Genomic DNA, 72,089 nt, shown 5'->3' with positions numbered 1-72,089 from the left:
AAAATTAGAGTTTTGCAAGAGTTAAAGACCAAAAGTGCACTTGACCCAAAAATAAATGGTACATCAACCATCGTCACCATGAATTACACAAGCAATACTGTTCTTCATTCGAGAATGATTCAAAACTGATGGAATAATAAATGGAATCGTACGGCAGTATAATCACGCACAAAATCAGCCCAGCTCTCTCTAAAGCGGGAGTGCGTGTGGGTTGGCGCCACCGCGGGAGAAGGTGGAGTTTGCGACGAAGGAGGAGGACGCCGGCTGCTTGACGACGACTCTGTTGCTGTTGTACCCGGTGCCGCCGGCGCCGCTGTTGATGCTCATCATGGTCATGCTCATGGACGCGGAGTACCCACCAGCTGCACCAGCCGCGGTGCTGTACGAGGCGGAGATGGAGGTGGTGGACGACGACGAGGGCTGGCGCCTGCGCGGCGCAGCGCCCTTCTCGGCCCAGAGCAGCTCCTGGGCCCTGAGGCCGGACCCCCTCCCCCACCCGTGCAGCCCGCAGCTGCAGAGCAGCCCGGCGGCCGTGGAGCTAGTCCGGCCAGCCTTGTGGATGTAGCGGTGGCTGTACTTGCGTCCGAGGCAGTCGACGCACTTGCGGCCCTCCGTCATGTCGCCCATGCCGGCGCCCACGCAGCGGCGGCAGTAGACGCGGCCGCACGACAGGCAGCGGTGCCGGAGGATGTGCACGTAGCCTCTGCAGACCGCGCACAGGTTGGAGTGCGGTATGCCCTGCCGCCTGTAGTTGCCGACGCCGCCGTTCCGACGCAGCCCCCGCTGCTGATCATCCGTCCCTTCCGCCGCGGCAGAGGGTCTGATGGCGGCAGTACGGGACGACCGGCGTCCGGCCGGGGGAGGAGAAGGAGAAGGAGACAGCTGGAAACCTGCCGCCGATGTCGGGTGCACCGCGTCATGGTGCAGCTGATCGTCCCCGTCGGTGTCGGAGTCGATCTTGTACGTGAATATGTTGGTGGAGGACCTGAGCAGCGCCGCCTTGCTGTGGCGCTCGTCGTCGTCCAGCTCGTCGATGGCAGCCAAGGTCGTCTTAGCAGCCGGCGACACGGCGGCCGGTGGCGGGGCGAGGAGGTCCTTGAAGGTGAGCTCCACGGAGTCGTCCGGCACGGCCCGGTAGAGGTCCTCCAGCTCCAGCCGTGCCATCCGCAGCGACGCCACCTTCTCGCCCATCGATCCCAGCTCTGTGGTCTGTCAGGCTACCTAGCAGAACCGATCGCCTATATGTATTGGTGGAATCGGCGCACGGTGCCGGCCGGCCGGCCGGCCGACAGAAACATGTCCAGTTGTGCTGGTGTGTAGACACTAATTCCAAGGTGAAGCAGCATGGGTGAATTGGCAATGGCCTGCAGCAGGTGCAGCTAATAGCGTCCGTCTGTCGAGCTCATCGGCGATTCCGTGGGCGGTTCATTTGTTCCGTTCGATCAATCCCAAGCACCTACGGTTAAGCCCACCCGGCCGGCCGGCTCGGCACCCCACGCTCCGCATCTTATCACCAACAACAATATATTTACACAATTCTGAAAAGAATTAAACATAGACCAATTCGGCCTCAGGAAAAATAAACATAGACCAGGTCCTGTAAATAAAGTGAAACCATATCATTGATCATAGACCTAGTCCTCCTAGTAACCATGACACCGAAAATGAACCGCATTTCAATCGAAAGCAACCTCCCACCATACAAAAAGTAAATAAGAAGTGAAGACACTTTTGTCAGTTTCTCTGGTATACACAATAATATAAATGGATGCAGAAGGAATATTAGTTCCTTGTTCAGATTACATATATATAGCACTGTCATCACAATTCACAATCCAAACAGAGTAAAAAAGGTAAAGTCCACAAGTGTTACCGCCACCCCGTATATTTTCTACACCGATTTAAGGATCGATGTACTCCTACTTACTTTTTCGATATGGGAGCATAGCCCCGGCCTCTGCATCAATAGATACTTACTACCAGAACATGAAACTGCAACCTTCTCTTGAGGACTCGCTGCATCACTAAGTTTGCATCTGACAAAACTTCACCTCACTTCACTCCACACCTATTCACTCCGCAATCTACAAGGAAACTCTGCTGATCTCTAAGTGGACCTGCTGATGCCATAAAAATAGTTAACACACTAATACTTGAGCAGAAACCTCACATACAATCCTTGTCTGCTCCTCCATGAAATCCTGACTTGGTAGCGGCTCACCAGAGCTCTGCTCCAAAGGCTCCATGTGCAGTACCTCTTCCCTTTGTTACCTAGAACGCAAACAAGGTGAGGTGACAAAGAGTTCAGTTATTTACAAAACAAAAATGCATATGGATAGAAATAAAGAGTTTCAAATTCAATTAAATAGGGAACACACAATTTTCACAAGGGCTGCAAGATGCCATATAAATAGCTAACATACACATACTTCAGCAGAAACCTGATATACCTTCCTTGTCTTTTTGCTTGGAGGTGATGATGCACTAGGCAACACGTCTCCAGACTTTACCTTAGGTTTACTGGAGGTATACAAGGGGAAGATCAATCAGTACGCGATAACCATGATAGTGTCCGACTTGGAATTCTGGATGTTCAACATTACTGAAACATAGTGTCACACAAAGGTAAACAAAAGGCAGCAGGAAAAATTAAGTGAAATAAAGCGAAGGACAATATGGCTTACACGTAACATAATGATGGAAAAGACTACGGCTAAAATGCTAAATATAAAAGTGTAATGCCCGGAGATCTTAAAATGCTCCAACATATTTCCAGTTGTCATTGAACAGGTGCAGGAATTGTCTATGGGAGTTGTGGTGCAAACAGAGTCACACAGAAAGAAATCGCTTGCGCTTCTGTTCTTGCTTCACACAAACGGGTCAACACAGAGTCATTTATTTGGAAGCCACTGTGTTTATATAGTTTTCTATTTCCAGACCCCTCACTTACGGTACTTCAGACACGTCCCAAGTCATAGGCCTTGCTCGCTTTCAATGTCTTAACCTGGGTGTCCTGGTGGTTCGATGGATAATCAGACCACACCATACCCACCAATGTAATGAACATTCTCGCAAAACAAAAGAACAACTTGTAATGGGTGGGGGAACAAGATCAGAGAACACAAAACCGACAAACTGGGACGACATCAAAATATCAGTAATGAAACTGGACTGCTTTTGTAACTTACTACTTTACCTCTGTCAAAAAAGTTACTGTTTTCTAAAAGAATTAAGGTGCATTTCTTTCCAGAAATACGATGATTCAATCAGCGTGCACGACTTACATATTGCCAACTGGCTAACTACTAAGTTAATAGGAGCCAAGTGCTAATGTATAGATACCTGATCTTATTAATCTTCTTTGAGTGAGAACTAAACCTTTGAAGCTCCCTAGTGGATTTATCCTTGCCCTTAACCACAGCTGCTGCTGCTCAAAAAACAATCAGAGTGTTAACCTCTAACATCTCTTGTTATTAGGAACAAACTTGGAAGAGACATAATCAACAACTTCAAGAAGCACTATGCTCGCGTCCCGCTATAACAGAGTGCAATCAAACTGTCTGTCGGCTAGATGTATCAGCAACGCACTTAAAAGGTATTGTTCTATGGACATAATTTCCCACAAATACGGAGGTGACGTGAAGAACATCGACTTACAATCAGTTCACATTTAAAAAAATTGATCGCCAATGGAACATCAGGAGAACAGAGAAATATACGATGGTGTTTTCTGAATTATGTTTCCTATAATCAAGGACCAACTGTTGTACCCATTAAGCGCAAATTTTTGCCGCTTTCTCTAGTTTGCAACGATCCATCAAAATTTTGCACAAATGAAAGAGACGGGAATGCGCCAGGTAATTCATTCCGACATGTGCCATATGGATCCCAATTCCAAAGTACACTAGAATCACAACAGAACAAAGACTAATGGTGCAGAAATGACCATTGCTAGGAAACATATTTTCTGCATAGCATTGCGGGTAACATTGGGCAACACGCGCTGAGGCGATTGCATCGGAGCAAAACACGGCAATTAAACGATGTATGTCACACCAAACCATCCACAATTCCGCACCATGCCTAGTTGCTCTACTGTAGCAAGCAAGCAGGGCACATGTCCCTAGGGCCTAGTCTCAAATCAGCAGCCGCCGCTGTTTGCAGGCCGCCCAACCCATAGGCTAGGAACAAGCAACTGATTTGCCCGAATCCAGGGAAACCCTAGCTGTAATAAGAAACGAAGATGATTCCCGCAAAAAAAAAAAGAAACGAAGATGGTGCAGCTCACCAGAGAGAGGCGGAGGAGGCGGCGGAGGGCAGCGGGTGTTGGGGGCGGTGGAGGAGCGGATGCTGCTGGTGCTGCTGCCGGCGCTGGGGCTTGTGCGGGGCTTGGGTCGCGTGGAGGGCTTCGAGGCGGGCGAGGACGGAGGTGGAGGAGGAGAAGTTTGTGAGGTCGCCGAGGGGCAGCCGTCGCTGCCGCAACAGCATCCTCTCGCTTCCAGCTCCGGCGAAAGTGGCCATCTCTCTCTGGAAGGACGAGCGATCCATGTGAGCTTCAAATCGGGTGGGGAGAAAATGGCACTACAGCCCACGAGTTCGGCCCATATGTATTACTACATGGCTTTTCCATGAACAAGGAGGTCGCCACGTGTGGACATCTTGTCCCCGCTCTTAATACGAAAGGAACTAAGAGCGACTCCAATAGTATAGCCGGTTATTGACTATAAGCAAGATGCCATGTCATCTATAGTCAACATATAGCCAATAAGTATAATAGTTGGCTATAAGAATGTACTACTTTTTTAATAGATGGCCCACCTTTCATTCACATACCTTGTCTAGGAGCACGTGCTAGAGCTAGTTTTTGCATAAGAGCCCACTTATATTCTCTCTCCTCTTCTCTCTCATCCAACAAGGCATAAATATATTATTTTATTCCTTGTAGCCAGTTGACTAGACCTTACTGTACATTCTAAGGGCATCTCCAGCGCGTCGACGATGCTGGGCCGTCGGTTTTTGCCGTTTGGTGGCCGCGCGCGGACATCTGGACAGCGGCCGGCGTCCGCGTGTCCGTTTGGGTCGCACGCTGCGTCAATGCGCGGACGCAGCGCAAATGTCAAAAAAAATATAAAAAAGAAAAACAATAAAAAATAAATTTAAACAAGAGTTCATTAAACTTAGCCCTATTTTAGGCAATTTTTACACAAAAGAAAGTCCTATATGGGCTTTAAACTAAAAAAAATAAAGAGGAAACCCTAGGCCAGGGTTTGGGACGCGGTGGCCGCCTATGCGCCACCCTACTCCCAGTAGTACTCGTCGTCGTCGCCGTCGATGAGGACGATGCCCCCCGGCGGCGACGCGCTGTTTCGGCTAGACACGCCGGAGGGCGCCGGGGACTCCGGCCAGGGCGACCACTACACCCTTTTCCCAGGCGGAGTGCGGGTCCGGAGGGCTCACCGGCCTGCGCAGGCGTGCCAGCCGCGCGGCCTCCTTCCGAGCTACTGCGCCGCGGCGGCCTGCGGCTCCGCCTCTGCGCCGGAGCGCGGCTGCGACGCTCCTCCTCCGTCCGGAGCGCGGCCTGGCGCTCCTCCTCCTTCCGGAGCGCGGCCTGGCGCGTGGCCTCCTCCTGCCGGCGCGCCATGTCGAAAAAGGCCCACGCCTCCGCATGGGCGTCCTCCTGGGCCTTCTTGGCCATCTCCTCCAGCGCGGAGGCGCGGAGCGTCTCGGCGAGGTGCGACCATTTGGCCAGCTCCTCGAGGTCGCTGAGCTCGCGGGACGCCGCCAGCGCCGCCTGCAGCTCGGGGTCGTCCTCCTCCTGGGGCTGGGGCTGGGCTTGTGGCGCCGTCGCGGGCTCATTGGTGTAGAGGCCACCGGGGCGGCGGCCAGCCCGCCTAGCAGGCGTGCGCGGCTGCGCGCGAGGCCTCGCCGTCGCCGAGGTGAATCACGTGCGCCGGTGCGCATCGTGCTCCACCTCGAACCACAAGTCCCAGTTGGAACTTGTGTCACCGTAGGCGGGGTGCTCCCGGAGGTCCGCCGGCAGCTGCGCGTGGCGCCTCCGGATCTGCGCGATGCGGGCGCGGCTGGATCCCGGGATCGGCGGCACCGGAACCCAATATGGGCTCAGGTGCCAGCCGTGGGGGAGGTGCACGTCGCCCCACAGCATTGGGGCGCCGGCATCCCAGAACATCTGCGCCACCGCTACGGTGACGTAGATCTGGTCGCGGATGGAGTAGGTGGCAATAGAGGTAACCAGCCGTGGGACGGGGACGGGCTCGGGGCGCCGGACGGCCATGCACGACGAGACGCGTCCCTGCGTCGCCTGGGAAAACAGGGACGCCATTAACGTCGCTTGACCAAAGGTAGGCGACGGGGTTTTAGCCTTCCGTGCCGCTGATGGGTCGGGCCCGCGTCGGTTCGCCTCGCTTTTCGTTGTGTCCGGCGTCCCCGGAGCGTCCCCTGTGGGACGGGGACGGGCTCGGGGCGCCGGACACCGTATCGGGCCGCGCCGGACAAAAATGGGCTTTGGGGGACTGATGTAGCCCCGGTCACCGACGTCGCTACACCAAGACCATCAAGTGCAACCCCGCCTATCGTCGACGCTACACCATGGCCAAAGAGTCCCCCAAGTGGACCTTCAACCCTAAACCACGCTACACGCGACAAGGTGAACTCTTTCCTCTCGATACTCGACCTCGTAGATACCTTGGATGGAATGCTACCTCATGTCGGCATGTTATATGTCATTAGGTACAAGAGTCATCGAGGACCGGAGAGGAGGAACACCCATGGTGCAAGGAAGCAAGGGAAGGGAAGAGGATCCATTCATCATGGTGCAAGGAAGAAGGAAGAAGGAAGGAAGAGGAAGAAGAGGCGAGAGGAGGAAGGCCGGCCGGTCCCAGGGCCGGTCAACCGGGCCACAGGCCGGCCCACCCGGCCCCAGGGCCGGTCCGACCGGACCCCCGACCGGCCCGGCCGGTTTCGGCCGGAAAATCCGCTTGTGCCATCCGGACGCGAGTCCGCGGGCTTCGGGAGCCTCGCCCGGTCACAGCCCGGCCCAGAATCCGGTTTGGACCGGACGGCCCGGTCCCAGGCCCGGTCGGACCGGCCCCTGGACCGGATTTCACGGGTTTGACCCACCAACTTGTACCCGTTCGACCCGAGCTGCCTTGTATGCCTATATAAGCACCCCGGTCGCCCCCTTACCTCTTTAGACTTGTTTAGAACTCAAACCTAACTTTGAGCTTAGTCTCCCTTGGGTATCATCCCTCTGTAATCAAGGCAACCCTTGTTGTTGTTTGGTGAATTGCTATGTGAGATTCTAGTGCAAGGCACTCTCTCTCCCTACCAATTCCCTTGCTCCAACACCAATCTCTCCTCCGGGATTCTACCTCGAGTCTCTCCCGGGTGATTCTATTGGCGTGGTCCATCGAGCCACGAGGGTAAGTATCGGTTGTATCGGGTCGGTGTGCGTGCGTGAGTCTCGTGTTCCTCGTGTTCTTCGTGTTCCTCGCGTTCTCCCACCTTTTCCCCCTCAAACCTTGGGTCAATTCGCGAGATCGGGCCAAACCCTAGATCTCAGATCACATCATATGGTATCAGCAGCCTTTGGTTACCGCGGATTTGACCCTCCACCCACCCAATTTCGTTTCTAAAATTTTTTCCAAAAAATAGCCCAAATTGCCTTTGGACCGATCTGTGATTTGGTTGAGTTTTGAGTGGTTTTGGTCCATGGATTTGGTGTTGGAGTGCTTGATCTACTATCTCCCCAACTTTTAGCCCCCAATTCCATCGTTTCCCCTCCGATTTGGTCAATTTGGTCGATTTTCGTGAAGAACAGGAGAGAGAAACTGAGTCCCGGTTGAGAAATCCGGTCAACCGGGCTGCAGACCGGCCGGGCCAGCCCAGAACCCGGTCGACCGGCCGTGTGACCGGCCAGGCCGGCCCCAGGTCCGGTCCAACCGGCCCCTGGACCGGGCTACACCCCTCCACCTCCACCGCCGACCACCGCCACTCCTCTCCTCCGCCGGCAAGCACCGCCATCATCCCCAACCACCGGCAAACACCACAGCGGCCCCAACAAACACCGCCGCATCCGCAAGAGCATCGACACCACCACCGGCTTACCACCGCCACCACCGCCAAGCTACTTTGACCGTTTTCTTCCGCTAACTTGTGTTTGCTTGTTCCGGTTTGAGTGCTTTGTTTGTGAAACTAACCCGCAGCTCCGAAGCAAGCGACGACATCCTCGGCACCCCGGACTTGCAAACGTACTCTTGACACCACCGCCATCATCGCAAGTTGTGTGTTCATCACCGCCTAACATCTTAGGTATAACTTGCATCACCTTGTAACCCCTCTTCTTTTGCGATCTATCCTATCGAGCATTGCTTATCTAGTGTTGCGAGACATTGCACGTGGCCCCGATTGTGAGGTGTGTGTGTAGTGTGGAGTCAAGCTTCTAAGCAAAACTCGTGTGGCAAGATAACAAAAGCGAGGCTAACGCTAACATAGTGCGTGAAAAAGCCCCAAAAAACACAAAAAAGAGTGCAAGTGCACAATAGAGCAAAAGAGTGCGAGTAGCACCATACATACATACAAAAGTGCCATCATACATACATATACACAAAGAGTGTACGTGCCACCATATACAAGAGAGAAAAAGCTTTTAAGCAAAGAGAGAAGAGAAGAGAGGCCGCGTGTGAATCTTGTTGTCTCTTCGTTTGCAACCAAAGCTTTGCCTCTCCTTGTGTTAGTGTGACACCGAGCAACCTTGCTTTCGGGCTACATACACTTTTCCGCTCGTTCCTTGGTTGCACTAACCCCGCTTATCTCGTGTGTGAGTTCCATATCTTTCCGTGTTTATAGTGATCATCGCTTTGACATTTGAGTTTTTGGACTTCACCCACACTTAACAACATACTTGATTTTGGATTTCATCTTTTGGCTTTCCACCACACTCACCTACCACCATATTTGCTAGCTTTTGCGTGTGTCTTTGTGTGAGTGCCCGATACAATTGTTCTAACTCTCGGTTTGTTGGATCGCCCCAATCTTGTCATACCACGGTGAGATTGCGAGGTAGTGTTCTTCCACTAACACCCACCATATAGATCTTGTCGTGCTAACATGGATAGCGAAGATGAAGATACGGAGGAGTACACGGAGCACTTCGAGGAGGATACCTCTTCAAGCACCGCGGATGTGGAGGAACATGTGGAGCTCTACACCGACTATGGCTCCGCAAGCATCGCCAACATGACCGACATCGAGGAGCTCTACACCGACTATGGCTCCGCGAGCATCGCCAACATGGACGACATCGACGAGCTCTACATCGACACTTGCTCAACAAGCATGGACGACATGGTGGAGCACCACCACGAGGACGACATCGACCCCACCATGTCCACCGCCGATGCTCCGACATACCCCTACTTGGCCAATGGAGCTACATATGAAGATCGAGGGCCTCCACGATGGCATCATCATGTGGATCATCAAGAGCGTCCCCAACATGATCGCCATCGACACGCTTCTCCAAGCTCCACAAGGCGCCATCATGAGAGTGCCTATGCACAAGATCATCGACATCACGGACATCATATGGAGCATCAAGAGCGCCACCAACATGAGCCATCATCTCGGCATGGCAAGGACCGTCATCGACTCACACCATCTCATGATCGTCGTCGACCACCACCACCTCATGGTCTACATCGACATCCGTCCACACATGATCTTCGACGACACCACTCAAGACATGGTGATGAGGCAAGAAGACGAGAGCCTCGACATGAAGCCCTTCCTCACAAGGCGACTTCTACCTCTTGCGCCACCACCAAAATGGCCCCTACCTCGTCATATGCCTATGGACTCCGATGCTACAAGTGCAAGCAACAAGGCCACCCTCCACGGGAATGTCCCAATCTCCTATGTGAGGTGTGCAAGGCCAAGGGTCACGTGGCATGGCAATGCACAACGCCAAGCGCCAAGAAGCTCTACTTCGACGAGCTCAATGCACAAGTCTCCAAGATGCCACCGCTTGAGGACGACTTAGGAGGCGATGGAGTTGAGCATGGTGAGCATGGGATTCTCCCTTCACCTACGGAGGCGCATGGAGTTGAGATGGTTGAGCATGGGATTTTCCCTTCAACCAAGGAGGCGCATGGAGATGAGAAAGTCGAGCCTACTCCTATATGCTTGATTGATGAGTTGGTACCAATCCCATGTGAGCATGAGAGCCACTTAGCCCACTTGAGCGAGAGTGATAGTGAGTTGAGTGACTTCCACCCCATATGTGAGTTTGAGTGCTTCCATTTGGAGGACATGAGTGATACACAAAGTGAGTTGAGAGAGGTAGATGATAGGTCCATGGAGGACATCGCATTTGCTGACACATTAACCTCTCCCTTGTTTGTGTCTTCTTATGTTGCACTAGGTTCCACGGAGGACGAGTTCCCGCTCATGGAGACGATGTACATGGTGCATGAAGACGATGATATCCCACCATGCTTGCTCCAAGATGGACATGTCGACCACATGGATCCTCCTACTTCCACAACACCTACTTCACATGAGTCGGCCTTCAAAGGTAACAACATAGGTGTTGATGATGCCATGATCCCACTAGTGGACATGATGACTTATGAGCACATGCATGATCTTGATGATACATTTGCTACATCACTTGATTCTTTCATATTCCCATGTGATGCTTTGCTTCCTAACATTGTTGATCATGTGGAGTTGATTGATTGTAATACCATGAACATGCCATGCTATGAGAGCTTCATATTTGCTCCGCTTGCTTGCAATGATAATGATTATGCTCATGCTTGTGTTGTGACTCCCTTGATGACTACTCGCTCTTTGACATGTCTTGTTGACAATGATGACATTAGTTTCCACATGCTTTGCCTAAAATGCTTACACCATTCCATGATCCTAGCATCCAAGATTAGGAACAATTGCTCTTTCTTATGCTTGGTATGCAAGAATGCTTATTTCATTGTCCATGAGATGGCCCCCATAGCCTTCTCTATTTTTGATGATCATGAGTTACCACATACCATGAATGCACCTTCTTGCCATATGCACCATCGCCATGCATTTCATACTATATCTCTTGACACTAATGGTGATATGCATAAGACATGGAACATCATGATGGATGATGTCTTCATCTACCATGCACACACGCTTTCTGTCTTGTTTCTTCCATGTATAGGTACACGGACAACCACTTCCACCGCTACGGAGCATGATCTCACGAAACGCGCCATTGAGAGCTACCCCATCAAGGACCTAACCCGCGGGACTCACACCAAAGGGTATGTTTCCCAACGCCTTCGCCATCGTGTGTTCCCGACATCTCTTGTCGAGCTTCCGGTTTGGTCCAATTCCTCGTCACCTCTTTTGCTTCTTATGCAACATATCTTGACATATCTTGTTGGCACAATGGTTGTTGTATGTATTGATGTTATCATCATACACTCCGAGAATCTCAAGGACCATGTCATACATGTGAGAGACACCTTATGCATCTTGTGCCACATGTCACTCATAAAGTTGCTCTTCTTTGGATTTCTCATTTCATCTTTGGCATTTGCAATGGATTCTTTCACACTTGAGGACACTCATACTCGGCTCAAGCCAACCATACTCTCCCAAGTTCGAAGTCTCCATCGCTTTGCCATTGCACATAACAATTTTGCCCCAAATTTTGCCGCCGATACTTGCCTTTTGTTTGTTCCATTTGCTTGGGACAAGGCTACACCACACATTTTTGACACCATACAACTCTTACATGCACAAATTTTTGCCCTTCCACATGTTGGTTACACCCACACTATTTTGGTGCCCATTTTTGCCAAATGCCTCTTGGAGCTTTCCCTTCGCAAGTGGTTTTTCTCCAAGTTCTTCTTCGACCGCGACTACCCAACTCTACATGGGACAACCGTCATGGACTACCTCTTCGATGAGGAGGAACAAGAGTCGAGGACGACTCTTCCCCAAGGGGGGGGAGATGATGTAGCCCCGGTCACCGACGTCGCTACACCAAGACCATCAAGTGCAACCCCGCCTATCGTCGACGCTACACCATGGCCAAAGAGTCCCCCAAGTGGACCTTCAACCCTAAACCACGCTACACGCGACAAGGTGAACTCTTTCCTCTCGATACTCGACCTCGTAGATACCTTGGATGGAATGCTACCTCATGTCGGCATGTTATATGTCATTAGGTACAAGAGTCATCGAGGACCGGAGAGGAGGAACACCCATGGTGCAAGGAAGCAAGGGAAGGGAAGAGGATCCATTCATCATGGTGCAAGGAAGAAGGAAGAAGGAAGGAAGAGGAAGAAGAGGCGAGAGGAGGAAGGCCGGCCGGTCCCAGGGCCGGTCAACCGGGCCACAGGCCGGCCCACCCGGCCCCAGGGCCGGTCTGACCGGACCCCTGACCGGCCTGGCCGGTTTCGACCGGAAAATCCGCTTGTGCCATCCGGACGCAGTCCCGGGGCTTCGGGAGCCTCGCCCGGTCACAGCCCGGCCCAGAATCCGGTTTGGACCGGACGGCCCGGTCCCAGGCCCGGTCGGACCGGCCCCTGGACCGGATTTCACGGGTTTGACCCACCAACTTGTACCCGTTCGACCCGAGCTGCCTTGTATGCCTATATAAGCACCCCGGTCGCCCCTTACCTCTTTAGACTTGTTTAGAACTCAAACCTAACTTTGAGCTTAGTCTCCTTGGGTATCATCCCTCTGTAATCAAGGCAACCCTTGTTGTTGTTTGGTGAATTGCTATGTGAGATTCTAGTGCAAGGCACTCTCTCTCCCCTACCAATTCCCTTGCTCCAACACCGATCTCTCCTCCGGGATTCTACCTCGAGTCTCTCCCGGGTGATTCTATTGGCGTGGTCCATCGAGCCACGAGGGTAAGTATCGGTTGTATCGGGTCGGTGTGCGTGCGTGAGTCTCGTGTTCCTCGTGTTCTTCGTGTTCCTCGCGTTCTCCCACCTTTTCCCCCTCAAACCTTGGGTCAATTCGCGAGATCGGGTCAAACCCTAGATCTCAGATCACATCAGGGACGCGGCTGGAACGCTTTTTTTGTCCGGCGCGCCCCAAATCCCTTTAGGGGACGCTTTTGGGGACGCGACTGGAGATGCTCTAAATGAAATAGCGTCAGCCTCCTTCAAACGCTATGGACGCTATATCGTGTTAATTGCGTGCTATATTTTAAATAGTGTTTTGAAAAAATATCAAATATAGCCTAAAAATAAAGGATTTGGTTAAAAAGGTTGGATAGTTAGTCCAAAATGACTGAATCATACATACATAACCACATACAACAAACAGATCTCCAATTTTTTAGAATGCTAACATCAACATTCCACGAGGCAACAACATAGCATAAATTATTTATTAAGAATCATCAGCATTAATGATATTATGTTCTAATCTAGAAGAGGAATCAACAGATTGCGGTTTATCACCACGAAAAAGCGAAAGCAAGTTAGCTTGAAAAAAATAGCGCGCTAACGCTATGAAAATTTAGCGCGATATAGCATGCTATTTCACAAAATAGCACCAAAGCGAGCAAAATTACTAAAATTTAGCGTGGACCCTCTAAATATGCTATAGCGTGGTATTAATAGAGAAATAACGGGTAAACCTTGGTGACGAGCTTGGGCGACCACGCCTTGTTCCTAGGGCCTAGATGCTGCAAGGCCGTGCATGTGTCGGCGGCAGGCACGCACGGGCGCGGCGAGCTGCAAGGGAACCGTATCTACTACTCCAAGAACATCCATGGTGCCGTGGATCATTCGAAGTGCTTAGCTAGGTTAGACCTTGGTAGTTGCTCTGTCTATTGTTACGAAAGCGACCGAGTGGATGACTCGGATGAGAGGATCATGTCAAGGGGATTTCATTACCACGAGAAGGAGGATGGTATCACTGGTAGAAATAGATGTACATGGATTTTGCCTCCAAACTTTTAGTTCCTCTCTATCCCCACATGTACTGATGTACAACATGCTGCCTGATGATCGATCTTACCTACGAGTAATTCCAATCTGTTAATTTTTTGGTCAAGGAAGTGCTATCGCAAGTTGACAACTGCCAAAAGTGCTAGCAAGATTATGGACTGCCCAGTTGTACCATATTACCATGAAAAACAAAGCTTTTATACTCTTATACATTTGTTGCAATTTTGTTATGATCTGGTGGTGTCATATGAGATAATATGTTTTCTTCTCTTTTACAAGGAAATAATTTATACACTTACAGAAATGTATAGATATTACAAAACTTCACCTCACTCTGCACTTAGTCACTCCACAGTAGCAATACACTGGTAGAAAAAAAGGGCTTCCGTCCAGCCCCATTAGTTGCATGATGGTTAATTATATATTTTATATTATAATAATGCAGATGAATCGGCAATGGATGTACGCTAACCGACTCTCCGGCAAATTCACTGCGGGTTTGAAAGATTTCCTCGTAGTGGCTAATGTGAACAAGCAGGGGGGTTTTGTTATCTGTCCATGTGTTGGCTGTAAGAATCAGAAATAAAACAATACAAATTAAAAAGAAACCAGGTTTAGGGGGGGCTAAAACCCTAAACCTGCGGCAGCCTTTAGTCGCGGTTGGCCAGGAGAACCGCGACTAAAGGTCCTCCGCCCCGACGGACTGCTGGCGGCCACATGGACGTGCCTTTAGTCGCGGTTCGTAAGGAACCGCGACTAAAGGGGGGGGGGGGGCTTTACTCGCGCTTAATTGGTCGCGGTTGCGCAACCGCGACCAATGGCAGTTGCGAACCGCGACCGAAGCCCTTTTTTTCTACCAGTGATATACGAGGAAACTCTGCTACTCTCTATGACACCATATGTATCAGCAATATGTGCTAGATGTTTTCTATTTTCGTGTATACATATCCCACCTAAGAGCATCTCTAGCAGATCCCAAAACCGCAAACCCCAAATCCACCTATCCTGGCCACCCCAAACGCGTTTTAGAGGCCGAAAAACGACAACGCAGTCCAGACGCGCCAAACGCGGCCCGCATAGCAACATATTCAGGAATATGTTGTTATGTGGGCCGCGTTGCTGCGTCTGGACTGCGAACCAAAAACCGCAAGCACAGGGTTTATCCAAATTATTCGATAATTCTCAAATACAGCAACATAATCATGCAAAATAGATTGTTTAAAGTACTCAATCATACATGAAACATGGCACCAAAAGAAGATCGAACATCACATCATGAAAGAGGGAAGTGATCACACGCCATCGTCCCTTTCTGGCGCATCGACATGGCCACTGCCGCTCGCCGTAGCGTCTCCACCTCCGACAATCCTCGCGGCAGCCATGGCAACGCGTGCAGCTTCCCTCCTCCGCGCCAAGATCTGCGTCTTTGTGAGCTTCCACCACTCAAGGGTCTCCTCATCCATGGCGGCAGGGTTCATCAACATACTGGCATTCTCCGCCGTGATAAGCTCTGCCATGGCACGGTGCTCCTCAGCGCGTGCTCTCTTCTCCTCAATGTTGGCCTTGCGCTTTGCATCCTCCTGGAGTGTCGCCCACTTTGCCTCTTTCTCCTTTGCTTTTGCCTCCATCATCTCCTTCTTCGCTGCCAAACTTTTGATCAACAACACCTCTTTGGATTTGACCATCACATCAATCTTGAGAGACAATGATGCGGCCTCTCCTTGTTTCTTGATCTTGTCCTTGCTCGCCTTGCATCCATCCGGCCTCTTGTCCTTGTTGTTCTTCTTGGTATCAAGCACGTCATCCTCCTCCGCGTCCTCCAACTCGATAAGCTTGTGCTTCGGTGGTGGCGCCTCTTGTCCCTCAACTTCCATTTCAGATTGTGCTCAAGAAGGGCATAGCAATGAGCGAATTTGAACGGTGCGTGCTTCAAACCCGGCATCTCCCGAAACCTTTGCTGCACAATAGCTTCCCAATCGCCGGCGTTGGTGCCGCTCGGTGGCGCGTTCCTCACGCCCTCGATGCAACCTGACCACCGGCTTCACGCCATCTTTTGATGGTGTCCCATCGGCCTTGGAGCGAGCGGTAGGAGCGGGTCGGGGTAGTAGAGAGATGCAACATCAATTGGAATAATTTATCCTCGATGCGTTGCCAATACCACTTGCCGGTTTGGTCGGTGCCGGTCACAGCATCCATCGAAACCGCCTCCCAAGCACGGATCAAGATCACATCTTCGAATTCGGAGTAGTTGCCGGTCCGGATCGCTCTCCCCTTCGCCTTGGCCACCGCCCCATCGAATGCCCCCTCCTCGATCTCCTCCAATTAATCTTCTCCCTCGCCGCCGGCGTCTTCTTCTTCCTCAAACTCCTTGCCTTCGAGCCCCTCCTCCAATCTGCCGTTGTAGTCACCGTAATCCGCAAGCGGCGGCGAGTCGATGTCCACGGCAGCATCGTTGAGCATGTCAACGTACGACTCCGGCGCGTCATCAACCGCGGGACTTTCATCGACCACCTTGCGCGCATCAGCCAGCTCCGTCGTTGTAGGCACCAACGCGGCTGTCAAGGCAGTCAGTGATGACCCACAAGTATAGGGGGTGTATCGTAGTATCTTCGATAAGTAAGAATGTCGATCCCAACGAGGAGCAGAAGGTGTTGGCAGCAGTTTCGATGAAGGATTCCCTGTAAATGCTCACAAACAAGTATTCAAGGAGTTTTGATGTATCAGATGAATAAAGTACGAGTAAGTAAAATGCGAGAGAAATAATTGCAGCGAGTGGCCCAATCCTTTTTAGCACAAAGGACAAGCCGGTTTGTTTACTTATAATGACCAAGCGTTCTTGAGGACACACGGGGATTTTAGTCTAGTGCTTTCGCTTCATGTGGCTAAATAATCTTCATTGTTTTGATAAGTGTTGTGTGGGTGAACCTATGCTAATGCACCGCCCTTCCTAGGACTAGTACATACTTGTGATTATACCCCTTGCAAGCATCCGCAACTACAAGAAAGTAATTAAGATAAATCTAACCACAGCCTTAAACTCTGAGATCCTGCGATCCCTCTTGCATCGATATACTAACGGGGGCTCGGGTTTCGTCACTCCGGCAACCCCGCAATTAGCAACCGAATACAAGATGCACTCCCCTAGGCCCATAAATGGTGAAGTGTCGTGTAGTCGACGTTCACACGACACCACTAGAAGAATGACACCACAACTTAAATATCATAACATTGAATATTACTCAACCATAATTCACTACTAGCATTTAGACTTCACCCATGTCCTCAAGAACTAAACGAACTACTCATGAGACATCATATGGAATACAATCAGAGGTGATATGATGATGAATAACAATCTGAACATAAACCTTGGTTCAATGGTTTCACTCAATAGCATCTATAACAAGTAGAGAATAATGCCGGAGAGTTTCCCTATCATACAATCAAGATTTAACCCAAATTGTTACAGCGGTGACGAGGTGCAGCGGTGGTGATGGCGGTGTAGATGGTGGAGATGATGATGATGATGATGGAGATGATGTCCCGCTCGATGACGATGGGGATGGCGTCGATTTCCCCTCCGGAGGGAATTTCCCGGCGGATTCCCTGCCCGCCGGAGAGCTCTTTTCTCTCGGTGTTCTCCGCCCCGCGAGGCGGCTGTAACCCTTCGTAAGGTCCTCTCGTGGCTTAGGTTTTCGGGACGAAGGAGTACGCGAAGAAAAGGAGGCGAAAGGGGCCGTGGGGCCCCCACACCACAGGGTGGCGCGGCCGGAGCCATGGGCCGCGCCGGCCCGTGGTCCGGGCCCACAGTGGCTCCCTCTTCTTCCCCTTCCGGCTCCCTCCGTCATCCGGAAAAATAGGAATTTTCGTGAAATTTCCTTCCACGACTTGATCTTCCGAAATATTGCGTTCGACGGTGCTTTTTTCAGCAGAATCTCGGCTCCGTGCTTGATCCTCCAATAATGGTGAAACATGCAAAATAGATGAAATAACATAAGTATTGTATCCCAATATGAAATATATCAATGAATAATGACAGAATTATGATACAAAATAGTGATGCAAATTGGACGTATCAACTCCCCCAAGCTTAGACCTCGCTTGTCCCCAAGCGAAACCGAGCTCGATAAACAAGACCACATGTTTATGGAGTGAAGAGTCGATAAATAAAATACGGACAAGAAGCATCATATTCATTCACACAAGACATTCTAGTAAACAACTTCCTCATATAACTCATCTTGAAATAGGTAAAGAGAAATCACGAGTAAAGGTGCATAAGAAATCATAGTTGGTGATGGCAAACTTTGTTCTTGGTCAGAGAACTACTAACGGATTGTACTTCTAAGCAAAGCTTTCATATTAGATTTTATAACTGAGCCTTCATATTCAAACATAACGATCTCTTCATAATCATTGATAACTTCGAAGTCATATTCATTCAGATAAAATTGGTACTAAACAAGAAAGTATAAAAGACATGATTAACTGAATCATAGCATAAATGATTGGTTCACAACAACTCAATTGCTTGCTTGAGATAGAGAGAAATAGGTTTATCGACTCAACATAAAAGTAAAAGATAGGCCCTTCGCAGAGGGAAGCAGGGATTAAATCATGTGCTAGAGCTTTTCAAGTTTTGAAATCATATAAAGAGCATAAAAGTAAGATTTTGAGCGGTGTTTGTTGTTGTCAACGAATGGTAGCGGGCATTCTAACCCCTTGCCAAACGAACCTTCCAAGAGCGGCTCCCATGAGGGACTGGCATCTCTACCAGCAAGGTAGATCATCCCCCTTCTCTTTTGTTTACACATGTATTTTAGTTTTATTAAGGATGACACTCCCCCAACCTTGGCTTTCTCAATCCATGGCTAACCGAATCCTCGGGTGCCTTCCAACATTCACATACCATGGAGGAGTGTCTATTGCAAAATTAAGTTGCTTACTCGATAAATCGAGCAAAACATGTGAAGAGAATTATTAATGAAAGTTATTAATTGGGGCTGGGAACCCCGTTGCCGCCTCTTATTGCAAAATTATTGGATAAGCGGATGTGCCGCTAGTCCATTGGTGAAAATCCGCCCAACAAGATTGAAAGATAAAACACCACATACTTCCTCATGAGCTATAAAACATTGACACAAATAAGGAGTAATAGTTTGAATATCTTAAAGGTAGCACATGAAGTATTTACTTGGAATGGCAGAAAATACCATGTAGTAGGTAGGTATGGTGGACACAAATGGCATAGGTTTGGTCTAAGGTTATGGATGTATGAGAAGCATCTCCTCTCGATACAGGTCTTTGGCTAGCAAGGTTTGATAGCAAGCATAAAGGTTGAGGGAAACAAACAAATATACATGTGATAGAAACAATCATGCATCTTTCCCATAAGCACAAGCAATTTTAACTTCAGAATACTAAACTCATTAGCATAGAGATAATAGAGTAATGTATCTAAGTGTATTTCTCTCTTCTATTCAAACATCCGGGTGTTGTTACTATTGACCAATGCTAAGTTTGCCAAAACCAAATAGATTTACTTGATGCTCCCAAAGTGATATCAATACTCATGTCAAGACTAATCATATAATGGAGATTGCAAACTAAAATAAGGTGTGCGAAAAGTAAATGATAAGACTTCTCATTAATATTCCATAATGATAACTCACACCAACGGATACATAGATAACTAACTAAGAGAGATACTTCCACATTGCATACTATTCCATATGATAACTTCCCTACTCATGATATGACACTACTTGATAGTAAAAGATAAAGGTAGTAATGATGTGATACCGCGGCACTCCCCCAAGCTTGGAACAAACCAAGGGGATGCCAATACCGATGATGAATTACTCCTTCGGTGATGATGGTGATGGATTCCTCTCGACAAGCTTCTTAACTAGCTCCTTTAAATCTTCAATCTCATAGGTGAGGTTGCGAATCGTTCCGAGTTGTGCTCAACGCGGCTCATAATCATGTCGGTGGTGAATCCCAACTCCTAGAGTTGTTTCCCCATCCTTCGGCTTCAGATTTCATCTCTCCCGCAATGTCGAACGATCTATATCCCAATTACTTGGCAACACTACCTTGGGGGCCCTTTCGGCTTGACGATCGTAGATTAGATTGCGGTAAGGGTTGTAATTGCTCGGAGAAGATGTCCTTGGAGCCAAGTAATGACGTGGAACCGCTTCCTCCAGTAGCGATTCGTGCACTCCTCCTGATGTTGGATGGATTTGATATCACGCCAATACTTGCAACGGTAGCACGCTGCTGTACCTCGCGGAGCTTCCTCCAGCTTCTTCCTCATCCCTCTCTTGCGTCTTCTTCCTTCAGTTCCGGGTCTTGAATATCTTCCTTCAAAGGTCCCTTGTCCTTGTTGTTGGAGACCATGGTGCTTCTAGATCAAAACAAATCTGCGTAAAACAGCTCGAAACAAAACACGACGAGAAAACGATATTACGGACCTCCGGGGGTCCGGGGATTATATAGCAAATATTTTTACGACAAAAGGAAGGTTCCGAGCCGAAAACGAGTGGAAACGGGACGCCGAGGTGCCGTCACCATAGGTCGGCGCGGCCAGGGTGGGGCCCGCGCCGGCCTGTGGTGACGGGCCCTCGCGCGTCTTTTCCACTCCGTTTCGATTCCGTAATTTTTCATATTTTCTAAAAACAGCAAAAGTATTGTTCGGAAAGGTAAACGCGGACTTTTTATTACCTGTACTGTTACCTATTCAAAGTCGAGTTCTGGCGGACTGTCAATTTGTCCTTTGATGAAAGCCTCCGTTGTTTCCACTTGAATAATATCAACATCAACATTATAAGAATCACCCGAGATATAATGCTTGAGTCTTTGTCCATTCACCACTTGTGTGGCATTGCCTTGGAGAGAGCTAATTTTAATTGCTCCTGAACGATACACCTCCTCAACAACATATGGTCCTTCCCACTTCGAGAGTAATTTCCCTGCAAAGAATCTGAGACGAGACCGATACAATAGGACTTTATCCCCAATATTAAACTCTCTTTTGATAATCCTTTTATCATGCCATTTCTTAACTTTTTCTTTAAAGAGTTTAGCATTTTCATAAGCTTCACTTCTCCATTCATCTAGAGAACTTAATTGCAACAACCTCTTATTACCGGCTAATTTAGGATCTTTATTTAATTCTCTAACAGCCCAATAAGCTTTGTGCTCTAGTTCGAAAGGTAAATGACAAGCTTTTCCATAAACCATTTTATAAGGTGACATTCCCATAGGATTTTTATAAGCAGTTCTATAAGCCCATAGTGCTTCCTTCAATTTGCTAGCCCAATTTTTTCTAGATTTATTAACAGTCTTTCCGAAGATAGCTTTAATCTCTCTATTTGATAATTCTACTTGACCACTAGTTTGAGGGTGATAAGCAGAAGCAATTCTATGATTAATACCATACTTAGCAAGAGTTTTTCTAAAACCTCCATGAATAAAATGAGAACCTCCATCAGTCATAATATATCTAGGTACTCCAAATCTAGGAAAAATAATATCTAAAAGCATTTTTAAAGAGGTCTCACCATCAGCACTTTTTGTAGGTATAGCTTCTACCCATTTAGTAACATAATCAACAACGACAAGTATATGAGTGTTACCTTCGAAGAAGGGAAAGGACCCATGAAGTCGAATCCCCAACAATCGAATGGTTCAATAACAAGAGTATAATTCATAGGCATTTCATTGCGTCTAGAGATATTACCAACTCTTTGACATTCATCACAAGATAAAATAAATTTCCTTGCATCTTTGAAGAGTGTTGGCCAATAAAAACCTGATTGTAGAACCTTTTGCGCGGTTCTATCTCCAGCGTGATGTCCTCCATAAACACTACCATGACATTTACTAATATCTCCCGTTGTTCATATTCAGGAACACATCTCCGCATAATACCATCCACTCCTTCTTTATATAAGTGTGGGTCATCCCAAAATAATGCCTCAAGTCATAAAAGAATTTCCTCCTTTGCTGAGCTGAAAAGGTTGGAGGCAAATACTTCGAAACAATAAAGTTAGCATAATCTGCATACCAAGGGCTCTCTCGCGAGCTCACCTTTATTACAGCCAATTGTTCATTTGGAAAACTATCATTAACAGGAACAGGATCATAAGCAATATTTTCCAATCTAGACAAATTATCAAGCATCAGGATTATCAAGCACCTTTCCTATCTATAATATGTAAGTCAAATTCTTGCAATGTAAGTACCCATCTAATAAGCCTTGGCTTAGCATCTTTCTTTGTCATAAGGTATCTAATTGCAAGCATGATCAGTATGAATTGTAACTTTCGAATCAACAATATAGGGTCTAAACTTATCACAAGCAAAGACTACAACTAACAATTCCTTTTCGATTGTAGCATAATTTCTTTGAGCAAGCATCAAGAGTCTTACTAGCATAATGAATAACATTTAATTTTTTATCTACCCGTTGTCCAAGAACAAGCACCTACAAGAAAATCACTAGCATCACACAAAATTTCAAAAGGCAAATTCCAATCGGGAGGTTCGACTACGGAGCAGTTGTTAAGGCTTTCTTTAGAGTTTCAAAAGCTTCCTTACAATCATCATCAAAAACAAAAGGTACATCTTTTTGAAGAAGATTAGTAAGAGGCTTTGAAATTTTAGAGAAATCTTTAATAAATCTCCTATAAAACCCAGCATGACCAAGAACACTACGAATACCTTTAACATCCCTTGGATAGGGCATCTTCTCAATTGCTTTAACTTTAGCTCTATCAACTTCAATACCCCTCTCGGAAATTTTATGTCCCAATACAATTCCTTCATTAACCATAAAGTGGCATTTCTCCCAATTAAGAACAAGGTTAGTTTCTTCACATCTCTGCAAAACTTTATCGAGGTTTCGTAGGCAATTATCAAAAGAATTCCCATAGACAGAAAAATCATCCATGAACACCTCTACAATACTTTCGCAAAAACCATGAAAAATAGCAGACATGCATCTTTGGAAAGTAGCAGGAGCATTACATAAACCAAAAGGCATACGCCTATAAGCATAAGTTCCATAAGGACAAGTAAACATGGTTTTCTCTTGATCTTTAGCTTTAACAAACAATTTGTGAAAACCTGTAATATCCATCAAGAAAGCAAAAATGAGTATTTTTAGATAACCTTTCTAGCATTTGATCAATAAAGGGTAAAGGGTAATGATCTTTCTTAGTAACTTTATTAACCTTTCGAAAATCAATGCACATTCTATAACCTACAACTATTCTTTGAGGGATAAGCTCATCATTATCATTAGGCACGACAGTCATTCCTCCTTTCTTAGGAACACAATGCACAGGACTAACCCATCTACTATCAGCAATAGGATATATAATACCAGCTTCAAGGAGTTTTAATACCTCGTTCCTTACCACCTCTTTCATCTTCGGAATTAGATGACGTTGATGTTCAACAACAGGCTTCGCATCTTCTTCCATATTAATAGCATGTTGGCAAATAGAAGGAGAAATCCCTTTCAAATCATCAAGAGTATAGCCAATAGCTCCTCGGTGTTTCTTCAATATTTCCAATAACCTTTCTTCCTCAATCTCTGAAAGCTTAGAACTAATAATAACAGGATATATTTTCTTATCATCAATATGAGCATATTTAAGATTATCAGGTAAAGGCTTTAGATCAAAAACAGGATCTTCCTTGGGTGGCGGTGTTGTACCCAAATCTTCCACTGGTAAATCATGCTTGAGAATAGGTTGGCGAAGAAAAATCTCCTCAAGCTCATCTCTTTCTTTCCTAAAAGCTTCAATTTCACTATTCTCCAAATGTTGCTGCAAAGGATTATTAGGAACAAGAACAATAGATGCACACTGCTCCATTTTGAAATCATTACTAGGCAAGTCAGCTTTATAAGGAGTTTTGGTAAATTTAGAAAAGTTAAATTCATAAGGTTCACCAGACAAATCTAGTCAAAATTTTCTCTTTCTTACAATCTATAATAGCTCCACAAGTATTTAGAAAAGGTCTACCAAAAATGATAGGACAATGATCACTAGCATGCAGTAACCAAGTACCAAAAAGTCAGCAGGATATTTAATCTTACCACATAGAACTTCCACATCTCGAACAATACCAATCGGAGAAATAGTTTCTCTATTAGCCGGATGAATAACCACATCAATATCTTCAAGTTCACAAGAACCAATTTCGTGCATAATCTCCGTGTAAAGCTCATAAGGAATAGCACTAACACTTGCACCAATATCACATAAACCATAATAGCAATGATCACCAATTCTAACGAGATAGCATAGGAACACTAACTTGTTTGGGTTTATTAGGATGTGAAACAATATTAGAAGCATCTTCACGTAAAATAATATGACCATCCTCCACATTTTCAGTCACAAGATCTTTAACTATTGCAACAATGAGGTTCAGTTTTAATTTGTTCTTCGGGTTCTTTAGGTTTCTTTTCACTTTTATTAACAGCACTAGATATGACGAGTACTCTTTCATTTTAGCAAGGTAAGGAGTTTTTTCAATATAAGCTTCGTGAATAACATTATCAACAGTTTCAACCACTACACATTTGTTTACGGATGAATCAACTTTATCTTTATACGGTTCATGATACTTATCAAAATTCTTCTTAGGCAATTCATAATGAGAGGCAAAAGCTTTATAAAGATTTGCAACAACTTGGGAATCAAGACCATATGTAGCACTCATATTATGAAATTTATCAGTGGCCATAAAAGCTTCAATGCATTTATAATCATAAATTATACCTGATTCTCTATCTTTGTCGTTCTCCCATCCTTCAGTATTTTCTTGGATCCGATCAAGAAGGTCCCTTTTAAACTCTTCTTTGTTGCGTGTAAATGATCCGGAACAAGAAGTATCCAGCAAGGTCTTGTCTTGAAAAGAAAGTCTTGCATAGAAATTATCAATAATAACATTACCAGGAAGCTCATGAATGGGGCATTTGAGCATTAAAGACTTCAATCTCCCCCAAGCTTGGGCAATACTCTCTCCATCATGAGGCCGGAAATTATATATGCGGTTCCGATCTTTGTGAATTTCACTTGGAGGATAAAATTTGGAATAAAATAAAGGCACAATGTCCTCCCAATCAATAGAATCACCATTCTTCAAACAATTTATACCAGATGCGCCGCTTTACCAGACAGCGATATAGTGAATAGTTTCTTTCTAACTTCATTCATAGAAATACCTGCACATTTGAATAACCCGCATAATTCATGCAAAAACAATAAATGATCACCAGGATGAACAGTTCCATCCCCTTCATAGCGGTTATCCATAACACGTTCAATAATTTTCATAGGTATTTTATATGGTACTACTTCCTCACTCGGCGCTTCATCCACTACCGTTGCAGTAGTAGTAGATTTCCCAAATAGAAATTGAAGAGAAGATCTCTCCATAATGATTTATAGCAACAGGCGTGAAATAAAATCAGCGCAAACAGTAAAGGTTTTCCTTACCAATTCCACTTACCAATAGCGCTTCACTCCCGGCAACGGCACCGGAAAATAGTCTTGATGACCCACAAGTATAGGGGGTGTATCGTAGTATCTTCGATAAGTAAGAATGTCGATCCCAACGAGGAGCGAAGGTGTTGGCAAGCGGTTTCGATGAAGGATTCCCCGTAAATGCTCACAAACAAGTATTCAAGGAGTTTTGATGTATCGGATGAATAAAGTACGAGTAAGTAAAATGCGAGAGAAATAATTGCAGCGAGTGGCCCAATCCTTTTTAGCACAAAGGACAAGCCGGTTTGTTTACTTATAATGACCAAGCGTTCTTGAGGACACACGGGGATTTTAGTCTAGTGCTTTCGCTTCATGTGGCTAAATAATCTTCATTGTTTTGATAAGTGTTGTGTGGGTGAACCTATGCTAATGCACCGCCCTTCCTAGGACTAATACATACTTGTGATTATACCCCTTGCAAGCATCCGCAACTACAAGAAAGTAATTAAGATAAATCTAACCACAGCCTTAAACTCTGAGATCCTGCGATCCCTCTTGCATCGATATACTAACGGGGGCTCGAGGTTTCCGTCACTCCGGCAACCCCGCAATTAGCAACCGAATACAAGATGCACTCCCCTAGGCCCATAAATGGTGAAGTGTCGTGTAGTCGACGTTCACACGACACCACTAGAAGAATGACACCACAACTTAAATATCATAACATTGAATATTACTCAACCATAATTCACTACTAGCATTTAGACTTCACCCATGTCCTCAAGAACTAAACGAACTACTCACGAGACATCATATGGAATACAATCAGAGGTGATATGATGATGAATAACAATCTGAACATAAACCTTGGTTCAATGGTTTCACTCAATAGCATCTATAACAAGTAGTGAATAATGCCGGGAGAGTTTCCCCTATCATACAATCAAGATTTAACCCAAATTGTTACAGCGGTGACGAGGTGCAGCGGTGGTGATGGCGGTGTAGATGGTGGAGATGATGATGATGATGATGGAGATGATGTCCCGCTCGATGACGATGGCGATGGCGTCGATTTCCCCCTCCGGGAGGGAATTTCCCCGGCGGATTCCTCGCCCGCCGGAGAGCTCTTTTCTCTCTCGGTGTTCTCCGCCCCGCGAGGCGGCCGTAACCCTTCGTAAGGTCCTCTCTCGTGGCTTAGGTTTTCGGGACGAAGGAGTACGCGAAGAAAAGGAGGCGAAAGGGCTGTGGGGCCCCCACACCACAGGAGTGGCGCGGCCGGAGCCATGGGCCGCGCCGGCCCGTGGTCCGGGCCCACGGTGGCTCCCTCTTCTTCCCTTCTCGGCTCCCTCCGTCATCTGGAAAAATAGGAATTTTCGTGAAATTTCCTTCCACAGTTGATCTTCCGAAATATTGTGTTCTGACGGTGCTTTTTTCAGCAGAATCCTGGCTCCGGTGCTTGATCCTCCAATAATGATGAAACATGCAAAATAGATGAAATAACATAAGTATTGTATCCCAATATGAAATATATCAATGAATAACAACAAATTATGATACAAAATAGTGATGCAAATTGGACGTATCAGTCAGCGATGCCATCTTTGCCGCGGGTGGCTTCTTCGCATCCTTCTTTGGAGCATCCTTCTTCGGCGCCGGCGCCGTGGCCGCCACCTTGCTGCTCGGCCGCTTCACCCGCTTGGCCGGGATGGCAAGGGCAACTGCAGCGGGGAGCGCCGGGCCAGCGGGAGGCGCGTGGACGACATGCTGCAACAGCCGCTTCCGCTTCCGGCGGCTGCAGCGGCCGGGAGGCGCGGCGACCACGGTGCCTTTTGTGGTGGCTGCCTCGGCGGCGCCGGATCCGGATGTGGTCGCTGCAGCTGGTCCGCGCGGTGTGGCCCTGGCCCGGGAGCGGCGGAGGGTTGATTGCGTCCATGTCGGGGCGGACGTGGGGGCTCGGGTGGCCGGAGATGGGTGGGGGCGGCGGAATCGGGAGCGGCAGGTGGAGCGGAAGCGGGAAAGGGACGAGCTGAAAGTTCCTTCGCGCTAGGGGGGAAATGGATGGAGGCCGCGCTCGCACAGCCCCTCCGACCCGGGAACTTGGGGGTTGCGCGGCGCGAATCGGGGCGGCCGGCTTTTTTTGAAAATGGGGGGCCAATGCGTGATCTAAACGGTCCTTTTTTTACCCTTCGAACCGGAAATCGGCGCTTATTATGCGGACGGGGGTTGGATGAGAGATCTGCTAGAGATGCTCTAAAGACTTTACATAGAACCACCAAAGCAGAACCCAACCCCCAAATGTCTACTATAGATCACTTCCTGATGATACAATCTGTTCAACTAGCTCTCTGCTCCTCGATGAAAACCTGACTTCGTCCAAAGGATCCATGTACAACGTATAAGAATCCACGTTCTTTAGAAAAATAAAACAGACAGTTTTATGAATGGAGAAAGCAATAAAGCTACACTTACAGTTATCCAAGAACGGACGCTAGATGCTATAGAAAGTTAACATACTAGTACCTAAGCACAAACCTGCTATAGAAACTTAACATACTAGTACCTGATATAACAATCCTGATATAACTTCCTAGTCTTTACATTAGGTTTACTGGAGGTATATGAGGGGAAGATCAAACAATACGAACTAACCATGATAATGTCGCATTTGGAGTTCTGGATGTTCAACATTACCGAAACAGAATGTCACACTCACATGAAGGCAAACAAAAGGCAGCAGGAACAATATGAATGATACTAAATACACTACGGGAACGGCACAAGGTGCCGACGGCCAGACCCTGTGCCGACGGCAAAATATCGGGGCCATCGGCACAGGTCGCCTCGACGCCCTCCCACGGATCCAGCCGTCGGCACATAGGCAGTTGTGCCGAGGGCGGCCGTCAGCACAGGCTCCGCCTGGTGGGGACACCGACACCGCCGTGACAGGGGAGAAACGGCGCTAACTCGTGCGCGACGGCACGGCCGTCGGCATAGTTCATGTATCTGTGACGACGGCAATGCCGTCGGCACAGCTTTCCCGCCCAATTTCTCCCGCCAAGCTTTCCTGCTCGTTCTCCCGCCCTTTCTTTCCCACCATGATTTCCCGCCATTTTTCTCGCACCCATTCTCTCCCGCCAAGTATTCTCGCCGTTTCAGCCCCTTGCCACCCTATATATAGCCATGTCTTCTCCTCCAACATCACTAGCAACACTTCTCTCCTCCAACACCACCACATAATCCTTTGAGCTCCGCTGCCGTTTAGATGACTCCTCGTCGTCGTAGCAACATGGGCTTCCTCGGCATTTGCAAGCGGCCTGCGGGCCATTTCGTAGCTGAAATCACCGCCGGTGGTGTGCGTGTCTGTGGCTCGGCACCTTCTACAGGAATGAGGTTGTTGCCCGCGCATATGACGTTGCGGCGTTGAGATTTGGCCGGCCACGCAACGAAATGAACTTCCCAGAGGTCAGGTCTCTGACTGAAGCCCAGAGTCTCGCTCCTCAACCGCTACTTCGCTCAGAGGGTGAAGCGCGGCGGTACAGCGATGGTCAGCGGCGGATTGATATCACCGAGGAGGACGAGCAGTTCATGGCGTAGTGGCGCAGAGACCATCCTGAAGACGTCCAAGCCACGCGCGCATTTTGGAAGGAGAAGCAGTCGTCGAGGAGAGAGAAGATGGCGGGATAGCGGCAGAGGAGGGCCGAATATGAAGCGGAGTACGCCAAAGGAGATGCGCCGGCATGGTTACCTAATGATGAACAATGGCTGAACAACCTCTCAAGTACCGCTTCAGAGGACACCCCCAGCGAGGAGGAAGATTTCGACAACTGATTAGTATATGTGTGCGAGTAATGGCAGTGTCGAGTCCAGGTGTCTAGCTCATCGTGTGTGGACCGAGTGTCGAGTATTTTGTTCCTGTGTGGGTGTAGTTCTTTAAGTATTTTGGTTCGTGTGTGAGTCTAGCTCTTTAAGTGTTTTGGTTCGTGTGTGGATCTAGTTCTAGTTCTTAAGTGGTAACATTGGAGTCGTCGGCCCCAAGGAACTTGAAAATTGTTTTGCATATAACCTAGAGAAAAATTGAAGTAAAAGCTGGGCAATAAGTACAATAGCAAGGGCAATAGCAACACAAAAACTATGGAGATTATTCGTTGAGATAATCAACACCTACACTACCAATTAGGGGTACACACAGAAGCGAAAATTACATCAATGAAGCATTGCAGAACAATGGGGGAACTAGAACGGACTAACAGGGTCAGCTACTTAAACACGTGATTTCAACAAGGAAACATGATTAGCTACCTAGACTAGCCGGGGATGTACCTGCCCCTCAAAATCCGAATGTGCGTTGAACATAAATCGCAACAGCGGGAAGATGAAGAACAAATGAGACGGTCAAAATCGAGGCACTCACCCGCTCAAGACGGAGAACAACGACCATATGCAGACGTAGAACCAAACCCTAGAAGGCGCTCTGGCAGACAGCTCCAAGCCAAACCAAACATCACCTCAAATGCGATGAAATCGGATGAGGAAGAGTCGATCCGCTAGTTCCCAACACTGATTCTGCTCTCCCAAGTGCCCAACACTACATGAGAACCTTCCCCGAGACCAACTTGCCGCCGACAAGGCAGATTTCTTGTGGGGGACGGAGCAGTGCTGCGTGAGGGACAACGGAAACGAGGGAGAGGGACACGAACGAGGAAGAAGAAGGCAAGTCGATTTTGAACAGTTGTCGAAAAGGGGATCCGTCCTTGTTTTGGACTTTAGGGCATGTACAGTAGTCCACCGTCAGCAGTCTGTAAGAGGTGCCATGTCAGATGTTTCATGATGTGGAGGCGTGAGAGTGAGAAAAGAGACGGAGTCTGTCTGCAATTCAGCAGACGGTCGAGAGCCGAAATAATCGGTAGCTACAGACAGCTTTTTCTCCGTTTTATGCTAGGTCGTCGGTAAGCTCCATCTTCTCGCTAGGAAAAAGTCTCTATTCTTCAGCTGCAACTGCAACTGACGATTTTTCTTATAGACACTTGAAAAAGACAGCCCACTGTATCGAGCGTCTCCACTGATGTCTGTAGATGATATGGATGTACCATACAGCCCATAGGTGTCTAAACCATTGTACATGCCCTTAGTGAGAACTTGATCTGGACGCTGGATTTCGATCAGACGGCATGAGAGGTGGGCACCGTGTAAGACAAGACAAGACAGTGCCCTGGCACGTATTAGAAATTGGGTAATATATAGTACTCCCTTCGGTTCATATTAATTGACTCCAACATAAATGTATCTAAACACATTTATATGGAGTCAATTAATATGGATCGGAGGAAGTAATAGATATTTCGAAAAAAGGGCTGATGGGAGAAAAGGAAGGGCCGCACATCAGCACAGTACAGTACACAGATGCGAGACCGCGCGGAAGTCAGCAGTAGTAGTCTTCTAGGAGGACCTTCCTGGAAACCAGCCTCACGCGGCAAACCAAGACCACAAAACCACCTGTAGCGGCCACTGCAAAACGAGGACGTCGGCGGCGGCAGAGGTCAGTCTCCCATCTCCCTCTCTTCCCCCCTCTCTCCTCTCGCATCTTCTGTGTCGCGGCTGCTCCGGTAGGTAGGATGTGCTTGGCTGTGGCTAAGGGCACGGTGGCCCATCAAATTTTGGGGAGCGACGACTCCGGTAGGATGCGCGCGGCCGCGGTTAGGGGGCGGCGGCAGGCAGTGTTTAGGGGCGAGGCTGTCAGCCGGATTTGTGGGCCCGGCGGTTGCGAATATCTGAGGGGAAGGAGCATTTTTTCCTGAATTTTTGCAATTGGGTATAGAACACTAGCGGTTGATTTGACAATTGGGTATAACATCTTTTCTCGGTACTTCTCGATGGTATTAAAGATTCATTATCGGCCTGCTGGTTCTGTTTCTATCTGAATATATTGGCATTAACATTGGAAAATACTAAACGAAACCTTGATGCACCCACCCATTTATATTTTTTTTAAATAACGCTATTCAAAGTAAAAAAAAATTGAAATAAAATTTTGCATTTACATATTATATTGATATTTACTCGTGTAAGTTTTCACTAAAAAATACGATTGTATGTGACCTACAAAATTTCTATTCTTGTGAATAGTACAAATCCAAACATTATAAAAACATTTGAACATTTTTTCATTTTCGTGTTCATCCAATCGTATTTTTTCATGAAAGCTTACACGAGTAAGTATCAACATAATATGTACATGCAAAACAATTTAAGACTTTTAAATAGCATATTTTTTCAATTTTGAAAAACTGGGTGCATGCGCACCCAGGTTTCAAAAGTGCGTTTCGTTAACATTGTACTAAATAAATACTACTAGGATCATATAAACTATTAACTGTCTAAACAACTTTGATAGTTTGAATCAATTTTTTGGTGCTTTAGAATTCGTCAGACCTCATTTTTTTCCGTCATTCGGCACCGCAGGTAGAGCCAGCTGCGATGGCGCTGTTGACTGGGCTGGGCCAGGCGGCGACCGTGGCGCAGCTGGTTGGCGCAGATGTCGGCGGGCTCATCTCTATGATCTTGCAGGCTGCCCTGACGGCCCGGCAGAACAGAAAAGAGTGTGAGCAGCTCGCGCGTCGTGTCCTCATGATCGCACAGCTGCTGCCGCACGTGCAAGACCCTGAGGCGGCGGAACAGCTGGCCGGGCTAGGTGGCGCGCTCGGGACGCCCACGAGCTCGTTGTGTCCTGCCAGGGGAGGAGTGCGGCGTACCAGTTGGTCATGGCCGGCAGGCAGGCCGAGAGTTTCAGGGAGGTGCAGAGCAAGATCGACTTCTACCTCATCATCTTCCCTGTGATCAGCCACATTGGCATAACACGCCGCCTTGAACGAATCTACAACATCCTTATTCAAGATGATTCGATGAGAGCTGAACCGTCTCAACTTCCACAGCCATCCGAACTGCAGGTAGGTACAACTTCAATACAAATTGGTCCTTGCAGATGACTAGACTAAGAAATTGACATGCATGCTACATGAGAAAGAGGTATGTGCTCATTGAATGCTCATTTGCGGTCTCTTTTTTAGGACTTTACAGAGATTGCTCAGGAGGTAGTTCCAGAAGGAACCCAGGAATTCACATTCGCGGAGATAATGTCTGCCACCAATAACTTTTCCCTTGACGCCGTGATCGGTGAAGGCAGCTTTGGAACGGTGTACCGTGGCAGGTTTCACGATGGGCGAGAGGTGGCCGTGAAGCGCATGAAGAACTTACACTCAGGCTATTTACAGGAGGAGTTCCACTCAAACACTTTTCGGGAGAACTACGGCTCAAGCAATTTAGAGGAGGAGTTCCGCACGGAGCTCGACATCCTATCACGGCTCCGACACAAACACATCGTCCGTCTCCTTGGCTCATGTATGACTGTAGGCAAGGACAAGCACCTGCAAGCTAATACGGAAAAGAAGAAAAAGGGTCTACTAACAAGGCGGAGAAAAGAGCCGGAACAGCAGCCGGAGAGGCTGATCGTCTATGAGTACATGAAGAACGGTACGCTCTTCGACATCCTGCATGCTGACCATGGCTCATTCGAGTTGTCGCCGGTGATTTTGTCGTGGAAGATGCGCATTGGCGTGCTCCTCGATGTGTCGCGCGCCATTGAGCACCTGCACTGCCATGCCAAGCCACCGATCATCCACCGTGATACCAAGTCGGCTAACATCCTTTTCGATGCCAATTGGGTGCCGCATGTGTCGGACTTTGGCTCGTCGGTCGCATGGGACACGGCAGTGGAAGTCTCCCAGGTTGTAGGCACAGTCGGGTACATCGCCCCCGAGTACATGGCCCGTGGTCATTTGAGTCCCATGATCGACGTGTACAGCTTGGGTGTGGTGATGCTAGAGGTTCTGACAGGGAAAAAGGCATTTTCGCAAGGAAAGAGACTTGGAGCTCTCCAAATCTTACCCAATTTTCCGGACAGGCGAACTGTACCCATCATACCGGATTTTCTAGACAGGCGACCTGTACCGGAGCCAACGCCATGGCAGCTGCAGGCGCTGAAGCGTGTGGCATGGACGGCACGATGTTGTGTGAAGTTGGATGTGAAGGACCGGCTGGCCATATCAGACGTTGTTGCCAACCTTGAGATGGCACACGAGTTGATATGCAGAGACGACACAGGTTCAGTAGACGAGCCAAGTTTGGTTGACGAGTTTCCAGACTCGCCGCCAGACTCGCCACGTCCCAACAGTGTGTCATTGGCAAGCTTCGAATACCAGTCCGATCTGGTAAACTACAAATCAATCGAACCCTGTTTATATTTATGAATTCAGTTGTGTTCGTACACTGATGAAGGGGCTCGCTACTCGTTTTCTGATAGGAATCTGAGGTGTTGGAGGAGGGGCGTTGACACCAATCCTTGGAGGCTTCAATCACCCGATGAGCATCCTGTTCTACACATATAGGTAATGCCCTCTTTTGGCAACCTACATGTTGCGACGAGGGGTTTAGCACATCTACATAACAAGCAAGGCACAGGTTAGGCTTGCAGCACATATTTGTATGAAAGATATCAAGACAAGTTGTATGTATGTACTGTTGGTGGAAACGATGACCTCTACCTGGCCTCGGTTACGTGTTATATAGTAGATGGAAAAGCCCCATCTGTGGCACATACATGGAAAGACATAATTGATATTACAAAGAGGGCAAGAGGATTACAAAGAAGGCAGGAGATAAAAAGGAACGAGCCAATCACTCTATGTAGCCGTTGGGGTCAACTAGCCGTTGGTGTACTACACCATACGTGTTGCCTGGCACATATGTGTGTTGGGTACAACTATGTTTAACATGTACTTCAGAACTGAGATAGGAGAACTAACAATAAATACATTCAGGGATTGCAGTTAGAAGACGACATATCAAGACAACGTACCAGTTCATCATGTCATGTGGTACCTGAGCAAGCTAGTAAAGAGTTCAACTCATAACACGTTATTTTCCTTTAGCAGATGATGTTGTCATATACAATCAGTGAGTGTACAAGACTGTGCATAGGCTAGAATTACAAATCTACAATAAGTATGCACAGGATGATTGAAGTGTAAAAATAGGAGAAGTGATCCATATGTACATTAACGACAATGTACTGATTATACAACCCATATGTACATTTGGTTGTCTCTACAAACTTAGCTAATATTTGTTAGCATTCTATGGGGTGTACTATTCCCACATTAATGTAAAAATTTACATTACAAGTTTAACTATTTTGTATTGTTCCCACATGATTATTACTTATTTGAGTTAACCATTTCATAGGATATTATTCCGTCTTACACAATTCTACTATATAGATAATTTTAAAGCAGAACTATATTTTTTGTTAAATTTTATTCATGATTTAAATATATTTTAGACATGGGAATAGGCAGATCCTCATTTATGAGATCCTCAACATAAAAGATAAAAATTCTCTAATTTTATTACTCCTATGTATTTTCAATTTTACGTTTATGTTTCTGTTTTATATCTATGAAATGTGTGATGGCTCTAGTGAGTACGTATATAATTTTTTTTATCTAAATATACACTTTTAGAGCAGAGTATGCATGTGTTCCTAAGATGTAGGAAGAAGATTCTATGGCACACAAGACTTCAACAAGTTGTTTGTTCTACGAAATATGATTTAGGGGGTTGTAAGGCATGAATTAACCACGAGAGACTTTACGCCCCGGTTATGGATGGAGATATAGTAAGATATGCTATAAAGTGATTAATTTTCAACACACGGCTTTCATATTATGAGTGTTTGCAAATATAGATATTGTAACGACTCTCTAAAGATCTTAGAATGTGCCCCTCTTCGAATGAGGAGTTCATGGAACTAAGTTGGGACAACAATCTTTACATGACAATTATCACTAACTGTATGGTTAGGAGGATTATTATAGCCCTCCCTCACAAGGATCAAAACCCTTTCGTTTCTATTTCTAGAATTATGAAAACCCTGTCAGTGTGTCTTGTCAATATTTTAGGTGAAGAGGAACATTCTCATCAATAGAGGTACAACCCAACAACTGAGACTAAAACATTAGGCCCAAACAGATAGAATGGGCCACTTATGGCCTATACCACACAAAGGAAAAGTCCACTTTCTTCTCTTCGCCTCTCCAGTCGAGTTAAACCATGCGCGATGCGGCTCCGACTTCCCGCCACCAAATTGAAACCGGCCGCCGCATTTCTACACCACCCGCCACCTCCTCCGACCGCCGCCCGCCTCCTCTCCGCCGTCGCGCCTCCCTCCGACGACGCATGCCTTCTCCAGCAGCAGCAGCAGCAGCTCGACGACCACATCGCCCGGGGCAACCTCTCCCACGCCCGCCACCTGTTCGACCAAATCCCCCACCCGGACGTGCGCGCCTACAACGCGCTCATCCGGGCCTACTCCTGGCGTGGGCCCGCCCTCGCCGCCGACGCGCTCGTCCTCTACCGCGCCATGCTCCACGACGGCGTCCCGCCCGACAAGTACACCTTCCCCTTCGTCCTCAAGGCCTGCTCCGCGCTCCTCAACCTCCGCGCCGGCCGCGCCATCCACCGCCACGCCGCCCGCGCGGGGCTCCACGCCGACCTCTTCGTCTCCACCGCCCTCATCGACCTCTACATGAAGTGCGCCTTCTTCCGCCACGCCGCCACCGTCTTCGACCACATGCCCGCCAGGGACGCCGTCGCCTGGAACGCCATGCTCGCCGGGTACGCGCTACACGGCATGCACCGCCATGCGCTCGACTACCTCCTTCGCATGCAGGACCACCGCCTCAGGCCCAACGCCTCCACCCTCGTCTCGCTCCTCCCTCTGCTCGCCCAGCAGAGGGCGCTCTCCCAGGGGAAGTCAGTGCACGCCTACAGCGTCCGTGCCCGTCTCCACGACAAGGACGGGGTCATCGTCGGCACCGCCCTGCTGGACATGTACGCAAAGTGCGGGCACTTGCATTATGCCAGCAGGGTCTTCGAGGCCATGGCCGATAAGAACGACGTCACCTGGAGCGCGCTGATCGGCGGCTTTGTGCTCTGCAACCGGATGCTGGAAGCCTTCCGTCTGTTCAAGGACATGCTGGCCCAAGGACTGTGTTTTCTTTCTCCAACCTCTGTCGCCAGCGCTCTTCGAGCCTGCGCCAACCTGGCCGACCTCCGTATTGGTAAGCAGCTGCACGTCCTGCTTGCTAAATCTGGGCTTCACTCTGACCTGACCGTGGGGAACTCGCTCCTCTCCATGTACGCCAAGGCTGGGTTGACCGACGAGGCTACAGCGCTTTTCGATGAGATGGTCGGCAAGGACACGGTTTCTTACAGCGCGCTTATATCAGGGTATGTGCAGAACGGCATGGCAGACGAAGCCTTTCTCGTCTTCAGGAAGATGCAAGCCTGCAGTGTCGAGCCGGATGTTGCCACAATGGTGTCCCTCATCCCAGCCTGTTCGCACCTGGCAGCTTTGCAGCATGGGAAGTGCAGCCATGGTTCTGTCGTAGTCCGTGGAATTGCACCTGAAACCTCTATATGCAATGCCTTGATAGATATGTATGCAAAGTGTGGAAGGATTGATCTCTCCAGGCAGATTTTTGATGTGATGCCGGCTCGGGATATTGTGTCCTGGAATACAATGATCGCGGGATACGGAATCCATGGACTCGGGAAAGAAGCCACTGCATTGTTCTTAGACATGAAGAATCGAGCTTGTGAACCAGACGATGTCACCTTCATCTGCCTGATTTCGGCGTGCAGCCACTCTGGGCTTGTGACTGAAGGGAAACGCTGGTTTCACATGATGGAACAGAAGTATGGTATAACTCCAAGGATGGAGCACTATATCGGCATGGTTGATCTTTTGGCCAGAGGGGGTTTCCTTGACGAAGCTTATCAGTTTATCCAGAGCATGCCACTGAAAGCAGATGTTCGTGTATGGGGTGCCTTGCTTGGTGCCTGTCGGGTTCATAAGAACATTGACTTAGGAAAGCAAGTGGCTAAGATGATCCAGAAACTAGGACCCGAGGGGACTGGCAACTTTGTTTTGCTGTCCAACATATTCAGCGCTGCTGGTAGATTCGATGAGGCGGCAGAAGTTCGAATATTACAGAAGGAGAAGGGTTTTAAGAAGAGTCCTGGCTGCAGTTGGATCGAGATAAATGGCTCTCTACATGCATTTATTGGTGGAGACAGATCTCATCCACAATCACCTCAGATATATCAAGAGCTGGATAGCATCCTCGTAGATATTAATAAACTGGGTTACCAGGCTGATACCAGTTTTGTTTTGCAAGATCTTGAGGACGAGGAAAAGGAAAAGGCACTTCTTTACCACAGCGAAAAGTTAGCAATAGCTTTTGGCATCCTCACTCTTGGTGAAGATAAGACCATTTTTGTTACAAAGAATCTCCGTGTTTGTGGAGATTGCCATACTGTTATCAAGTACATGACCTTAGTCAGGAAAAGGGCTATAATTGTCAGAGATGCCAATAGATTTCACCATTTCAAGAATGGACAATGCAGTTGTGGAGATTTCTGGTGACAGCAAAAACAGTCTGGGTCATGACAGCTCAGTTATGCCAGTTCTGTTTTGTATCAGCCATTCATCATCTCTTGAACAGTCAGGGACCCCCTTAGTTCCCTGGTCCATTTAAAATTTCCTAGCATATGCTCTACTGTGAGATTTTGTATGTTGTTGCAAGTTATGCCCTCATAATGGGTAATCCAAAGTGAATTGATGTCATAAATTCAAATAGAAAGTCATTGCTGTTCAGGTTGGTTCTATCATGCCCAGTCAGAGGCAACTATTAACAGTTAAGGTGTTCAGTAGGGATCAAGGCAGAATGAACTAATAGAACTTCTGTCTCAAGTTGAAAATTGATGTTTGGTTTGATTATGCAGGATTGATTTTCAGCTCAGAGAGGTACATGCTTAGTATCATCAGTCCACTTGATTAAATGGTATCACAAATACGCTCCAGTGCACCTCCATATCATGAAGGTAGACTCTTAAATCACTTCTCTTCTGTTTAGCACCTCCAAATAATATGCATGCAGGTTAGAAAAATGTTCCGAAGAGTTAAGGTAGACTCTTAATCCACTGCGAACTCTAGTTAGACGAAAATAATAAGCTACTGTACAGCATGGCATAACGGACACAGTACTGATATAGTATTGAGTTAGCTCAAGTTTTTTGGGAAATTAATTGCCACAATTAAGCGTAGAAAGTCGAATTATACGATTTGTTGGCTTAAAATCTTGAGCTATGCAACACAAATCTGCTTCAAAACCAATAAAGTCAAACTGTACACTTCATTCATGAAGAATTGGAGAACGTTGCCAATCATTTCACCATCCATCCCATTGGGACCGAGTTTATTTCACATCTTAGCTGCCCGCACAATCTGTCATTGTCGAACCATTAGCTCATTCGAGAAGTCCATCTCTGTTCTGTAGCACAGTCACACAACCAGACCTTTCTCTCAACAGCTTAATGCTAACTTATTATTACTGTTGCATTGAACTGGATGGCCAACAACCTTCAGGGATCCTGGACTCTTAAATATGAAGAGAATGCGTGCACATAAGGCGCGATATGAATGAGCAAGAAACTAGAATATCTGGTCATTTGGAACAAAGAAGTGCTTGAGATCTTACATGTTGGGGATAGATAACCTGTTGGTGGCCATAGCCTCTCCCGGTATTGGTTGGACTGCCATATATGGCCATTGGTGATTGAGTGCCATCACCAGTTCTATTTCTTGTTCTTTTTACTAAAGTACTGTGCTGATCCATGGCTATTCTCATTTGTCAGTTGTTTACAGTTTTTTTTTTGTTGATAAGACGTTGGAAAGATCATATAAGGTTTACTGAGGTAACATTTCAAAAGCCCGTCTAGCTCAGTTGGTAGAGCGCAAGGCTCTTAACCTTGTGGTCGTGGGTTCGAGCCCCACGGTGGGCGAATAATTTTTTTTTTTGCCTTCATTTAGCTACAAACTTTGTGCACAGTTTGTATGGTAATCTTGTGCAATTTTTTTTGTCCTTCTTTAGCTACAAACTTTCTGCTGGTTTCTTGATAAAATGTGCAGAGTTTGTATGGTAACTTTGTGCAAAAATCAAGCCAGATTCTCCTCCCTTTCAATTGCAGTTTGACCTAGAAAAGAGTGTTAACATGTACAGCAATGCAAAAAGGTGCATCTTCATTTCTCAAAATTCATCAGGGAAAGGGGATCAGAACTACAACGAGGTATATGCTCTAATAATAATTTACATGCCTTATCCTCTTCCATGTACAACGAATTACTGTGGGATCTCTAAAGTTAAGTTTACTGGTTCATCTAACCATAATGTTGCTATCTATTTATGTATAACTACAGGTACAGAAGGTGGTATTGTGTTGGTACTGGTATTAGTGGCCCCATTTGGTACGAGGACACCTGCAAACCTCATTGGCTGTTGCTGCTGCTGCACATCATCACCGTGGCTAGGCATCTGGACCTGGGAGGTGGAATCATTGTCTCCGCGACGATGGTGATGCATCCTATCTTCCTGCACAATCTGGTAGGCATCGGCCGTCCTGACCTCCTGAGCAAGAGAGCAGGGGCAGCAGCAGAGCCACTGGAAATAGTCAGTCACGTCCGGCTTGCCGCAGCAAAAGTGGTTGGCGGGGAGCCTGAACCTCCTGCGCATCTGGATCCTCCAGAACCCGCCGTAGAGCAGGCCGAGAACGCAGAGTAGGGCGCCGCCGATACCGAGCGCGGCCCTTGCCGCTTCGTTGTCGATGTTGATCGCCGCGAGGTTGAAGATGAAGAAGGGCGCCAGGCAGAAGAGGATGAAGGTCACGATGTGCACGTACATGTTGCCGAACCCGAGCCGGCTGGCGTTCCACCCGAACACGCAGCAGCTGCAGAACATGGAGAGGTAGGCGAGGGAGATGTCGTCCCACAGGTCGAGCACGCCGCCCTTCCACATCGGGTTATGTTCCGCCGATGACGCCGCCACACCTTCCTGCTCGAAGATGACACTCTGCATGGCAAAGGAGTACCTCTTCTCGATGGTCTTTCTTTCGAGCTGCAGCGAACCCGACTCCTCGTCGGCGGCCTGTGCCTCATAGTCTTTCCCAAGGGGGCTGAGGTTGTTGTACAAGCCAGCGACCGCCGGTGCACATATTGCCACCGAGATTGTCAGCCCGACACCCACCGCCGGCCGCCTGCTCCTTGGCAAGCCAAGATTTAAGCCACATAGAGCGTACTGGGCAAAGCAGTTGAGATGAAGCAGCAAAACCACCACCATCATGTGCTTCCTCTCGTTGGGCTTTACGGTCCCATCCTTGCAGTACATCTCTCGGAGCGCGAGCATGTCGGCGGCTCGCCACCGGCAGAGCAAGGCCAGGTGGTAGAACCGTCTCGGGTGGTTGTACAGGCACATGAGGGTAAACAGCGCGTTCAGTATCTGGTTGTTGACCTCGAACCAGGTGTCCTTTTGGGACTTGTCCAGAACGCGGTTCAGCATCCCTGTCATGACCATGAAGAGGATGGCGCCTGAAACTCCAACAGCAACAATCCACACGAAGAGGGCCATGTTCACCGGGTTCCTGATCCACACCTTGGACTTGCCCCACAGGGATCCCCAGTCAATCTTCTTCACCAGAGGTATCGCGAAGCGCCTCGAGGACCGTCGAGACGAGCGGAAGGATCCTGAAGAGCCGTTTCGTTGGTTGCCGAGCATCATCTCCCTGGACGAGGAAGAAGGGGAGCTTGATAGTTGCGGGTTGGAGGGCGGCGGCTCGTATGGCGTGAACCGGTAGGACGTCTCCTGCAGGTGCTCGAAGGCGTGTCCATTTGCTTTGGGTGAGCTGAAGTAGAGGGCTATGTGATCCTTCACGTTGATGTTCCCGGGTCCTCCTGCGGCTTCTTCGTGTATCTCGCCATCAGGTTTCTTCTCATTACCACCACCATCTGGAACCACCACCATATTTTGGAAAACTGCAGATGCTAGTTGTTCAATTTAGGCCACGGCAGCTGAAGGTGTCTGGACAAAGAAGCCTACAGTTCGAAAGAAGGGACCGAATGAAATTCAAGCACTTGAAGAAAAGTTGAAATGAAAAGGTTCAGTACGAAATAAGTAAACTGAGTTCAGAAAGGTGCTGTTCCAATACTAATCCAAGTCAAAACTGGCAAAGAAACCAAGAACACATGCAAACCTTAGGCAAACTGGTTTGAGTTTGCTTCAAAGGCAGGAACTGAATTCCCACGGCTCAGTTCTAACTGATAGATCGAGCCACCTGAACAACAATATGAAAACATTTCAGTGTTTTGATATGTCAGGAACTGAATTTCAATTTCGTCAAAGCCAGGACAGCAAGAAGCAAGGCCAGTTAGAGAACAATTCAATAAGAACAGAAAGTATTACCTTGCATCAAGGGAAGGAAGAGAATTGAGGAGGAAACTGGACAGGAGGAAGAAGATGGAGGTGGGATTGAAGAAAGGTTGGGCGGAGATTCTAGAAGAGGAATTCGTTGATTCGGCCGCCGCCGCCCCCGCTCGTACCTGGACCTGACCAGGACTAGCAAAAAATAATTTTAATCAGAACAGAAGAGAATGGAAGAGAATAGAATACAAGAAGAGAGAGATAGAGAAGGAACAAAAGTTGCCGTCGTCAAGTACAAGGTAGCTTCGTCTCATTCAACCTCTGCGAAAAGTCGTGGTCAGTAGCAGACCCCAAAATACACCCCGCGTCTCTAATACACGGCTTCGGATTTCGTCATTTCTGGTAATCACAGCGGAATTTGGCTGGTCAGACGCACAACTTGGAACACGTGCTCAGGGGTAGTCTGCGACCCTTCTGGATGGTGTACCCAAGGTCAAAATGGTGACGTGGCCGACGCCAAATTGAGGACGAGCTGCAGGGAGCTTTATTTTTCGAAGATTGGAACACCATATTTAAAAGATTTACTACAAAATTTTGAAAAAAAAAAGTTTGGTTGTGTCCAATGATGTTGGAGGATATTATATCTCCATTTTCTATGGGATCGATATTTTGGCATAGTTTGGCAGTTGCAGGTAGAACTGTAGAAGTATCATAACTTTCCTCCAATTGGCAAATTGTTGGTCCATGGCATGCTCAAATATCTGTGCTACGGCCAAGAACCAGGCTAATCCCTTCGGTAAGTCGGATTCATAAGATAGGCGCCAATTTTATTTTGAACTATACATCAGGAGCTCTGCTTATTCATTAAAGAAGGAGGAAACACCGTATAGATTTGTTTACACTTGGCATTGGCAAAGTTGCCACACTCACGAAATGAAAGAAAATAAAACTCAACTGTACAAACTCAAACTATTTTGTGAGCACTTCTGTATAGGGCCACCTCAGTCTTTGCTAGGCCAGCCACCGAAATGGCAGATGCACGCTTATCCTAGAAAATGCACTGGTTTCGCTCCTTCCAAATATTAGAGGCCATCGTGACATCCTTGACAACATCAATTTTAGGTCCAGCGTTAAGGATTTGCCACCAGTCGTTCAAATCAGCAGCCGCAAGAACAACCTGCACAATATTCTGCTGGGTAGTGGAGAATTTACTCCAGACTTCAAATGAAAAGGGGCAACGTAGCAAGAGATGGTCAGCATTTTCAAGGATTTGCTGGGCATTTGTCGTCGTGCGTCCATCCTCGATTGCTAAGTCTGTCAGCCGTCCATAAACGGTTCTGTAACACAAGCCATAGGAAAAAATTCACCTTCTCTTCCATCTTTGCCTTCCATACAATGTTCAGGTCATGGAGGATAAATCTCCCGTAGAATTGCGCCTCATAGGAAGCCTTTGCCGAGTAGGCATTGTTTGCCATCATCGTCCAGGTACCCGTACCGATGGAGTTTGGAAGCTGCACATTCTGAACCAACTCCCAAAGCACGGCCAATTCCTCGAACTCTTGGATTGTGGTCAATCTCTCGATCCCTCTCATCCATCTTCCTTGGGTCAGGGTATCCTTGACAGACAGCTTCTTTCGAAAGGCAAGCTTGTACAAGGCTGGGGCCATCATCGCTGGTGCCATCCCGGACAACCAACGGGCAGTAGCACCGTCGCCAATGGAGAAGAGCTCAATATCAATTGAATCGCAAGGGATTTCCATGCCCTTCCATGGTCTCTCAGACTGGTCCCATTGTAGCCACAGCCATCTCAGTCTAAGGGAAATCAATTGAATCGCAAGGGATTTCCATGCCCTTCCATGGTCTCTCGGACTGGTCCCATTGTAGCCACAGCCATCTCAGTCTAAGGGAAATCAATTGTATCGCAAGGGATTTCCATGCCCTTCCATGGTCTCTCGGACTGGTCCCATTGTAGCCACAGCCATCTCAGTCTAAGGGATCTGCTAAACGCAGAAATATCTTTGATGCCTAGTCCCCCATATCTCTTCTTCATCACTCCATACAAAATCATGCCTGAGCTTGTCAAATTTCTTGATGAGCCATTTGGGAGTCCTTCTCTCCTCTGTAATGGCTTTGTAATCCAGATTGTGTTGATATTTATGTTCAGGCCAGCTTTGGCCCGTCCTAGTTGGCAGTCAAAAAAGGAAGTATTATAACAGGTGTAAATTTCACTACAAAATACTTCATATTTTAGGCTATAGTAAAGTGATAGAAGTGTGGATCTAACATAGTGAACCACGCACAATTTCAAAACTCCAAAAAAAATTTAGTATACATAACGTGGCAGTGATCTAGTGAACTGATCTACTAGATTTTCACGGAACTTAGTACAAATATGTTTATATATTCATACATTATCAAGCATATATGAACCTTGGGTCGATATGATCCCTGAAGAATCATTTTTCACGTGATTTGTTTGCATCATGTAGTAGTCCCATATCTCCACTTAGCCAAGAAAACACGGAAAACACAATTTAAATTGATCAACCCCTAATGTTTCTCGAGATAACTCCATATTTACAAGGAAAGGAAAACATTAACAACCACAAATTTCTAACACCTACACACACATGACACATGCACTCACAAATTCCTAATAACTACACCACACAAATGACAAAACACGCATCCATCAGCAACGAACTAATAACTACACCACTTAAGGTAACTCCACATTTACTAATTTCTCAGCTAGCTAGCGAGGGTTGATGCTGGGCATAACGCCGCTAATAAGGTTGCTGCCGGAGACATCCGACGACGACATGTACTGGTCGTTGCCCCCGGAGACCATCCTCGCCCCGGATGACGTCGCCGTGCTGCTGGAGGCGTGGCTAGGGTCCATGGCCACCGACTCTGAGGGCACACCGTCCATCTCAGGGGTCATCTGCCATATCGTCTCCAGCTCCCTCACCACTTCCACCATGGATGGCCTGGCATCCGTCTCGTCGCGGCAGCACCGCAGCCCTAGCGCGGCGAACCTCTCCACGCACTCCCCTGGGCATGATCCCATCCGCATGTCCACCACCGACAGTATCATCCCCGACTGGTTCGCTGCCACCACCTGCATGTGTTTATTATCGCGATTCAGTTTATGCTTGCTGGAATGGCCTTGTCACGAAAACTAATGCACCACCGTACATTGCCGCCATTGAAAAAAACTGAATTTTTATAATTTACCTCTCTGACTAGATTTTTCCCATGAGAAATAGGCTGCATCCCTGTCAGCAATTCCAGAAAAACAACACCGAGGCTGTATACATCACTCTTGTCCGTCAACTTATGAGTGAGGAAATACTCTGGGTCAAGATAACCCTGCAAACAAAGCCAGCTCCATCAATAATGCGGTGTCACGAACACGACACCGAGAGTGGGCGTGTGAGACTCCAAACTGATTTGCCACATGCCTACTTATGCGAAACTAGTTCATGGAAAGATATGTGACAATGTTTGGTAGAACCTACTCACCGGGGTACCTTTTACGACCGTGGAAACATAACCAGGAGCACTACCCTCTGTTTCCGGCAGTGGAGCAAGCCGCGAGAGGCCAAAATCAGCAACCTTCGCTACAAACTTCGAGTCCAATAAAATGTTGCTAGCCTTGATGTCACGGTGAAATATTGGAGGGTCTGCTTCCGTGTGTAAGTAGAGGATTCCTCGCGATGATCCCAGTGCAATTCGTAACCTCATGGCAAAACTTAGACCCTCTTTAGCTTTAGCTGTTAGGGCAAACAACGGATCAAAACTACGGTACAGGAATATCAGTGAACAATCTTAGTGGGTACAGAATGAAGTTCAGACCTGAAAGATTATCACGTAGAGTACCATTTGGCATATACTCATACACCAGCATCTGCAATACATGGTTCACAGTAAAAGATTATATCATCATAACGTTGGACCAGATATAAAGTATCATTATGCATAAACAGAGACTATAGGCAACAGTCAGCTTCAGCAATAAGACTGCCCAGAAGATGAGCTCTCAATAACAAAATGTCAATCAACTGAAAACGAGGTTACAATATATATTGAAAGGAATCACTTCTGCACTAAACATAAACAATGTGCTGAGTTGCTCTAGCAGATAAATGCTGATAAAGCATGCGTTGATGTATAGAAATAGGCTGACGTGCGATGATGTACATGTACTTCAACAGATGCATGAATATCAAATTTTCCACTGCCCATTCTAAAATAATAAAGCACTTGAATAATAACCAGCATCTGTTGAAATTAGTATTTTCAGTTAATTTATAAAAATCAAATGTTGGAGGAAAAAACCTGCTCATCCTCTTCATCGCAATAACCAAGCAAAGAAACCAGATTTCGGTGATGCAGCCTGGACAACAATTCTATCTCTGTGAAGAACTCCTTTGAACCCTGAAGAGATCCCTCTTGTGCGCGTTTTATTGCTGCCACTGTTCCATCAGCCAACACCCCCTTGTATACTTTTCCATACCCTCCTTGACCAATTAGTGTCGAATCACTAAAATCACTTGTACACTTCGATAATTCTTCAAAACTAAAGTCTTTTACGCCATCAATTTTCATGGGAATTCTTTTCGCTGCAATGTCAGAAGAATATTGTCATCGAATAACCATAACTTTTCTTCCCAACAAGCTTGGATAAAATAGCAACTCATATAAAAAAGACAAAACAATATGTACAATGCTGCAACCCTGTACTAGCAAAATCAGAAGCAAAAGGAGTGACAACTTTTCAAATAAATAAATGAACAAACGTGGACAATTACCACTGTATTTGAAAAAAGAGTCCAATTATTAACAATTTTAGACCACAGAAAGTAGAAATAGAGGGTTTACCAGTGCGCTTCTTTGAAAATCTAGTCGATCGCCTTCTCAGTATAAAGAGAGTAATGATGGATGAAAGAACTGCCGCTGCAGCAAATGCTGCGATGACAATACCAACAACGGCACCTGTACTGAGACTGGACTTAGAACGACGTGGCAGTACTGGAAAGAAAGCATGGGGAAAATGTGAGTTCTCTCTTCAGTACAACTACTATATGTTGCTGTACTGTACGCACGTATATAATCACTAATACAGACATCTGTAACATGACGACAAAAAATTGCAATGAAACAAATATGGAGTTGATTGGAGATAAAATAGCATATATATCCATACCGTTCTCGTACCACCCTGGGATGAAGTCAATAAGCTCGTAAGGCCCAAATATATCCGAGTCCGCGATCAGCCACCCCGTGAACATGTCTCTCAGTCTCAGCACTTCACTCGAGTTAAAAAACCCAGTGTTGTTTGGGAACAGCTTCAACTTCATCTTCAGCCTCGGGCCTTCTTCCCACTCGAATATAGCAACTTCCAACTGGTATGAGGACAAAAAGAGTCCCGATGATAGATACTGTTGAAATTGCGCTTCATACGGAATAAAATCCCAGAATCCTGGACTCTTCAGACGGTAATCGACGTAGAGTGGAATGCCACATGAACATGGGTTAGGTGACTTGAGTATGCTTTCGAAAGGTAGGTCGGTTGAGCATGGCGAACAAAGTGTGCTGTTATCCAGGGAACCTCCTCCAGGAACAACTGGTGACGGTGACCCACAATACTGAGATATGTTTAGTTGATTCGGAGATGTGCATATGGGGTTTCCAGATAACCTAAACATGCCATGTTAGTAAAGGAAATATAAGTTCTAGCAATGGCAAATAGATCTGAAAACTCCAACACCATTGTTTCTCCCCTTCCTTATGTGAATGGCATTCTTTTTGGAAATTTGTAAGTTTGGGGAATCAATAAGAAGCAAACAAAAACTCCAACATCAGGTTTTTTATCCAAGAAGTATTGTTATACATATTCCTAGGTGTCAGTATAGAATCTTTCTAGCAGTACAAGTAGGTCAAGATTTTTCTTACTTAAATTAACAAGCAAATTTTTAAATACAAATGCTTACAGGATGGTAACATTAGCAGGAGGTGTAAGAGGATTTGACAGATTCGTGAGTAAGTTGTTATGGAAATCCCTGCAAAATATTCAACAGGGAATATTAGACTATCAGTCAAAATAAATATGTCAATTAAACTGATCTTAAATTCAGAACAGTGAAACGAAAGGTTCAACTTAGGATGGTCTTACAATATCAGACTTCTGTTACCATTGAAACTGATATTTCGCCAGACATCAGACGGAACAGAACCATCCAGTTGATTATTGTCCAGTGACCTGAATGAAGACAAAAAAAAATCAGCTCAATTTGATTCAACTGATCATTCATGGGCATTACTGTCATACAGACTGTTTATTTTGATTGCTAAAATTAAAGCTATTGTCATGGCATAGGCCCACAGTACGTACTCTAGCAAGCAGTTATTGTCCATGTGAGAAGACCAAAAGGGAAGATTATGGGCACTTGGATGCTACTTATTAGGTATTTTATTTGCAATTTAATAATATTTTAGTCAGCTTATCTATTAGACTAATGTTACCGATATGAGCTGATTAACAAATATATAAGGAGGTATATTGTAATTACTAATTTACTACTCCTAATATTGAGCAACAATGACGTAAGAGCATCCCTCCTCTAAAATTCCCTATCTAGAGATCTATCCCCTATCAAATATTGAAGGACATAATAGCACGAAGAACGAAATGTCATACTTACAGTCTCTGGAGATTAGGAAGGCCAGAGAAACTTTCAGGAATGGAACCATTGAGACGATTGTGGGAAAGATCTCTGCACAACTTGCAAAGTTTAGTGTAAACTGAAATGTTTCCTTGGTAAAAGGTATCAATCGATGACACTTGAAAAAACAAAATGACACAAGTTCTCTGTGACTGCTCTCTGTTCATACATTGTAGTTATGTTGCTTGCTAGCTGACCAGATGGTATGGGACCCGTCAACTGATTCCAACTAATATCTCTGAAACACCAACACAACAAAGATATGAGTAAGTGATAGCTGCCAAATTCCTCCAAGCATAATGTGTAATATTTTTTCCTAAACAAATAGGTGATATGTTGTTCCATATAAGGTAATATGCAGCTCAGATTTCTACATACAAGTATCCAAGTTGTGGTATTCCACTGACATCAGGAGCAGGACCTTCCAAGCTGCAGTTCCTCAAACTCCTGATGTAGACCATATTAGATTAATCTGAAATGGTAATAAATACTTAAAAGAAAGTAGATCAGAAGTCTGAATTTAAACTTACAGTTTAAGAAGTGTGGTGATATTGCCATAAGATGACGGAATTGAACTTCCCGAGAAGTTGTTATTGTCTAGCTGACTGGCATCATTTTGGAAAGATGTAATTAGACAGATAGTGAATACTTTAAATGTGATATCTCAAAGAAGTGTAAAAAAAAAACTAACAAAAATGAACTGAAAGTTACTCAAAGTGCTAAGGACATCTGAGTGTATCTTTTGCTTTGCTTCAGCCAGTTTTTAATTACTTATGATATATGATTGAAAAAAATGACAAAGAGGCTGGCAATTATGTTGTTTCAGAAGCATTTTCCAGTGGTTTACTGCTGGCAAGAAATTTACGCCATAAAGATCAGGGTAAAATCCGAAGTAATCCTAAACAACTAACTCAGTTAACGCCGGTTGAAGCAAGTGCTCAGTGTTATAACTTAATAAGGCATCACAAGGACACTAGCAGCTACTTTTCAGTAAAAGAGAAAAGAGGAGCGGACATTCTTTGACTGTGTTGCGTCCAAAAGTGTATGTAAACCATAAAACTACAGTTAAAATACACTCAAGCTAAAAAAACAAATAGAGATGAACTAATTATGAACTTGATGTAATACCAAGATAAGGCCATTTCATGATCAAAGATTGATACCCAACCCACCCAACCCTGATAACAAAAAAGTGAACAGTATTCAAACTAGTGCACAATAGTAGAGGCTTCGTACATGATGAGCAGTTTTGGTAGCTGTGATAATTCTGGAGGAAGATAGCCTGATAAGTTATTGTTATCCAACAATCTGCAAACAAATTATAAGGTCAGTAGAGTATAAATGTAAAAAAGAAATTATGGTAGCAGTCAGGTACTTACAAGTGAACAAGTGAAGGTAATCTGGACAATTCAGGTGGAATTTGACCACTCAACGAATTATTGTTCATGTGACTGCATAGAAATTGGAAAACCATTAGTATAAGGACAATTATCACTTGTTAACAGAGAGACAAACCATGCTGTACTTACAAGTGCTTGGTTTTGTTCAGGTTAGCAAATGATTTAGGTATGGGTCCGGATATATGGTTCTGATCAATCTGAATCCTATTCAAATTAGGAAGGAAGCCAATAGACTCTGGTAAAGGACCAGTCAACAGGTTCCCGTTCAAGAGCCTGCAAATGTAAAAAAATGGGCATATTGTCACATGAGCTAAAGCAACTGTCCATAAATAGATGTCTTGGATTTTTCTAAATTAGAATGTATCTATACACTAAATAGTGTTTACATACATCCAAATTTTGACATATCTAAGACATCTATTTATGGACAGAGGTAGCATTAATTTAAAAAAACTGCAAGCAAAAACTAAGTTAATATATACAGGAAAACGATAACCTCCATATCCAACCAGAAGGATATGAAGGAAACTATTTCAGGTAGAGCATGAATGCAATGAATTTCAACTTACAATAGTTCCAGAGAAGTAATGTTGCCAACCTCTGGAGGAATGCTCCCACCAATTTTATTCCACATAAAATCCCTTGAAAGGAAATTAAAAGTAGTCAGTCGGCCTGGTGCATGTAGGCCTTGATTAAATGAACAGACACTCCACACAATAATTAGCCAGGTCAACTCACTTTACTTACATTATTTTCATGTGAGTAAGCTGGCCAAGCTCAGGAGCTAAAGTCCCAGATAAATTCAACCGTATAAGCTGCCTGTAATCACGTACGGGGATATTATCAAGTGATGCAAATGTTCCCTAGTCCATCAAAATACATTTTGCACCATTTCCTTTTTTGCATTAGCAGCTCCATCAAACATATCGATACTTTAAATAGAAGGGTTGTATAAATGTTTATGGACACAATTAACAAGGAGATCAGTTGTGCACATACAGTTCTTTGACATGAAAGTATCCATCGGTTGCTGTCTCATTTTCACAGATGACACGAGTCCAATTGCCGATACATGGATCTCCACGGTTCCAGCCATCGAGAAATCCCAACGGATCGTCCAAGCTGTTTTTGATAGCTCTCAGAGCATTAACTGCAGAGCAGTTGAACCGAATGTACAGCAAGTTAGTTTCACAATGCAGGGAGGATGTAGACAATACAATATATGTTGCATCTCTCTTCCAGTGAGTGTCAAAATAGTTATGAGGAACAAGTAAAATGAGCAAGAACAGCTGTGAAGCTAGATAATCGTGGTGGTTTGAGATGGATTTCACCTTCCCATGGTGCCGTGATCTGTGCAATCGTCAGTTGCACATTGGCGAAATACAACGTGAAGATCACAGAGCAAATATAGAACATCCGGGACCGTGACATGATGCCGTTGCAGAGAAAAATTCCCCAAACTAGCAGTAATGTTCAGAGTTCAGTGACGCAGGCTGCCTCTGATGGCGGAGTCCATTCCCTGAAAAAGAGCAGCGGAGAAACAGTTACCTGGTTAAGATTCATGAACACTAAAAAGGACTATCTAGAGCCTGTGATGCACCAGATTATATCCGGGAGTTATTAGACAGATGTATCAGGGAGTTCTTCGCGAAAAGATGGACTTGGCTACCATACCGCACCCGATGTGTATCCATTGAAGGAGGCTAACAACCATGACACCATAGCATGAATGAAGCCAAGAAGAAATTGGATGGATGGATTCGATATGCAAGCATAGAAATGGAGAGCATAGAAGAAGTGAAGCAGAACTCACCAGGTAGACAGGACAAGGCAAACTGGCAAACTGAGAAGAGGAATCGACGATGCAGGACAAAGAGAGAAGCACCGAAGGAAGGACAAAAATAGAGAAGGGGACAGGGATGGTGAGGGATTGACTAATTAAAAAGTGTGAGGAGTATTGAGCAGCACGGAGCCCAGTATTGTAATGGAGGTTGGGGCGGGGATTAATGGGGCGGAAAGGGACGGCAGGCTGAATCCATGTTCTGTGTTGAATCCAATCCAAGGCATCATATCATACTAGTAATCAGTCGGTTGAATTGAAGGCAAGCAAGCAAGCAGGACCCGTTCTTCCTGCAGCCAACAGCCCCGGAAACATCAATCTTTGAACAATTCCATGTTTTGCCATTGAAAAGGGAGTGAGAAAAGAACCCAAAAGTGAGGAATTGACCATGGGACATGTGGGGAAATTTGAGTAGAGTACTGGGGTTGGTGCCATATGTCCATCCATCTATCCACCTGCCCGTCTGTCTCCCTGACCTCAGCACCACAGTTCTCTATTGAATCCGATGTCAACTAAAGTAGGTAGCGCGGCTTCTTTCTTCCTTCCTTCGCCCAGCACTACGGTTAGCAAACTAATAATCCGTTGGGCCAACAAAGAAACCTAGGCCAAACAGAGGAATGAGTCTCTCAGGAAGGGAGAAAGCGTCAAGTGAGCTTGCCCATACCTGAACGCCCTGCCCATCCCGCCGTTGCAGCCGCCGCCGCCGCTGGCCATGCTTTGCCGCGCTGCGGATCCGCCAAACAGTCAGAGGAGACGAGGGTGGACTGGTGGTGGAGCCTCCTCCTCGCCGTTTCTGCAGCCTCCTCCTCGCCGCCGCCGCCGCAACGCGGATCCGCCAATGTGGCTCCCCCATTGCATATTACTGTACTTTTCAATCAACAAAAGAAGAGCAATGACCTTTTTGGTTCACAATGGTGAATGGCACATGGTTCGGCCAAGCCGAGTCTCTCCTTTCAGTCCATCAAGAAACAAAAAAGAACATCTGTTGTCAAATTCTAGCGTTTTACGCCGTCATATAAAGTATACTACCTATTTCACCACTACAATACGTGCAACTAGTCGCCATAGAAAGTACCCATTAATTTCCGGTGATTTTCCTTGCTTGCCCCAATCAGGAAAACCAATGCGTGCGCGATTTGATGCACGCCCGCGTCAGGTTGCTATAGGGCCACGACGACCCATTCCCGTTGCAGCAGCTCCGAGTTTGGTTTTTTCACGGTTTTGGAATATTCTAGAAGGTTCCTGGCAATTTTTTGGGTTTCCTCCCGGTTTCTTGATTCTTGGTTGTTCTCTCCATTTTCTTCGGGTTCTTTGCGGTTTCTTTTCCTGTTTCTTTTTTTCTTTTCAAAGTCGAAAATTATTTAAATTCAAAAATGAAAATTGATCATTTTCAAAAAAAAATCAAGTTCGAAAATTAATTATTTCTGAAATTTGTTAATTTTTTTTAAAATCAATTTTGAAAATTTGTTTAAATCTGAAATTTGAACTTATTTAAAAACTGATTTTTACGAATTAGATTTTTTTGATATGAAGATTTTTCAAATCTGAATTATTTGCAAGTTTGCACTTTTTACATATTTGATTTTTTCAAATCTGACATTCTTTCGATCTAATTTTTAAGAATTTGAACTTTTTTTCCGAATCACTGGAATTCAGAAAAATCAGGAAAAACAAAAAAAATATGACACACATATACATCACATGAAACAAAGACACTGAGAGGACAAAACAAAGTAGTCGTATGGAGCGGGCTAGTAATAAGAGCACCCATCCCGATCAAATCGAGTATAAAATTGGCGAGGTGCTATACACCTGGTCGGCGCGGACCAGGTGTCGCACACCCGTGTTGGGCTGGCCCACCAAAGTTTCTTTCTTTCTTTTCCCTTTTCTTTTTTTTTCTTTTATTTGTTGTTTCTTTTATTTTGGGTTTTCTAAAATTTTGAAAAAAAATAATCTGCACTTTTTTGAAAAACTAAACAATTTTCAAAATATGAACTTTTAAAAAAATTGAACATTTTTTAATATGAACATATTTTAAATTGGAACATTTTATAAAATTTTAAAATAATTATTTTGAACAAACATTTTCTGAATTTCAGATATTTTGCAGATATAATTTTTTTCAAATTCGAACAATTTTAAAATTTGAAATTTTTTAAATTTGAACAATTTTTCAGATCTGTACGTTTTTAAAATTTGAACAATTGTAAAATTTGAAAATAAAGAAAAAAGATACAAAAAAGAAGAGGAAATAAAATAGAAAATAGAAAAACAAACAAAAAGAAAGAAAAATAGCAACATAAAACAAAAAAAATGAGAATGGGTTAGGCCTAATAGCCAACCAAGGTGTGTGGCGACCTGGTTGGTGTGTAGAACTAGCACTAAAGTTGTACTTGTGGTTTCTTTTTAATGAATGTGCCTTTTCCTATCTTGTTGACCTATTGGGCCTTTAAATTCATAGGCCATTTTACATGTGTTGTGCTAGTAGGCATGTAGAATTCCATTTTTTTGGTACCACTGGTTAGAGGCTTACCTTTACGAAAGGAAGGCACTAAAAAACCTTTACAAAAGGAAACATCACCCCGCGTAACACACGAGCCTTCGACGCGTGTCAGTGAGAGAGTCATCTCCGCGACGAGTCATCCCGTGAAGCGAACCGTGGTGCGTCCCCCGACCGAGTCTCATGTCCAACGAGACAAACAAATTCACCCTCGCTTAAGTAGTGCTAGTACCGTTTTGGCTTGTTGCACTCTCGCCGCTTCTACCAATTGGCTGGCTAGAGTTTAAACCTCAGGTTTAACACCTCGGTGTCTCGTAAAGGTTAAATATTCTTCAGTGGAAGGCAATGTTTCCGTTGACCGTGAGGCGCCTGTGGTGACTTCGTCAATCTCAAGATACACCGGATCAATTTCTACGACATAGTCTCTCGGAGATGCTCATAGGGGTAGAGTTGACGTGCTTGCGTTCATAGGGGTGAGTGTATATATGTACGTATTTGTGAGTGCCTAAGTTTATATTGTTATTCGCAAAACAAAAAATCCATAACTCATCCTCAAACATGTTTTTATATTTTAGTTACAAATACATCTATACATACGTGACATATACGTACACGTATTATTCTATCTGAGCTGCCCGGCTACTTCTGGCTGGTTACTCCGGCGCTCTCGCTCCGTGTCAAGGAGCTCAACTGGTTCGACCCGTCGAGGAGCTCCACGTCGCCTCCGACAACCGTTCTGTCTCCTCCGACACCGCCTTATATTTAGCATCCAGCTGAACGGAGACGAAGAACTCGTAAGAACAAGGTCGCACGCCATGTATACTGGAGCGCCGTACCTTGGACCCTTGGCCAAGGCAGGACTCCGAGTTATCCATAATACGTACAGTTTCCTAACCCATGACTCTGATCCCGTATACTAATAGTACGAGACGATGCAGCCGATCGCCCCCTCGTCTCCAACGTGTAACTCAAGCCACAGCTAGCTCCGCCGCCTGAAACCGATCGACGGAGCACCGTACCGGAGCTCCACACCGAGGCGCGCCAATGACGTTAGCGGGCATCCTCGAGGACATTGAAACCGTGGGCGACACCATCCTCCTCGTCTCCGCGGGCGCCTGCGGCTTCAACTTCGTCAAGGGCGTTCTCAGCCGCTCCTCCAAGGGCTGCCGCCTCGCCGGCGGCGTCCAGGCGGTCGTCGCCAACAAACGCCGCGTCGGCCGCTGGACGGCCTGGTCGGGCGTTATGACGGCCATCGAGGTCGGCCTGGAACGCGCGCGCCATGTCGAGGGCCCCTTGAACCTGATGGTCGCGTGTGGCGCCACCAACGCCCTCTTCTCCGCGCATATGGGAACGCGCGCCGCCGTCGTGTCGGGGCTCAAGGGCGCGGCCTACGGCGGGGTCGCGGGGGTCGCTCTCCACAGCATCGTACGCCTCCTCGATTCCGCGGTAGCTAATTAAAACATCGGATCAACTTGGATCATGTGTTTGGTTGCTTCCCCGGCCCTGTTAAATAGTTAAAATTAGCTTTTCTACGTGATGCATTGTTATGAACCCGGACTATTCTTCCATTACTACACCTCTCAAATCCAGTAGTTCTTCCAGTACAACGGATAATCAGCAAGAGGGAGGGAGATTTAGAGAAATTCTGAGGTAGAAGAGAAGCAGGGGGTTGGGGAAATATCAGAGACGTCTCGATACATGGCTTCCAAAAGCGAATACCAAAAAGGACAACGCCTCGCTAAATAGGAGCAGAGCTGTCAGCTGGGCCCTTGCCAGTTTGCTCTCCATGCTTGGACGAAGCCTCTTTTCTGCCTCCACGCACTTGGTCAAGTAGTCCACTCTGAACCGCTGAATCGTGCAGCTCTCCTTCCCTCCCCTTTCGTCCGACGCACTTGCTCAGCTTCTACTGATGAGCCCTGATCCAAGATCTTCATCCCCTCTGTCGTCGTTGCTTGTCTGTCCATGTAGGCTTTAGGTTTGTAACATTCATGTCCTCTGAAGATATTCTCCTCTGCACACCGTGTACCATTGATTTACATGCAGTAGTTGTCGCTGTTCATATTTCTTAGTTAACTGCCCAAGGGAACGATCTAGGTGCAAATTTTATTTGTGGGCACTCCATCGTAAATTGTTATATGTACTAGAGTAGGAGACGCCTATTGGTTAACCTTATGGGAGTGTTGAGCGTCCCCGGGCCCCTTCTTTCGGCTTCTAGACTAGATTATAGCTTCTAAATGGGAGAAGCTTAAAAGAAGTGATTGCTTTTGGATAAACTTAATGCAAAATTGACGGGATCGGGAAGCATACAGAGCGCACCTTCCCAAGCTGCTCAAGACGACAGTAAACCCAAACTAGAGAAGCATATAGAGCAGATTTCCGAGCTAGCTGAAACTTAACAATTCCGATTCTTTAATCAAATTATAGGAAAGTGCCACGGCAGGTTTGAACCGTTTTTATCTCTGTTTCCTCAAAATTCGTGCTCAAAATGTGCCGATGCCTCGTTTCTTCCCCGCAGCATGCTACCACCCAACCACCTCCGCTTCGCCGGCATGCGTCTCTGTTTCTTTGGTACCAGGTCGAGAGCCGCCGCCGCATGGCTTCCGCGCCTCTCTGTTGCTGCCGGCCGGTGAGGCATACCACAGGGAGCTGCGTGGGAAGCGCCCCGGATCTCCTCCGGGCGGAGCCAGGATTTGAACATAGGGGGGGCAAAGAAAAAATTTCACAAGCCGCACAATTATATATGTAAATGGGTTCAATGATAATTTTACTTAATAGATGACACACAAATATGTTGCGAGTCATCATATCGACCAGTTGATGTAAACTAAGATAACATAGTATTTTCATTTGAAAGAAAAGCTAAGTTCTATTAAATTTGTTGAGCTATATGTTTGCCTGACAGGAGTTCAGGAATTTATTCAGAATATATACCATCTTGTACTACCAAAATGTTGTTCTGACAGATTTTTTTTATTTTGAAACAATATTAATTTGACCTGAGATTGAACTTTTGCCATGTGCACTTTCACATTGGACACAAGGCAGTATGTAGTTTGTCCGAAAGCTAAAAGTATTAACTGGTCAGACGATGTACCTGGGTATGAGACTATGAGGTGTCCGGCAAATACAGTCAACAGTGGTGATGCGCAGCAGCCGCGCCACGGTGGCCAACTCTCGGCGACGCGCAGCAGCCGCGCTCTGCGCCTCGGTGGCCGACGTTCGGCGACGGGTCTGAAGTCTGAACCCTCTCTGAGATGCGGCTGTTGGTTATGCCCTAGCTTCCGCTGACGATGGCCATGAAGCAAATTGGATGAGTAAATCGATCGTGTAGTCGGTAAGAGCATGTCTAACAGGCCCGTATAACCCGCCCACCCCGTAAAATTCCGGCGACATACGGGGCAGGCGCGGTTTGGGCCGTCTAGCAGGCCCCGTATTCGGGCCGCCCCGTTTCGGCGGAATACGGGGCCCAGGAAATCGGCCCCGTCGCCCCGTACATATAGTGGGCGCAGGTGCGAGTGAGGGGTTAACCCCTCACTCGCACCCCTCACTCGCAACCCTAGCTCCGCCGTGCGCCGCCGCCTCCTACTCCTGCTCCGGCGAGCAATTAGCCGCTCCTCCGCGCCGCATTCCACCCCCAAGCCAGGATGGACTCCCGCCGCCGCGATGGCGCCTCGCCGGCGAGCGGATCGAAGCGATCCCGCTCGCCGGACACCGTAGAGGAAGCGTGGCGGCTGAAGTGCAAGCTTTCCGCCGCCGGGAGCCGTCGCGCGGCCTGCAAGTACGCCGGCGCGCTGTACGTGCCGGAGCCGCTCCGGGAGTACGCCGCGGGTGGACGGTGGTACCGGCAGGACCCGCCGCTCAAGCCGATGAGCGGCGAAGCGTTCGAGAAGTGGCGCGCGCAGTGGCAGCGCGACCGCGCGGCGATGGCGGCATGGAGGGCGACCATCGGCAGCACCAGCGGCGGAGGAAGCGGCGGCGGCGAGGAGGAAGAGGAGGCGGCGGAAGAGGAGGCGGCCTTCCGCCGTGCGGTGGCCGAATCCGAGGCGGATGCCGCCGAGAAAGCTCGGGCGGAGGCAGAGGAGCAGGCGGCGGCCATCGCCGCCGTCCAGGAGTTCGAGGCGCGGCAGGCGCGGGAGGCGCGGGAGGCGCAGGAGGAGGCGGCGAGGATCGCCTTCATCCCCTACGTCATCCTTGACGACTAGACGTAGGTTGATACGTAGTTAGATGTAGTATGATCCGTAGTATGATCAATATGTATGTATGATCCGTAGTATGATCAATGAAGATGAACTTCCCGGGGTTTTTATTTTTGAAAATACGGGGCGAAATACGGGGTCTGCTAGACGGAATGGCTCGAAATGGAGCAGTTTTTCGATACGGGGCGAAATAAGAGACTTATACGGGGCAGCGAAATACGGGGCCTGTTAGACATGCTCTAAGTACGTAGTGCGTCCATTGAGGCCTGTAGGCTATACTACAGTTGCGGATATGGGCTAAGTAGTAATCGATATCGGCTGATGTTGGTGTATTGGGCTTCCTCTAACGTAGTGCATAGAGTTACGCTCCTATTTCCTTGCCTAATTGCTGAAGAATATCCCCAATTTTCGCTGCATACCAGGCTTAGAACTACGTAGATTTATTGAGGGGGGCCGGACGTTGGGGGGTGGGGAAGCAGGCACACATCCTAGCGAACGTAGGTTGCTTGCTCTAATGCATGTTATAGACATGTGCGTACCTGCCAGCTGCATGTCTGAATGCCCTGCATCTAGCTGTTAAGGACTTGAAGGTTTGGTGATTATCGATTACTACGATTATTAAAACATTGGAATAGGAAAACCACATAATTGGAGTGTTATGCCCCTCTAAATTCTACAGGATTTGAAATCTACCGGAAAATTTTAAGGAACGTTTGACTAATGAAGAAACAAAAGAATTGTAACTTGAGTTTTGAGTGAATGAAAAGAATTCTCCAAATCATAGTGTGATACAACCCCAGGTTTGACACTTTGGTGTCTCATAAAGGCGGAATATTTTTCAGTGGGAAGCGATGTTCCCGTCGATAGAGAGACGTCTGTGGTGACTTCGTCAATCTCAAGACCCGCCAGATCAAGTTCATGAACCAGTCTCTTGAAGGTGTTCATAGGCGTAGGGTGTGCGTGCGTGTGTACATAGGGATGAGTGTGTGTACGTATTTGTGAGCGTCTACGTCTGTACTGTGTTTCGCAAAAAAAAACAATCTTATTAAAAAAATATTACTCCAATTCTACGAATTAAATGGTGCCTAGTAAAAATTTATAAGAATGAACATCCTACAACAATCCTATGGTATCCCTTTAAATCAAACGAGACCTATAAGTCCTCTGTTCCTTGATAATTTGGTTTATTGAAACCGTGAATTCAATGAGGGCTGCTCCGGTGCTCCCCCCTAAACGAAGTTGAAGGGTCATAGTTGGTTTTTTTCATGTGTTGGGTCCGCCGAAACCCATATCCAGCCAATGTATACTCGTCTATATTCATACGGTATGTGTACTTCGCGTAAGAAAAAAGAGGTCACGTGAGCAAGATCTTTATAGGACATTTCTATTTCGGCACATGTACGCGACGATAGATACGTACAGAAACGAGGTACACCACAACACGGGCCATACGGGCATGTACAAGGTTGTACGAACGGTGGACCTACACTGAAATTAGGATCGTGCCCCCACTTATGAACATGTATGAAAAAATCTCCACCGTTGTTGTATTTGCCGGGCCTAGAATTTTTCCAGGGGAGGAGCCCGCCAGTGCAGAAGTGGAATTCAATAAGACGTTGCAATTTGATGCGGGTTTGCAATAGACAAACAAATAACTTGTATGGCACCGCTGTGACCTGGAGTAAAAGGATGGATACATGTTATTCTACGAACTTTTTAGTTTTAATAATAAAATGTCGTTTTGGTTAGCCTGTCGGACTAAGTGCATGTATTTGGGTCGTGAATTTGGGATGTCTGCGACCATTATGGTTATTGATGCTTGGTTAGACTATGTTATGGATTTATTCATGCCTATATATGATTGCCAATTGCGGGTTACGACTGAAAATTATTAGAATCTTTTGCAAAGGTCGTGCTGATTTATTTTTTGCACCGAGCCTTTGAGTCGGCTTGGGAGCTTCACCGAGCAAGCTTGTCAAGCCTTTGAACCGACGTTTTAAATGTTGTATACAGCGGCCGTGAGTTCGTATTTTTTTTGAGGGGGAACTTAGCACTTTATTAAATCATAACATTGTTTGAAATAAAAATAAATAGACACCCGAATAGACAACCTGATGTATTGAGTCGCAAGCTAGAAAGATGGGCCTCTGAAACATACTAAAGATAGAAGACTAAATATTGATCAAAGAAAAAAAAAAGCTTTGGTAAACCAACACTTTAGCCATCAGAAGAACGTCGGTGTGGTCATGGTCACATAAACCGAGCAGGACTCTTCTGACTAGAGCTTTATTCCAACTCCTCGTCCATATAGTATGAAGACGATTTTTTGTTACTGAAGATGGAAAACCAAACCCTACCTAGCTACGAAGAATTGATACGTTCTCTCAGATCGGCGCTAGCTAAGCTAAGCTAGCTGCAGCCATGGGGAATAATAGCAGCGCCATCACCGGGGAGGAAGACGACGTGGATGATTGGGAGACGAAACGGATTGCCATGGTCAGCGATTTCGTCAGCCACAGGAACTACATGGAGAACCACGGGTGCGCGGAGGGCTTCGGCCTGGCGCTTGAGCGATGCAACCCGGAATGCCTGCAGGGCGCCGCCCGTGCCCGTGATGACAAAGCCTGCGCCGAGGCAACGGCCAAGCTGCAGCGGTGCATGAAGGATAACCGCGCGCACTTCCGGGCCTACGCCCGCACCATGAACGAAGGCATCGACGAGGACGAGAGGAGGGCGGTGGACGGCGAGCCGCCGTTGTCAGGGTGGGATGACGAAGGTTGGAGGTTTAGGTGGTGGACGGGCATGAAGAGGACTTGATATTCGACAGCCTTGCATGCGAGTATGCGACCTATATAGCTAGATGTCCACTATCGAGTCTTCTTTACTGAATTTCGTTTGTAGTTTCTTTATCTCAGCTGAATCTTACAGATCTTATTTATTTTTTTATTTAGGGACCACTTCGATAGTTCGATATTAATATCTGGCTCAACATCTCATAAGATTGGATGCGTGAATTTTGTATGAAGATATTATTTAACCTGGTTTGCAAGTTTGTACTAGAATTTTGTATCAAAAGTGTAATTTTTGACATACTAACTACCAGACATATATGTACTACCAAGGAAAATACACTCTAATTTTATTTTTTACTTTTTTCCTCCTTTTTATCTCTTTCACTAATTCCCACGGTTGGTATATGCTTGTCGGAGATGCGTTCAAAAGTAATGGCCCTTATCTCCATTAATATTTTACGTGCTTTTATAGTAAACCATGTTGGCAATTCTCCCCGATCAACTGGAGTGAGCACAAGCTTCCGTTATCAACAGAAAACCGTGTATGTCTCTTGTCCTCCTTGAATCAAGCTTTCGTCCTAGTTTATAAATAAAGAAACTACTAGCTAGCATACATAGTATGAGACCAAGTTAAAGCACAAAATAAAACAACAATATGTTGGGCAACAGCACAACAAAGCCCAACAACAACAACACAATAGAGGCCGCACCCCTAGGGCAAGGCTAAGCAACTCAGCAACTGGATGTGGTAGGAAGGCGACATGCCTCATGTAGCAAGTCTCGAAGCATAGTCCAGTGGCTCCCTGTCCTGATGTCTACAGAGCGGGTACCAGTACTGCTGGATAAACGCAAGACTTCGAATATAGATTAGCGCATTGTAAGAAGACTCTTTCAATGTACACCCGTCGGCCATATAGGCTACCAACAGCGATGGCTGCACGCAGATCGCGATGAGGCACGAGTATTCCTCCCACAAAGGCTGCCCTCCAAACCATGATTCTAGTCAAAAACGGTTACCCTCGCCATTGCCTACGGCGAAGGAAGCCCCACGGCCGATGTCATGGTTGACTTCCTGAATGGACGCCATGATTTAGCCTTTGACCTAACCTATCCTACCAACAGGTCCATATCCTTGATAAGGATCTTAGTATCCCAGACCGGCATCCCCAAGTAGGTAATCAGAATAGAGGCTAGACTACAATTAAGATTGTCGGCTATCCTCTGCTGATCCTCATCGGAGTAGCCCAGAACCACAACCTTGCTATTATGAAAATGGATTCTAAGAGCTGACATCTCCTCAAAGTAGAGGACGAGGAACTTTATTTTGGCAATATCCAATTCTGACCCCACTACCATGATGATGTGCCATCCACATACTAGATCGAGGTGGGTGACCCCACCCCCTAGGGATGTCCACTACCGACTCTTCTTTGCTGTATTTCATCTGTAGTTTCTTTATCAGCTGAATCTTAGTGGTTTATTTATTTACTTAAGGACCACTTCTATATTAATATTTGGCTCGAAATCTTATAAAATTGGATCCGTGAATTTTGTAAGAAGATACTATTTAACCTGGTTTGCATGTTTGTGGAATTTTGTATTAAGAGTGTAATTTTCAACATAATTAGGAGAGGTATATATACTCCCAAGGAAATACATTGCAAATATATATATTACTTTTTCCTCTTTTTATCACTTTCAGTTATTTCTCTGAGGATTTTGTAAAATCTTCCAACTAATCCTCTGTTTTGGTCATAGGCAAATGATCCCACGGTTGGTATATGCGTGCGGGAAGTATGTGCTTTTCATCCTGACGGAGATGAGTTCAAAAATAATGGCGAGTATCTCTAGTAATATTTTACTTGATTTTATTGTAAAACATGTTGGCAATTCTCTCCCATCAACTCGACTTAGCACAAGCTTTTCTTATTAGCACAAAACCTCCCGGAAACAAGTTTCTGCCCCGCTTTATATATAAGCAAACAACCACTAACATACATATAGTGCAACAACAGCAACAGCAACAGCAACAACCATAGCAACAACAACAGCAGCAGGAACTCAATGATTGGATGAGGTAGGAAGGCGGCGCGCCGTCTGTAGCAAGTCGAAGAGTAGCGTCTAGTCGCTCCCTGTCCCGGTGTCTATAGAGCGGGTACCACTGCTGCATAAACGCTAAGACTTTAAATATAGATTCAGTACCGCTTCGTAAGAAGACTCTTTCAATAACCATCTTGTTGCGAATCGTCCAAAGAATCCAAGACATGGCAGCAAGCATCAACCCGAATAAGCATCTCCAATCTTTCAATAACCAGCATATTTATGAAACATGTACTAATCAAGGATTTATAATAGTTCGCCGCAAAGGCTCACTCTAGGTCCATTTTTGTTTTGTAGAGGTCGTGTGTACTCTCTTTTATCTGGCTTGGTGTGTGTTTTGAGTTAATTCCGGAACAACGCAACAACAGCCAAAGTGTAAGCCAAGCATACTGTCTTCGCTGATCGGTTGTGGTAGAGGGTAGGACTTGCACTAGGGTAACCAATGCACGCCCATTGTCATATAAATACTCTACTCTCGCTCACCTAGAAGTGAATTTCAGATTTAAATTGAATAAACTACTAGCCTATGTTAAATCCAAAGCTACATATTCTTCATGTTGGCCGTTGGATTATTTTGGGCGGTGGATGGAAGGCTGAGGGCACGCTATGCCCTACAATAGACAGGGCACTGGATCTCTGTCCGTGGTTTAAGTTGGTTTGAGGGATCATATAAAACTGTGTGTTCCTGCGATGTTTTGAAAGGTTTTTACCCTGCAAGGGGTAGGCCGTCTTAAAAAAATATCAATACCACACAATGCTGAAGTAAACAGTGACGATATTTGCAGTTTGAAAGTGTCCGGGACAGTTAAATAAACAACAAGAACACAGAATAGCATATCAATGGTGCCGTGTTTATTCAAGACACGTAATATGAGCAGGTCTAATTTTGAAAGAAGCTAGGAGACAGATGCATGCTATTTGGTCCGAGCCTTTTAGTTACGCGCGCGAGCTTTCCCGCGAGTCGACCAAGGCTCCGAGGCCGCGGATGGCGATGCACGCGGCCCCGCCGTAGGCCGCGCCCTTGAGGCCCTCCCGGACGGCGGCGCGCGTGCCGCGGTGCATGGAGAAGACGGCGTTGGCGGCTCCCCAGGCGACCGCCATCTTCAAGGGGCCCTGGACGTGGTGCACGTGTTCCATGCCGGCACGCAGGGCGGTCACGACGCCGCGCCAGGCCGCCCAGCGGCGGACGCGGGGCGCGTTGGCGACGGCCGACTGGATGCCGCCGGCGAGGCGGCAGCCTTCGGAGGAGCTGCGCAGGGTGCCCCTGACGAAGAAGAAGACGGAGCCGCCGATGGCGACGGCGACGAAGGTGACGCACCCGGCTTCGACCATGCCCGGCTTCGTCATCGTACAGCTTAGTTCCTCGATGGCTCGATCGCTTCCGGGCGGCGCGCGTGGGCTGCGGCTCGATCTACAAATTGGCGGAAAGGGTTTTGGGTCGCTCGTAAGTCATGTATTTATACAGGTGCTCAGACTTGGGTTACAAACATACTCCGTATTAGACACCTCAAACTCAAAAGGCTTGGATATATATTCTAACTCTTACAGGATTAATTGAGTCCTGCCATGCTGTCCTTGTAAAAAGAAGAGTCCTTCCGTGCTACTGATGTAGTAATGCTACACATGAACACAAAACGTGAAACACCGTACCGCCATGCGATTGATTAGTCCTTGTAAAAAAAGTTTTCCTGGTACGTCTGCCTCGGCTCGGAAAAGAAGAACTAACCAGTAGTAACCACGCCTTGTCCCCAATAGTCCTATACTTACGGGATTTAGAGCATCTCCAGCCATGTGTCTGGAAAGGCTCACAGGAACTCTTTTTCATCCGGAAAACGGTCCAGTCACGTCCCTAGCTTCTCGTTTTCGTCCAAATTTAGGTCTAAATCCCTTCGGACTTCCCAGACCATTCTCGGTTTCCCGGGTAATGCCGGGGACTCCAGATGGAGCAAATTGCGCGCTCTGACCCGCGTGCCAGTGAAGATTCTGTGCTCTAGCCCGCGCAAATTCCCCGGGACGGCTGGAAAATCGTTGCTCCCCATGCCAAAAACAGGTCCAATCCGGGCCAATTTCCATCCGGATTGTGCCCCGGGGACCTCCAACGGCTGGAGATGCTCTTATGTTGCGGGGTGGTTTTACGGGATGAGTTGGATGAACGTGGGTGGTGCAAATCTTTCTCCTCCCATGATTTTAGGAACCTTAATCCCTTCATGATTCTCCACGTCATCCCGTAAGTTAGATTTCGTAAAAACGAGCCCGTAGGTGCAGCATTGCTCCCTTGTTCCTCGTGGCCCCCTTCGACTTCCTCTTCCGTCGTTCTTTTTTTTTTGAGGGTCAAGATTACTCGGCAGGATGATAATAACTTCGAAGAGAACTAGTGAGAAAACCTAGGTTATAATTAATCCAGGGGAACCTCATCCTATCAAAATTTGCCTGCTTAGAACAAAAATGAGTCGCATAATTAGCTCACGGCCAACAAAACTAATGCTTAAGCTAGGTGCTCTTTTAATCTCAACTACTTTGGCATATCGCCATGATTCCCGACCTATTCTGCATCACTTTCCTTTGCATCACTTTCTATAATGACACGTGTAAAACCCAGATCTGCCATTAGGGGAGCCCCATCTCTCTGACTACAATTGCCTCCATGGTTCTTGCTTTCAGCAATATTTTCATACCATCTTGATTTCACTCTAAGATGGTTTACTCTAATGGTCTCGAACAACCAACCCAGTGCCATCAGCTATCGTGCCTTTACTGAAAGAAGTGTTGGTGTTGATCTTGATCACATATTGTGCAACTGCCTTCTAACGGTCTTTCTTCCGGGCCAGTTTCATCCAAATCTGTTTCCCGATGTGAGCAATATCTAGTGTAGTTTGCATCACAAACCTAAAAGAATCAGTCAGTGATCTTCCGCCCTCTCCATGGCGCTGAGAATTTCTCTCATACCATATTGACCAACATCTACACATGATCCTCGATGCATCCTCTTCCTTAATTAGATTAGTATCAACCACATCCATCACCCAAGACTCGGGATGAAGCATGGGAATCTTGACGCCATAAGCTTCCTTCATATCTTCCCAAAATAGATGTGCCCAAGTCCACTCAAATAATGCATGATTAATGGGTTCTTCCTCAACACCTCGTGCTTTACAATATGCAATTCTATCCATGTGTCGATGCTTAAGAACTTGATTTTTTAATCACCTGCCACCAGCAATGACCTAATCTTTGGTGGTACCGGCATTCGCCACATTGTGCAATTTTATCCATCATTGATTAGTATCCTCTCCAAAACTAGAAGGCTCACTTGCAAGCTGTGATGAAGCCATCATTATGTAGGCTGAACAGACTGAGAAAATATCATTTATTTCATGTGCCCAAAAGCCCTCTCATCCTCGGTCAATCTACCAATAGGTATATGGAGGATGGCTCTCTTATCTGTCTCAACAAAATTTGTCTCGAGCTTCTCTTCTTTCCAGCACGAAAGAGCAACATCAATCAGTTAATGTACCATAGTAACATCAACTCATTGTTTTGTGTAGAGAGGCTGACATTTCAGATTAGTAGGGATCCATGCATCCTCAAGGGATCGAATGGTCGATTCATCACCCACTCTCTTGATAAGCACCTTGTTCAGGGTCTCTCTTCCACGCATAATCGCTCGCCAAACATCAGACGAACCTCGTTCCTGCCGAGAATTTAAGAAGTCTGAACCATGGTAATACTTGACTCTTGCACAATGATTCAGGATTTGTCAACGATCGACATACATGTTTCACAAGCATAGCTTGCTTAAAAAACTGGATATCTCGGAATCCCATCCCACCAAATCGGGGCTATTTCAGCCGTCGACCAGGCGTTGGTGGCATGGGTTGTCGTTCCGCCGTCATTGTCATTGATTGTATGGTCATCAGACTCTTGATCGAGCTTTTCTTTTTCCAGACTGCTCATAGTGGGACTAATATAACTAGTAACATCACATATCTCGAAGTGTTTTGGTGACATGGCATGCCAATAAATGAAGAAAGAGAGTGAGGTGGTAACTAGCTATGTTATCATAACATCGCACACCCTAAGGCAAGATGATTCTACAACATAATAAATGACACAATGCATGACACCACATATAAGTTACTACCCACTATGAAGGTAGTAACCTAGACTAGTAACATGACATATGTTACTAGTCTATGTTACTCCCCACTATGACTAGGTTCCCTGTATTCCAGTTATTACGTATATCATACATCAACTAAACCTCATGACAACCAATTGCAGTTTAGCTCTGAAATATTCCCACGGGTTCAAAGTAGCGAAATCACATCAAACAGACAAACATATCTACATTTATAAAATCACCTCGATGTGCTTTATACAAAGATGATAAATAAGCTGCCACATCATTCCTGTTATGAAAACTACATTATGAAAAAATTGTCAACATAGATGGACCGCGCCAGGCCGAGTCAGTGGCACTCCTCGATGCCCCACCACACGTCCTCCATGTCGAAGTCGTCCAACCCCACAAGAACGTACATGTGGCAGGATCGTAGCAAGTTAATTAGAGAAAATAATACCCTGGTACCCTGGAAAATATACAGCAATGTCTAATAGTTAATAAGGCCTCAAATTTGTGTGAGGACTTAGTTGATGAGGAGGATATGAGCGACGAACCTATAATAGATGAACCTGTACCGAATAATGTGTATAAAAGACAGAGGAAAAAAAAGTCTTATGATAAGACTAATTTGCGGAGAAGTAATAGAGTAAGATTTAAAAAAGTTTATTCTTAAAATGTCGGGATTACGAGGTATGTCATGGAATAGTGAGGGTTTTAAGGATCCTGGGAAGCACCTGTTTGTGAAGGAGGCGATCCGAGAACATAATCTAGATTTTATTGCTTTGTTAGAGACGGGACGTTCAAATTTTTCAAGAAATTTTTTGAGTAGCCTTGCCGGTACAGCTGACTTTGGTTGGTTTTGTCTTCCACCTTGTGGGAGGTCGGGGGGAATTTTGGTTGGTATTAATACTACAACTCTTATGGTTAAGAATGTGGAAAATGGTGACTTCTGTGTGAAGTTATATCTCCGTTCTAAACATGATGGTTTTGAATGGATTCTTGTCTCTGTATATGGAGCTGCTCAAGATGCAAGAAAACCGGAATTTTTATCGGAACTAGTGAGATTGTGCGATAATGAGACTCAACCAATTTAGTTAGTTGGCGATTTTAATATCCTTCGTAGACCAGAGGAGAAGAGCAATGATAGTTTTAACCCTAGGTGGCCTTTTATGTTTAATGCCATTATTGAAAATTTGAACCTAAGGGAGATTGTGCTCTCGGGTAGGCAATTCACATGGGCTAGTAGAAGGGCTAATCCTACTTTTGAAAAACTTGATCGGGTTCTCACGAGTGTGGAGTGGGAACAAAAATTTCCTTTGGTTTCGGTTAGGGCTCTTACTCGGGCCGGATCAGATCATACCCCTCTTCTAATTGATTCGGGCAATCATGCTCATATTGGGAATAAAGCGAGATTTTCTTTTGAGCTTTCTTGGTTCGAACAAGAGGGTTTTTATGATATGGTTAAAAGGGAATGTGCGGCGGTCTCCGCTGGAAAAACACCAATTGTAACTTGGCAGAATAAAATAAGACATTTACGGAGATTTTTACGTGGCTGGGCAAAGAATTTAAGTGGGAAGTATAAGAAGGAGAAGGAAAGGTTGCTTAATATAATAGATTTCCTTGATATTCAGGCTGAGTCTTGTCCTCTAAATGATGTGGAAAGGGCTGAATTGAGGAATGCAAATGAACAATTAAATAAGCTTAGGAGAGATGAAGAGACGAAATGGGCACAAAGAGCTAAAATAAAACATATACAGGAGGGGGGTAATAATACGAAGTATTTTCATCTAATTGCTAATGGAAAACATAGAAAGAAGAAAAATTTTCAACTTGAACAGGAAGAAGGGACCATTGTGGGTGATGACAATTTAAAAGTTTTTATCACTGAATATTATAAGAAGCTCTTCGGAGCACCTGATGAGAATTCTTTCACCTTGATGGAGGATCGCAATGATGATATCCCACAGTTGTCTGTTCAGGAAAATGAGCTTCTATCACAAATTTTTACAGAGGATGAAGTTTTTAATGCCATCTACCAGATGGAACACAATAAATCACCGGGACCTGATGGCTTTCCAGCGGAGTTTTATCAAAGATTTTGGAATGTAATTAAAGGGGACTTGATGGCCATGTTTGGACACTTCCAAAATGGTGGCTTCCCCCTTTTTAAATTAAACTTTGGGATTATTACGTTGCTTCCCAAGAAAGAAAACGCCGTCCAAATTCAACAGTATAGACCTATTTGTCTGTTAAATGTCAGCTTCAAAATCTTCACTAAAGTAGCTACTAACCGGGTGTCAGATGTTGCACACACGGTAGTGAGACCATCCCAAACCGCTTTCATGCCGGGTAGACATATTTTAGAAGGCGTAGTGGTGTTACATGAAACGATTCATGAATTATATAGTAAAAAGATGGATGGAGTCCTTTTCAAAATTGATTTTGAGAAGGTATATGATAAGGTAAAATGGCCTTTCCTCCAGCAGGTACTTCGGATGAAGGGGTTTAATAACGTTTGGTGTGAGCGTATTAGAAGTTTCGTAGAGATGGGTAGTGTGGGGATTAAGGTGAATGATGATGTGGGCCATAACTTCCAAACACGAAAAGGATTGAGGCAGGGGGATCCGTTATCACCTATCCTTTTTAATATTGTTGCCGATATGTTGGCTATTTTGATAGCTAGGGCTAAGGAGGAGGGTCAAGTTGGAAGCCTCATTCCACATCTTGTCGAGGGAGGGGTTTCAGTTTTGCAGTACGCTGATGATACCATTTTGTTTATGGAACACGACTTAGTTAAGGCTGTTAATATGAAACTCATTCTTTGTATTTTTGAGCAATTATCTGGTCTTAAAATTAATTTTTATAAGAGCGAGCTGTTTTGTTTCGGTAAAGCTACAGACTTTGAGCATCAATATAAAACTATCTTTGGGTGTACATCTGGGACTTTACCTCTACGTTACTTAGGGGTTCTTATACACTACAGACGCCTTCGTAATTCTGAATGGAATCCGATGGAGAACCGTTTTGCCTCAAAATTAGGATGCTGGAAAGGAAAAATGTTGTCATATGGGGATCGCTTAGTGCTTGTAAATTCTGTTCTTACGAGCCTACCTATGTTTATGTTATCTTTCCTAGAAATTCCTAAAGGGGTACGCAAGAGACTTGATTATTATCGTTCTCGGTTTTTTTGGCAAGCGGAGAATGATAAGAAGAAGTATAGATTATCTCGATGGAATATAGTTTGCAGGCCTAAGGATCAGGGAGGTTTGGGAATTGAGGTGCTTGAATTGAAAAACTTATGTCTTTTAAGCAAATGGCTTTTCAAATTGCTGCAGGAGGAAGGGATGTGGCAACAACTACTTCACAATAAATATATCAAAAACAAAACGTTGGCTCAGTGTAGAGGCTAAACCCACGGATTCACCTTTTTGGAAGGGGCTTATGCGGGTTAAACCGGAGTTCTTTAAGAGGGGGAGGTTCAAAGTCGGTAATGGTCTATCAGTGAGGTTTTGGGAGGATACTTGGCTGGGTAATTGTCCTCTAGCTTTACAATATCCGTCTTTATATAATATTGTCCAATGGAAAAATGAGTTGGTTTCTACGGTAGTAGCAAATACACCGCTGAATATTGGTTTTAGACGAATTTTTAATGATTATAAATACAATTTGTGGTTACACTTATGTGAGAGGCTTATGTCTATTCATCTTTCTAATGAACCGGATACGTTTGTTTGGAACCTAAATGAATCTGGTATATTTTCTGTTAAATCTATGTACCTTGATCTTATGAATGGCCATACCAGATTTTTACGGAAATACTTATGAAAGATTAAGGTTCCTCTAAAAATTAAGATTTTCATGTGGTTCTTAAGTAATAGAGTATTGCTTACTAAGGATAATTTGGTAAAGAGGAAATGGACTGGATGTCAAAAATGTTGTTTTTGTAATAATGATGAAACTGTTGATCATCTATTTCTTCATTGTCCTTTTGCGAAGATTGTTTGGAGAATGATATTTTTTACATATAATATTCCACCTCCTTCCAATATAACTAATATGTTTGGTAATTGGCTAAATGGAGTGAATAAGAAGGATAAAACATATATTCGAATTGGTGTTTCGGCAATTTGTTGGTCGATTTGGACTAGCCGGAATGATATCATCTTTAATAAACAAAAGGGTACAAATTTTTTGCAGGTTATTCTTCGTGCGGCGCATTGGATACAACTATGGGCATATTTGCTCCCGGCGGACCAGCGGGATACCATGGTTTCTGGATGCAACCGGCTCCTGGAGGTCACTCAGGATTGCTATTTCCGGGCTACTGGATGGCGGCACACTAGCAGAATTCTAGATGGATAGTTTTTGCACACTTTCCATCTACAGATGTTTTGTTTTGATATCTTTAGTTCTCTTTGGCTACAAGTATATCTCTATGTAATAAGTACTTGACATCGACGTTTTATTTAATAAATGGCTGTGTGCATCGATTGATGCAGAGGCCGGGGCTATGCTCCCATATCTAAAAAAAAAAGACACTGAGGGTGTGTTTGGTAG

General features: G+C 45.9%; 3 protein-coding genes, 1 non-coding gene and 1 pseudogene across 4 annotated transcripts; 3 read left to right on the top strand and 2 right to left on the bottom strand.

The window, feature by feature from the left end:
- The first annotated feature begins 30,971 nt into the window (after positions 1-30,971).
- On the top strand, positions 30,972-34,392 carry LOC124668454 (annotated as a pseudogene).
- Positions 34,393-35,657: 1,265 nt separating this feature from the next.
- Positions 35,658-38,027, top strand: LOC124662205 (pentatricopeptide repeat-containing protein At3g16610-like). Its single transcript, XM_047200075.1, has one exon. It carries the CDS (start codon positions 35,658-35,660, stop codon positions 38,025-38,027), a length of 2,370 nt encoding a protein of 789 aa, XP_047056031.1.
- Positions 38,028-39,372: 1,345 nt separating this feature from the next.
- On the top strand, positions 39,373-39,445 carry TRNAK-CUU. Its single transcript has one exon. It is a non-coding gene; the product is annotated as a tRNA-Lys (tRNA).
- A 272-nt stretch (positions 39,446-39,717) lies between these two features.
- LOC124661797 lies at positions 39,718-42,202 on the bottom strand. The gene is made up of 3 exons (XM_047199682.1): positions 41,896-42,202; positions 41,687-41,767; positions 39,718-41,528 (listed from the first exon to the last, which is right to left on the bottom strand). The coding sequence occupies exon 3, from the start codon at positions 41,455-41,457 to the stop codon at positions 39,841-39,843; it is 1,617 nt and encodes a 538-aa protein (XP_047055638.1). The 5' UTR covers positions 41,458-41,528; positions 41,687-41,767; positions 41,896-42,202; the 3' UTR covers positions 39,718-39,840.
- Positions 42,203-44,359: 2,157 nt separating this feature from the next.
- LOC124660850 (probable LRR receptor-like serine/threonine-protein kinase At1g06840) lies at positions 44,360-52,149 on the bottom strand. Its single transcript, XM_047198686.1, has 21 exons — positions 51,795-52,149; positions 51,313-51,500; positions 50,981-51,131; positions 50,729-50,800; positions 50,551-50,622; positions 50,111-50,254; positions 49,961-50,032; positions 49,818-49,889; positions 49,112-49,186; positions 48,960-49,028; positions 48,751-48,819; positions 48,561-48,632; positions 48,032-48,118; positions 47,850-47,918; positions 47,063-47,556; positions 46,738-46,887; positions 46,195-46,478; positions 45,712-45,763; positions 45,379-45,629; positions 45,091-45,225; positions 44,360-44,974 (listed from the first exon to the last, which is right to left on the bottom strand). Exons 2-21 carry the CDS (start codon positions 51,410-51,412, stop codon positions 44,609-44,611), a joined length of 2,856 nt encoding a protein of 951 aa, XP_047054642.1. The 5' UTR covers positions 51,413-51,500; positions 51,795-52,149; the 3' UTR covers positions 44,360-44,608.
- Between the last annotated feature and the right edge of the window lie 19,940 nt (positions 52,150-72,089).

The sequence above is a fragment of the Lolium rigidum genome, chromosome 6 (assembly GCF_022539505.1).
Source record: "Lolium rigidum isolate FL_2022 chromosome 6, APGP_CSIRO_Lrig_0.1, whole genome shotgun sequence".
Classification (NCBI taxonomy): domain Eukaryota; kingdom Viridiplantae; phylum Streptophyta; class Magnoliopsida; order Poales; family Poaceae; genus Lolium; species Lolium rigidum.
Note: the sequence above shows the minus strand (reverse complement) of the source record. Positions and strands in the feature narration are given on the sequence as shown.

Excerpts from the sequence above, each read along its gene's own strand:
- LOC124660850 (XM_047198686.1), bottom strand. The coding sequence starts at position 51,412 with ATGTCACGGTCCCGGATGTTCTATATTTGCTCTGTGATCTTCACGTTG. Across the intron at positions 47,919-48,031 it reads GGTAACAGAAGTCTGATATT|GGATTTCCATAACAACTTAC; the intron begins GTAAGACCATCC and ends AATATTTTGCAG. Across the intron at positions 44,975-45,090 it reads GGAAAAATCTAGTCAGAGAG|GTGGTGGCAGCGAACCAGTC; the intron begins GTAAATTATAAA and ends AAACACATGCAG.
- LOC124662205 (XM_047200075.1), top strand. The coding sequence starts at position 35,658 with ATGCGGCTCCGACTTCCCGCCACCAAATTGAAACCGGCCGCCGCATTT.
- LOC124661797 (XM_047199682.1), bottom strand. The coding sequence starts at position 41,457 with ATGGTGGTGGTTCCAGATGGTGGTGGTAATGAGAAGAAACCTGATGGC.